This window comes from Nerophis lumbriciformis, linkage group LG13 (genome assembly GCF_033978685.3).
Source record: "Nerophis lumbriciformis linkage group LG13, RoL_Nlum_v2.1, whole genome shotgun sequence".
In the NCBI taxonomy this organism is placed as follows: Eukaryota; Metazoa; Chordata; class Actinopteri; order Syngnathiformes; family Syngnathidae; genus Nerophis; species Nerophis lumbriciformis.
The window spans coordinates 42,416,583-42,488,671 of NC_084560.2; the positions used below are offsets into that span (position 1 = coordinate 42,416,583).

The following is a 72,089-nucleotide window of genomic DNA, read 5'->3' on the forward strand; positions in this document are numbered from 1 at the left end:
ATATTACATTTTCGGCCGATAAAATCTAATTATTATTATTTTGTTGGACTGATTAATAATTTGCCCTGCGATGAGGTGGCGACTTGTCCAGGGTGCACTCCGCCTTCCGCCCGATTGTAGCTGAGATAGGCTCCAGCGCCCCCCGCGACCCCAAAGGGAATAAGCGGTAGAAAATGGATGGAATGGGATGGATGGATGATTAATAATTTAATTTTTTTTTTTAAATGAAGGGAGTATTCTTCTTGAAGCACTACTGTTAGGCTACAATATTAAAATTAATTTAAAAAAAATTCAAATTAAGGACATAATTTAGCATTTAAAAAAATGGGGGAGGGAGTTTTTTTGGGGTTGGTGCACTAATTGTAAGTGTATCTTGTGTTTTTTATGTTGATTTAATACAAAATAAAATAAATAAAAAAATAAAAAAACGATTTTGATAATAAAAAACTGATACCGATAATTTCCGATATTACATTTTAAAGCATTTATCGGCCGATAATATCAGGATATTTTGTTGGACTGATTAATAATTAAAAAAAATTTTTTTTAATGAAGGGAGTATTCTTCTTGAAGCACTACTGTTAGGCTACAATATTAAAATTAATTTAAAAAAAAAAAATCAAATTAAGGACATAATTTAACATTTAAAAAAAAGAAAATATTTTAATTGTGTAAACACTGTGGTCTGTAAAATACATCATTGCTATTGCAGTCAAATGATGTCATTATAAAAATGGTAATGAATGAATATTAAGAGTATAAAGAGAGCACACTTGTCATCCTTTTCATTCATCTAACAGCCTCCATCAGCGACATCATTGATTTGTTGGGAAAAAAATGAAGAGGAAAAAGATAGAAAAGTGAGGAAGATTGGATGCATGCACCCCCCCCCCCCCCCCCCCCCGACCATATTGCTGAAAGTTGAATTGTGCAAAAAGTGCAGCTGAGGCCTTTAATTGCAAGAGACGGCAGCGTGAGGATGAGGAGGAGGAGGAGGAGGAAGAGGAAGAGGAAGAGGAGGCTTCTTTTTTTTTTTTTCTTTTTTTTTTTTCTGGAGGTGGTGGTGTATAAATAGTCAGCTCTCCAAAACACAACAGCAGGAGTGATCTCACCTCCACTCCCTCCTCACACGCGGAGGGTCCACGCCGGGGATTTTTTTTTTCTTCCTTTTTTTCTATATTCTTTCTTTTTTTTGATATTAATACAAACTAAGTGAAAGCGGAGGAGGACATCAGGAGGTGACAAGGACAAGAAGAAGAAGAAGAAGAAGAAGAAGAAGAGGTGCACGCCGCCATGGAAGAGTTGACGGCGTTCGTGTCCAAGTCGTTCGAGGCGAAGAGCAAGGAGAGCAGCAATAAGGAGGCCATCACTTACCGGGAAGTTCTGGAGAGCGGCTTGGCGCGGGCGCGCGAGCTGCAAAGCCCCGAGCAGGGCGCGCACGACTTCGCCGAGGGCGCGCACTGCCCGCTGCACGTGTTCAAGGAGCACGTGCACGAGCTGGACAAGGACAAGCTCAAGGACTTTAGCGTCACGAGGCCCACGGAAGGTACCGTAACCCCCCCCATCAATCCATTACATTTTTTTTTAAATTTTTTTTTACATATTATACTTTTTTTATGCTAAAAAATCCGCATTCTGTCACCTAAATACTACAAAATAAGAGTCCTCTGTGCATTCAAATTAAATACGTGCAGACAACCTATTTTTATTTTATTTTGAATGACATTATTTCTGGACATAACAAATAACCTTAAATGTCATTATTTTAAATATGTTCTAATATTTTCACACCAATTATTTTTGGGGGAGCAATGAAAATATTATTGTCGGGAAATGATTATTTTAGGTGTTTACATCAATTAAATAATATTTCCGTTCCGTGGTAATTTAAACAATAACATTTTTTTTATTTCCAGACATAAAAAGTGTTTTAATGCTAATTTAAACAATAAAATAATGTTATTTCCGGACAAATTGTTTTTTTAAATGGTAATTTAAACAATGAAATAATGTTATTTCCGGACAAATTGTTTTTTAATGGTTATTTAAACAATATATTTTTTTAAATTTCCAGACAATTATTTTTAATGGTAATTTAAACAATAAAATATTGTTATTTCCAGACAAATGTTTTTTTTTAATGGTAATTTAAACTACTAAATAATGTTATTTCCAGACAAATGTTACAAATTAATCTTTTATAAGGTAATGTAATAATATTTCCACACATATGGTTATTTCTAAACAATAAAATAATGTTATTTCCAATTTTTTTTTTATGGTTTACAACAATGAAATAATATTTCCACACACATTATTATTATTATTAATCAATACAATAACGTAATTTCCAGATAAATGCTGCAAATTGATCTTTTATAAAGGTAATTTAATCATATTTCCACACGTATGGTTATTTTTAAACAATAAAATAATGTTTTTCCAGACAAATGCTACAAATTGATCTTTTATAAGGTAATGTAATAATATTTCCACACGTATGGTTATTTTTAAACAATAAAATAATGTTATTTCCAGACAAAATGCTACAAATTATTGTTTTTATAAGGTTTATAACAATGAAATAATATTTCCACACACATTATTATTTTTAGGGTAATTTAATCAATACAATAACGTTATTTCCAGACAAATGCTACAAATAAATCTTTTATAAAGGTAATGTAATCATATTTCCACATGTATGGTTATTTTTAAACAATAAAATAATGTTATTTCCAGGCAAATGCTACAAATTGATCTTTTATAAGGTAATGTAATAATATTTCCACACATATGGTTATTTTTAAACAATGAAATAATGTTATTTCCAGACAAATGCTACAAATTATTATTTTAGAAGGTTTATAACAATGAAATAATATTTCCACACACGTGATTATTTTTAGGGTAATTTAAACAATACAATAACGTTATTTCCAGGCAAATGCTACAAATTAATCTTTTATAAGGTAATGTAATAATATTTCCACACGTATGGTTATTTTTAAACAATGAAATAATGTCATTTCCGGACAAATGCTACAAATTCATCAGAACAAAGAAACATTTCCACACATATGATTATTTTTTTTATGGTCATTTAAACAATACAATAATGTTATTTCCAGATAAATGCTACAAATTATTCTTTTACAAGGTTTTAGGACAATGAAATATTTCCACACATATATTTAACTATTTTAAACAATAACATAATGTTATTTCCAGATAAATGCTACAAATTATTATTTTAAAAGGTATTAAAACAATGAAATATGTCCATACATACGATTATTTCGAAACAACAATATTATTTTCAGACGAACGCTACAAATTATTCTTTTAGAAGGTACATAAACAATAAAATAATACCTCCAGACATATATGTTACAAACGATTATTTTGACTGCATTTTTAACAATAAAATCATGTTATTTCCAGACATATAAAGAAAGACATTTTTAAGAATTAATCATTTGGAATCAGATTGTACAAAATAACTATCATTAATCATTCAGTATGAATGTTATTATACTTGCACTCATATGTTTCCAAGCACAAAAGCAACATCTTCAACTTTTAACTGTACAAATATAATACATTTCCAAACATAAACTAGTAATATTTACAATTTTCCTAATTTCTGCACAATATTGTCCTTTGAAATACAAAAACATATAATGTTACTCAGCTATAGAGAAGCAATTTATTTATTTTTTTATTTCATATAGAACAGAATATAATATAATAGAATAGAAAGTACTTTATTGCTCACAATAAACAATAAACACTTAGGTATTTTTTCTTTTACATGTGAATAATATAAATACAGTCTATTATACAGCATTATTCACATGTGAATACTATAAATACAGTCTATGATTTTAAAATGGACTTTTGGTGACATTATCTGGCATGTTATTAATGCATTTGAAAATGTTCTATCAGGCACAATGTGCAAAAAAAAAACTATACGTGCAAAAAAAATCCTTAAGATATATATATATTTTTTTCCCCATAATTTTTAATATATTAATAAAAAAATCCTTAAGATATATATATATATATATATTTTTTCCCCATAATTTTTAATATGATTAATAAAAAAATCCTTGATATATATATATTTTTTCCCCATAATTTTTAATATGATTAATAAAAAAATCCTTAAGATATATATATATATATATTTTTCTCCATAATTTTTAATATGATTAATAAAAAAATCCTTAAGATATATATATATATTTTTTTTCCCCCATAATTTTTAATATGATTAATAAAAAAATCCTTAAGATATATATATATTTTTTCCCCATAATTTTTAATATGATTAATAAAAAAAATCCTTAAGATATATATATATATTTTTTCCCCATAATTTTTAATATGATTAATAAAAAAATCCTTAAGATATATATATATATATATATTTTTCCCCCATAATTTTTAATATGATTAATAAAAAAATCCTTAAGATATATATATTTTTTCCCCATAATTTTTAATATGATTAATAACAAAAAATAGTATGCTTCCATAATGACATATATATTAAAAGAATTTGCCAATGATTTCGATGTATGTTGCACACACACACACACACACACACACACACACACACACACACACACACACACACACACACACACACACACACACACACACACACACACACACACACACACACACACACACACACACACACACACGCAGGAGGTAAAAACTGACCTTGTGCTCCGTGCAGGCATCTACGAGTGCAGCAAGGACAAGAAGGAGGAGGTGAAGTCCGAGGACGAGGACGCTCAAAGCAAGCTGAAACAGCGCCGAAGTCGCACCAACTTCACGCTGGAACAACTCAACGAGCTGGAGAGACTCTTCGACGAGACCCACTACCCTGACGCCTTCATGCGGGAGGAGCTCAGCCAGCGCCTCGGTCTCTCCGAGGCCCGCGTCCAGGTGGGCCCCGCACTAGTTTGGCCCTTTTCCTCCGGGTCTTGCTTTTCTGGCTCCCTATAGGTGGAGAAGGTGGAACAGGTGCAGATAATTGGCACGGAGCTGGACTAAAATAAGGCTCAGAGTGACAACTCTTGTCAAAACAAAGATTCGTGGATAAATAGACACACACAAAAAAAAAAAACATCAAATGAAAGAAAAATATTATCCATTATATACATATTTAATAATTTCATTTTAATTAGACAAATTATTTTCAAACAGACACAGTTTGGTATTTGGCACTTTTAAAAAGGTTATCTAATAATAATAATAATAATAATTTATTTGTAAAAAGCACTTTACATTGAGTAAACAACCTTAAAGTGCTACAGCGTATTAAAAAAAATATATTAAAAAAATGATTAAATAAAATAAAAAAGATAATAAAAATAAAAACTGTCTATTTAATTCTACAAAAAAAATACCGTGAGATATGCAATATGAAACAAAAACGAACATTAATTGTGCCCGATAATACGTGCTCTTGTTAACGAACACGAACGCATCATTATCCGCAATTAAATGCGACTGATAGGATTTAATAGGAGTGTTGCGTTCACGTGCAGCAGGGAAAAGTGTGTTTATTTTTATTCGCCGTGTGTGTGTGTGTGTGTTGTGCTGTCAATGCGTCGTGTAATTGAAAGTTATGAGCAGACTCTCTAATTCACTTATATATGTCGGTGTGTGTGTGTGTGTGTGTGTGTGTGTGTGTGTGTGTGTGTGTGTGTGTGCCGGCGCGCTGCTAAATTAAATGTCATTATTCACTGTCTCTTGTCAAAAAAAAAAAAAAAAAAAAAAGAGATTATGGCGTTTGTGAAAAACGGTAATGAAGATCTAACATACTCTATAGACACTTTTATCTTACAACTGCGCACCATCCTCATAATAATATTGATTAAAAAAAGAAATAAATCTAAGGCACTATTATGACGTTGTCCGGCTCCCTCCCAATGACGTCATCACACTACTACCGGTACTAATCATCATCAACACTAAATCCTGTGAAGTCCAAACAATCCCTAATTCCTCATCAGTGAGACGATAATCATTCAAAAGGACGCTGATATTCACATTATTCACTTCCAAAGGATGAGCATTAATGGCCTGACAACAATAACATGCACTCTTATGTACAGTGTCATATTTTCATGTAGTTGCACATAATGTAAACAACGTCTAGCACATTTACACACTGTATACTCATTTTTTGTACATATTTAATTGTCTATTTGTTTATTAGCATTGAACATGTTTATTTACATTTGTGCAACTAAATAAGGTAAAACGCCAACTTATGTATTTGGGGGGAAAAAAACACCTAAATAATAATATGCAATGTTAATAAACTAACAAACTAATATATAGTGCACATTTACACACATTATTTGCACATATTTCAGTAATTCCTCGTTTATCGCTATTAATTGGTCGTGGCAAAAGCATTTCTGAAAATAGGAATTATTAATCATGAATGTAATATTTTCATAGTTGATGTATAATATAAACGTGTGAATATGTTTTATTAATACGAGAATCCTCCAGACATATAAGTAGAGATCACGGGCCCTGCCAAACCTCGGATTAAAAGTGCTAAATGTTAAATAAAAAAAAAAAAAGGCGCTTCATGTGGAAATTCACAGCAAACTTATCCCTAGCCGCTTCCTGCTCTGTCACGGATAAATACAATAACCATCAGTGCGAGTCTTGAAAGGCTTTGAATTCTATGAATTGTGTTTATAAAAGTCAAGTCAACATTAATATTTTGCACCAAATTAACAATCACTGAACGATTTATTTCCAACAAATTGTTTTTTTTTTAGTATAAAACAAATTAAATATGAGTTTGATTAAAAAAGTATAGAAAAAAAATAAAAAAATTAGAAAAAAACATTAATGAGGGATTAATACAATTCTGCTTAGGGCCCTAATTTAGCCTGGAAATAACACCTAATAGTCATCCTTTATTTAATCCAATTTAGTAATGCTGGCTGAGGCTGAGCCAATCAGTGGCCATGATACTGAGCAGCCAACTCTGCTGTAGTATTCATGTTTTGACTTCATGTAGCCTTTTTTTAGGCTTAATTTAGGGCCCCCCAAAAACAGAATGTTTAATTACTTTGATACTCATTTTATTTTCTATGCTTTTTGGCCTTGATTGTTTTTTCCTGATTGCAGCTTTAACACCTCGCATACTGTCACAACTGCATATGCTTTAATCATTTTCCTGCATATGTTTAAGGCTAAGTTCTCCATGCACCTTTATTACTACCGTATTTTTCGGAGTATAAGTCGCACCGGCCGAAAATGCATAATAAAGAAGGGAAAAAACATATATAAGTCGCACTGGAGTATAAGTCGCATTTTTTGGGGGAATGTATTTGATAAAAGCCAACAGCAAGAATAGACATTTGAAAGGCAATTTAAAATAAATCAAGAATAGTGAACAACAGGCTGAATAAGTGTACGTTATATGAGGCATAAATAACTAGGGATGATGTTCGAAACCGGTTCTCCCGGTTGTTCGATAAGAAAAGAACCGATTCCATGGACTCTAATCCCTTTTTGAGAACCGGTTCCCGTTATCGATGCCACTATAGTAAAGAAAAAGAGTTGGTTCTTTACTCGAATCCCTGGGAACGAATCCCGGCCCACAGGAAATGCCCTGTGGGACATCACGGGAAATGACGTAGCTCAGTCTAATGCATACTTGCCAACCCTCCCGAATTTTCCGGGAGACTCCCGAAATTCAGCGCCTCTCCCGAAAACCTCCCGGGACAAATATTCTCCCGAAAATCTCTCCGATTTTCAGCCGGAGCTGGAGGCCACGCCCCCTCCAGCTTCATGCAGACTTGAGTGAGGACAGCCTTTTTTCATGACGGGAGGACAACAGGGCTGACAAGAACTAAATCATCCAGACTAGAGATAAATTGTATTATTATGTTTATCTTACCTAAAAATAAATATATTTATTAATTTAAAAAAACAAAAACAAAAAAACATTTTTACTATATTTTGCTAAAAACATCAAAATTAATTGTATTTTTTCGTGACTCCTTATTACATCCAGCCATAGAATTATACATTAAAATAAACATATTCGAAATAATTGATTTTAAATTATCATAATAATTCATATAAAATGACCATATTTAATTATTAAAATAATTGCTTGTTTATCAACAACTTTAGCATTTTATTCATTACATTTTGAAACTATCAGAAGCCAAGTTATGTTATGTTCCTTAATATTTATCTATGCAAGTTTGAAGTATCAATTATCTAAACACAGTTTGTTTGCATATTTTCAGGATGTAGATATCTATCTATATATATATATATATATATATATATATATATATGAAATACTTGACTTGGTGAATTCTAGCTGTCAATATACTCCTCCCCTCTTAACCACGCCCCCAACCCCCACCTCCCGAAATCGGAGGTCTCAAGGTTGGCAAGTATGGTCTAATGACTGAGCTACGTCATTTCCTGTGTTATACGTGATTTTTGCTGTCACACAAGCAGCAAAAATAATGGATCGGGAAAAAAACGCCTCAAGGCATGGCTATACACCTATAGTTATCACAGAGACAGGTTGTTTTTGTGTTACTGTATATATCAGTTTTTCTGAAAAATCACACTTAATATACTTTGGGTAACAACAGTCAATATTTTTTTTTTTTTTTTTTGGGGGGGGGGGGGGGAACAGTCAATATTTATTTATTTATTTTATTTTATCTTTTTCTTATAAAATAAAAGTGAGCTTTTGTTAAACCAAATATTGTGGGGGTTTTTTCCCATATACAACCACCCAGGGCCGGCCCGTGGCATAGGTCGTATAGGCAAATGCTAAGGGCGCCGTCCATCAGGGGGCGCCACGCAAGTGCCACAAATGTTGGAGAGAAAAAAAAAAAAAAGAGAGAAAAAAAAGTGGTACTATTATTTCTAAATACAAAAAATAATCTCACGTTAATTAAAATGCAAAGTAAAGCCTATTTAATAGAAATATTATTTGTTACAACATCCCCCCCCCCGCACGGTGCGCCCCCTCCCTTCCCGTATCATGACTCTTTTTGGACGTCACCACATCAAAAAATCAACACAAGATGTCAAAACGGCCAAAACTGTCAGGTGCCCAGGGAAGAAAAAAGAGAAAAGAAGAGGAGGAGAAACGAGAAAAGACAGAGGTAGCAAGTAGGTAACGTTAGCCTACATGAAATTATTTGTCTGTTACAGAATGTGATAGTAACCTGGCTTTTTAGCATTAAGCTAATGTTACATGAGTCGGCAATTGCTAATCAATAAATAGCTAGTTCTGTTTTAATGTCGGGTTAATATTGTGGAGGGGCTAAATTGTTATGGAAAATAATAATGTAACGTTAGGTAATTACAGTACTCCCACCTACATTCCTCTGGGACATTTGTATTAGATATTTTTTGTTTACATTGTTATTGCCTTCTGGTTAGCTAATGTTTGCCCTGCAGGTAATAGTCACTTTTCCACCCCTTTATATATTAGGTATAGTTGTAAGTTAAAAAAAAAGGTCAAAGACAAAGCTATTCGGTTTCTTGTGAGTATATACACTTCACTGCCGATGTGGGGGGGTGGGGGGCGCCACCTAAAATCTTGCCTAGAGCGCCAGATTGGTTAGGGCCGGGCCTGCAACCACCTATCTGGATTCGATAAGATAATCGATAAGGAATCGGTTCGATAAGAGGATTCGATAATGGGCTTGAACTCGATAATTTCTTATCAAACATCATCCCTATGAATAACCAACTGAGAAGGTGCCTGGTATGTTAAGGTAACATATTATGGTAAGAGTCATTCAAATAACTATAACATATAGAACATGCTATACGTTTACCAAACAATCTGTCACTCCTAATCGCTAAATCCCATGAAATCTTATACGTCTAGTCTCTTACGTGAATGACATCAATAATATTATAATGTGTTAATCATTTCACACATAAAATAAATACATATAAAACCAATATATATATAAAAAAAAATAAAAAAAATAAATATGATTAAAAATTATTTTAAAGGGTAAAACCAATTAAGACAGTAAATACAAATAAAAAAATGTAAAAACACAGACGACAACAGAGGACCACACAACTCACGTAGTGTTAAAAGCCAGAGAATAAAAGTAGGTCTTAAGCAAATGTTCTCAGTTGCATATTTATGCCTCATATAACGTACACTTATTCAGCCTGTTGTTCACTATTCTTGATTTATTTTAAATTGCCTTTCAAATGTCTATTCTTGCTGTTGGCTTTTATCAAATACATTTCCCCCAAAAATGCGACTTATATATGTTTTTTTTCCTTCTTTATTATGCAGTTTTTTTCATAGTGGGCGGGGTTGAGGTGGGGGAGTAGGGGGTAGCGGGCGGGGGGTGCATATTGTAGCGTTCCGGAAGAGTTAGTGCTGAAAGGGATTCTGGGTATTTGTTCTGTTGTGCGACTTATACTCCGAAAAATACAGTACTGTAAAAGTCCGAATTTTCTAGCCTTTACCAAATTTTCCCGGCCTTTTTTTTTTTCCCCCAAAGATGTTCTGTCTTTAGGGGAGGATAATGAAGTTGACCCCAACATTTTCCAGCTAAGGGGATAGTAGCACTTTGCTAACTTTCTGTTAAGCTTTAGGGGTAGTAGTCCTTGTTTAACTCCTGTAAAAGTCAGGCTCTTACAACCGTTAAGAAAAGATAATAAAGCCGAATTTTCCAGTTTTGGGGATAGTCGCCCTTTTTTACCGTCTGTAAAAGTCAGGATTTTTGTCAGGACAATACAGTTTACTGCAAAAAAATGTTCAGCTTCTGGGGGGAGTAGCAATTTTCTAACTTCCTGTGAGCAATGATTCTTCATCATTTAAGGTGGGATAATAAAGACGAGCTGGCAATTTTCCGACTTTGTGACTTACCGTATTTTTCGGACTATAAGTGGCAGTTTTTTTCATAGTTTGGCCGGGGGTGCGACTTATACTCAGGAGCGACTTATGTGTGAAATGATGAACACATTATAATATTATTGATCTCATTCACGTAAGAGACTAGACGTATAAGATTTCATGGGATTTAGCGATTAGGAGTGACGGATTGTTTGGTAAACGTATAGCATGTTCTATATGTTATAGTTATTTGAATGACTCTTACCATAATATGTTACGTTAACATACCAGTTGGTTATTTATGCCTCATATAACGTACACTTATTCAGCCTGTTGTTCACTATTCTTCATTTATTAGGGCCCGCATGGCCCATTGTATAAGGACTCCCACAGGGAGTCCTTATGCAATGGGACATAAGGACCTATTGAATTTGTAAGGTTTTATTATTCTTTATTCTTCCACCGCCACATTAAACTGTAATTTGACCCACTTAACATGCTTCAAAACTCACCATATTTGACCCACACATCAGGACCTGCGAAAATTGCCTTTTTAAAAAAAAAACCGAACCACAAAACTCAAAATTGCGCTCTAGCGCCCCCTACGAAAAAAAAAAACTAGACTGCCTGTAACTCCCACTAGGAAGGTCGGAGAGACATGAAACAAAAACTTTTATGTAGGTGTGACTTAGACCTAGATTTTATAATAGTATATTCTCGGGCAAAAATCAACAAGAAGTTGGCAATTCCCCCTTCAAGACAAAAAAATACTACAAACAGTCACTTTTGCCTCTTTGAGCTGTAATTTGACCCCCTTAACATGCTTCAAAACTCACCGAACTGAACACACACATCAGGACTGGCAAAAATTGTGATCTAATAAAAAAAACCTAACCTCAAATCTCAAAATTGTGCTCTAGCGCAATTTTTTAATGAAACGCACAAAAAACTGCTCCTCGGATGAAAAAACTGACAAAATTCTTGGGCAAAAATCAACAAGAAGTTGGCAATTCTCCCTTCAAGACAAAAAAATACTACAAACAGTCACTTTTGCCTCTTTGAGCTGTAATTTGACCCCCTTAACATGCTTCAAAACTCACCGAACTGAACACACACATCAGGACTGGCAAAAATTGTGATCTAATAAAAAAACCTAACCCCAAATCTCAAAATTGTGCTCTAGCGCAATTTTTTAATGAAACGCACAAAAAACTGCTCCTCGGATGAAAAAACGGACAAAATTCTTGGGCAAAAATCAACAAGAAGTTGGCAATTCCCCCTTCAAGACAAAAAAATACTACAAACAGTCACTTTTGCCTCTTTGAGCTGTAATTTGACCCCCTTAACATGCTTCAAAACTCACCGAACTGAACACACACATCAGGACTGGCAAAAATTGTGATCTAATAAAAAAACCTAACCCCAAATCTCAAAATTGTGCTCTAGCGCAATTTTTTAATGAAACGCACAAAAAAATGCTCCTCGGATGAAAAAACGGACAAAATTCTTGGGCAAAAATCAACAAGAAGTTGGCAATTCCCCCTTCAAGACAAAAAAATACTACAAACAGTCACTTTTGCCTCTTTGAGCTGTAATTTGACCCCCTTAACATGCTTCAAAACTCACCGAACTGAACACACACATCAGGACTGGCAAAAATTGTGATCTAATAAAAAAACCTAACCCCAAATCTCAAAATTGTGCTCTAGCGCAATTTTTTAATGAAACGCACAAAAAACTGCTCCTCGGATGAAAAAACTGAGAAAATTCTTGGGCAAAAATCAACAAGAAGTTGGCAATTCCCCCTTCAAGACAAAAAAATACTACAAACAGTCACTTTTGCCTCTTTGAGCTGTAATTTGACCCCCTTAACATGCTTCAAAACTCACCGAACTGAACACGCACATCAGGACTGGCAAAAATTGTGATCTAATAAAAAAACCTAACCCCAAATCTCAAAATTGTGCTCTAGCGCAATTTTTTAATGAAACGCACAAAAAACTGCTCCTCGGATGAAAAAACTGACAAAATTCTTGGGCAAAAATCAACAAGAAGTTGGCAATTCCCCCTTCAAGACAAAAAAATACTACAAACAGTCACTTTTGCCTCTTTGAGCTGTAATTTGACCCCCTTAACATGCTTCAAAACTCACCGAACTGAACACACACATCAGGACTGGCAAAAATTGTGATCTAATAAAAAAACCTAACCCCAAATCTCAAAATTGTGCTCTAGCGCAATTTTTTAATGAAACGCACAAAAAAACTGCTCCTCGGATGAAAAAACTGACAAAATTCTTGGGCAAAAATCAACAAGAAGTTGGCAATTCCCCCTTCAAGACAACAAAGTACTAAAAACAGTCACTTTTGCCTCTTTGAGCTGTAATTTGACCCCCTTAACATGCTTCAAAACTCACCGAACTGAACACACACATCAGGACTGGCAAAAATTGTGATCTAATAAAAAAAACCTAACCCCAAATCTCAAAATTGTGCTCTAGCGCAATTTTTTAATGAAACGCACAAAACAACTGCTCCTCGGATGAAAAAACTGACAAAATTCTTGGGCAAAAATCAACAAGAAGTTGGCAATTCCCCCTTCAAGACAAAAAAGTACTACAAACAGTCACTTTTGCCTCTTTGAGCTGCAATTTGACCCCCTTAACATGCTTCAAAACTCACCGAACTGAACACACACATCAGGACTGGCAAAAATTGTGATCTAATAAAAAAACCTAACCCCAAATCTCAAAATTGTGCTCTAGCGCAATTTTTTTAATGAAACGCACAAAAAACTGCTCCTCGGATGAAAAAACTGACAAAATTCTTGGGCAAAAGTCAACAAGAAGTTGGCAATTCCCCCTTCAAGACAAAAAAGTACTAAAAACAGTCACTTTTGCCTCTTTGAGCTGTAATTTGACCCCTTTAACATGCTTCAAAACTCACCGAACTGAACACACACATCAGGACTGGCAAAAATTGTGATCTAATAAAAAAACCTAACCCCAAATCTCAAAATTGTGCTCTAGCGCAATTTTTTAATGAAACGCACAAAAAACTGCTCCTCGGATGAAAAAACTGACAAAATTCTTGGGCAAAAATCAACAAGAAGTTGGCAATTCCCCCTTCAAGACAAAAAAGTACTAAAAACAGTCACTTTTGCCTCTTGGAGCTGTAATTTGACCCCCTTAACATGCTTCAAAACTCACCAAACTGAACACGCACATCAGGACTGGCAAAAATTGTGATCTAATAAAAAAACCTAACCCCAAATCTCAAAATTGTGCTCTAGCGCAATTTTTTAATGAAACGCACAAAAAAACTGCTCCTCGGATGAAAAAACTGACAAAATTCTTGGGCAAAAATCAACAAGAAGTTGGCAATTCCCCCTTCAAGACAAAAAAGTTCTAAAAACAGTCACTTTTGCCTCTTTGAGCTGTAATTTGACCCCCTTAACATGCTTCAAAACTCACCGAACTGAACACACACATCAGGACTGGCAAAAATTGTGATCTAATAAAAAAACCTAACCCCAAATCTCAAAATTGTGCTCTAGCGCAATTTTTTAATGAAACGCACAAAAAAACTGCTCCTCGGATGAAAAAACTGACAAAATTCTTGGGCAAAAAATCAACAAGAAGTTGGCAATTCCCCCTTCAAGACAAAAAAATACTACAAACAGTCACTTTTGCCTCTTTGAGCTGTAATTTGACCCCCTTAACATGCGTCAAAACTCACCGAACTGAACACACACATCAGGACTGGCAAAAATTGTGATCTAATAAAAAAAACCTAACCCCAAATCTCAAAATTGTGCTCTAGCGCAATTTTTTAATGAAACGCACAAAAAAATGCTCCTCGGATGAAAAAACTGACAAAACTGCCTGTAACTCTCCCTGGGAAGGTCGGAGAGACATGAAACAAAAACCTCTATGTAGGTCTTACTTAGACCTACATTTCATAAATTGACAACCCCCAGCAAAAATCAACAGGAAGTTTGCTATTCCCCCTTCAAAACAAATTTTTTGTAAAAAACCGGTCACCTTCCTTCAAAAACTATCTCCTCTGAGCGCGTTTGTCGTTTCGGCTTCAAACTAACACAGGAGAGAGATTAAACCCTTGTGTATAAAATAACAGAACAGAGTTTTAAAACCTGCTCCGGTTTGGATTTTATGACCCTTCAAAGACCCGCTGCGCTGATGCTTTTTTTTAAGATGGCTGCTTAAAAGCAGGAAGCACCAACGTGCCCACACAATGCAGACAAGGTAGGTACACTAGACAAAAGTCTTGGGACACTTCAGACTAAAACTAGACAAAAGTATTGGGACACTGCTTGCAGCTTTAATTTTAAATTGCCTTTCAAACGTCTATTCTTGCTGTTGGCTTTTATCAAATACATTTCCCCCCAAAATGCGACTCATATATGTTTTTTCCCTTCTTTATTATGCATTTTCGGCCGGAGCGACTTATACTCCGAAAAATACGGTACTCTATTACAAATGATGACTAAAGTATCTAATATGGCGCTTTTTTTTTCTTTCTTTTAATTGCAGGTTTGGTTTCAAAACAGAAGAGCAAAATGTCGGAAACAAGAAAACCAGATGCACAAAGGTAAACGTGTTGTGATTTTTTATTTTTTTTTGAATATTCTTCTTTTAAAAAGCAAAACAATTCTTCTCACACAACAACAACTGTCTGGCGGCCTGACAGACATCTTTCCCTTCTCTCCAGGGGTCATCCTGGGCAGCGGCAGCCACCTGGACGCCTGCAGGGTGGCGCCCTACGTCAACATGGGGGCCCTCCGCATGCCCTTCCAGCAGGTAGGCCCCTGACTCTCACTCATGGGGGTAAGGGGGTGGGGGGGGGTGTATGGACTCCACTGCAGGAGTTCCATGGGAGTGAAACGATGAGTCAGCAGTATCTTTTAGTGCGTCCGTGCACCTTTCACCCTCCCTCTGCTCCTCCTCGTCCTCCATTTGCAGCGGCGCTCGCTTCCTCGCTCTTAAAGCCTCCGCCTGCTATGTTGTGACATAGCCGCGGCCTAATTAGGCCAACGGGGCGGCGTGAGGCGTGTACACATGAAAGAGACGATGAAAGCCGGGGAGGAAGGAGGGAGGGGTGTTAAAAAAGAAAAAAGAAAAAAGGGATGATGGATATTCAGGTTGAGCTGGCAGGAGTGTGAGGCCTGCATGCTGAGAGGTGTTGGAGTACAACATGAGGTAGCCTCAAATACACACCACTACTACTACTACTATAGTACTACTACTATAGTACTACTCTCATCTACAATACAGACTTGTTTTGCACATACAAAAGCAATAACAAACTACAATAAAGAAAGAGGGGCCACAGTTTCAAGAGCCCAAGGGCTCAGGGGCCGGACATCAAAATAGAAAGTGCCTCCGCAGGTTATATTCCTTTGAGACGTGTTTAATTGCAAAATAAACACATGGGCTCTCACACTGCACTGTCAATAAACTCATTGTTCTGCTACTCGTTTGCAGCGTGTGCAGCCCGACAGATAGTTAACAGCATGACCAAACAGAAGCTAAGTTTTGTTGAGGATTGATGACTGACTATATAAACATTACACAAGTATAACGTCAATTGTGTATTTTACACAAATAACATCCATTGTGTATGTCACATAATGTCCATTGTGTATTTTACACAAATAACGTCCATTGTGTATTTTACATTAATAATGCCCATTGTGTATTTCACATAAATAACACACATTGTGTATTTTACACAAGTATAACGTCCATTGTGTATTTTACACAAATAACGTCAATTCTGTATTTTACATAAATAATGCCCATTGTGTATTTCACATAAATAACACACATTGTGTATGTTACACAAATAACACCCATTGTGTATTTCACATAAATAATGTCCATTGTGTATTTTCCACAAATAACATCCATTGTGTATTTTACACAAATAACGTCCATTGTGTATTTTACACAAATAACGTCCATTGTGTATTTTACACAAATAACGTCCATTGTGTATTTTACACAAATAACGTCCATTGTGTATTTTACATAAATAACATCCATTGTGTATTTTACACAAATAACGTCCATTGTGTATGTCACATAAATAATGTCCATTGTGTATTTTACATAAATAACGTCCATTGTGTATTTCACATAAATAATGTCCATTGTGTATGTTACACAAATAACATCCATTGTGTATTTTACACAAATAACATCCAGTGTGTATTTTACACAAATAACATCCAGTGTGTATTTTACACAAATAACGTCCATTGTGTATTTTACACAAATAATGTCCATTGTGTATTTTACATAAATAATGTCCATTGTGTATGTTACACAAATAACACCCATTGTGTATTTTACACAAATAACATCCATTGTGTATTTTACACAAATAACGTCCATTGTGTATTTTACACAAGTAACATCCATTGTGTATTTTACACAAATAACGTCCATTGTGTATTTTACACAAATAACATCCATTGTGTATTTTACACAAATAACGTCCATTGTGTATTTCACACAATTAACGTCCATTGTGTATTTTACACAATTAACATCCATTGTGTATTTTACATAAATAATGTCCATTGTGTATTTTACAGAAATAACACCCATTGTGTATTTCACACAAATAACGTCCATTGTGTATTTTACAGAAATAACACCCATTGTGTATTCCACATAATTAATGTCCGTTGTGTATTTCACATAAATAATGTCCATTGTGTATGTTACACAAATAACATCCATTGTGTATTTTACACAAATAACATCCAGTGTGTATTTTACACAAATAACATCCAGTGTGTATTTTACACAAATAACGTCCATTGTGTATTTTACACAAATAATGTCCATTGTGTATTTTACATAAATGTCCATTGTGTATTTTACATAAATAACGTCCATTGTGTATGTTACACAAATAACACCCATTGTGTGGTTCACATAAATAATGTCCATTGTGTATTTTACATAAATAACACCCATTGTGTATTTTACAGAAATAATGACCATTGTGTATTTCACATACATAATGTCCATTGTGTATTTTACATAAATAACACCCATTGTGTAGTTCACATAAATAATGTCCACTGTGTATTTTACACAAATAACTATTTTACGCAAATAACGTCCATTGTGCATGTTACATAAATAGAATAGTGTTAGTGTTTGAGCGCTACAAGTATTTAAAAGTTTAAACAGAGTTAAACAGCCAAAAACAACATGGCCACGAATACAAAAGACATCGCAAAGACATAAATTTCTGTACTTTGCTGTCCAGTCGCTGTTAAAAGTCAGATTTTCGCGACATATTTGGAATATTCTTAGGCTGGACAGGACAGACTGAAAAAAAAAAAGAAAACATTTTTGATTAACCCTTGTGTGGTGTTCGGGTCTGTGGGACCCGTTTTCATTTTTTATTAAAAGAAAAATGATACAATTAATTAATTTTTCAAACTGAGACTTACTGACTTTGGCTCATTTTCTGTGAAGAACATATATCAGAATACATATTTAATGACCACACACCATACACCCCCCCTACACATTTATATTACATATAAGATGTCCGGGTCCACTGGACCCGGGGCTAATAGAAGTGTGGACATTGATGTTCTGTGTACCACACACACACACACACACACACACACGCACACACTAGTCAACACTAGACAGGAGGAGGACAGAGTGTAGGTACACAGAACATCAGAGGGTGAAATGTGCGAGAAAATGAGAGCACAGCCAGTGTTGACAAACAATGTTGCAACCTTGTGGGGGAACGGCAGGTGCAGAAACACAAAAGAAGAATCCCTGTGGGATGCAGAAACTGGCAGAGAAATTTTCCGTGCAACGTTCATATTGTTGTTACTCAGCCAGCGTTTGTGGGTCTGATGGACCCGTTGCATTCTGTGGCTTTTAATGCCTCACAATCAAACACTTTTATGTTAAAATACTGAACACATGTTTATTGGGATAAGATAAACATGTGTTCAGTATTTTAACATAGCATGTTATTTTTTTTAACATGCCTCAAAACAGCAGCTTGGAATTTGGGACATGCTCTCCCTGAGAGAGCATGAGGAGGTTGAGGTGGGCGGGGTTGAGGTGGGGGAGTAGGAGGTAGCGGGGGGTGTATATTGTAGCGTCCCGGAAGAGTTAGTGCTGAAAGGGATTCTGGGTATTTGTTCTGTTGTGCGACTTATACTCCGAAAAATACGGTACTGTAAAAGTCCGAATTTTCTAGCCTTTACCAAATTTTCCCGGACTTTTTTTTTTTTCCCAAAGATGTTCTATCTTGAGGGGAGGATAATGAAGTTGACCCCCAAATTTTCCAGCTAAGAAGATAGTAGCACTTTGCTAATTTTCTGTTAGGCTTTAGGGGTAGTAGCCCTTTTTTAACTGTCTGTAAAAGTCAGGCTCTTACACCCGTTAGGAAAAGATAATAAAGCTGAATTTTCCAGTTTTGGGGATAGTCGCCCTTTTTTTACCGTCTGTAAAAGTCAGGATTTTTGTCAGGACAATACAGTTTACTGCGAAAAATGTTCAGCTTCTAGTGGGAGTAGCAATTTTCTAACTTCCTGTGAGCAATGATTTTTCATCATTTAAGGTGGGATAATAAAGACGAGCTGGCAATTTTCTGGCTTTAAAAGTCAGGTTGTTCCATCTTTTAGGGCGGAAAATAAAGTTGACTACCAAATTTTCCAGCGTTTCTAACTTCTTGTAAGTCAGGATTTTTCATCATTTAAGTAGGGATAATAAACCTGACCTGGCAATTTTCTGGCTTCAAAAGTTAGGATTTTGCAACTTTTAGGGGGCGGGTAATAAACATGACCTGGCAATTTTCTGGCTTTGAAAGTCAGGTTGTTCCATTTTTTAGGGCGGAAAATAAAGTTCACTACCAAATTTTCCAGCATTTATAAGTTCTTGTAAGTCAGGATTTTTCATCATTTAAGAAGGGATAATAAAGTTGACCTGGCAAAATTCTGGCTTTGGGGGTATTGTAGCCCTTTTCAAAAGACTTCATGCCTTTTTTGCAACTTGCTGTTCTGTACAAACAACATAATGTTGGGACTAAGTTGACCCAAAAATGTTCTGTCTTCGGGGTTAGTAGCTTTCCCTTTCACACAGCCAATAAAAGTAGTTTAGGGTGACAAAGTTGAGATGTCAATTCTCGGCCTTTCCCTTTCACAATGCTGGCAAAAAACTGGCTTTTATATTGTTATTAACTTCCTGTGAGCAATGATTTTTCACCATTTAAGGTGGGATAATAAAGACTAGCTGGCAATTTTCCGACTTTGTAACTTACTGTAAAAGTCTGAATTTTCTAGCCTTTACCAAATTTTCCCAGGCTTTTCCCCCCAAAGATGTTCTATCTTGAGGGGAGGATAATGAAGTTGACCCCCAAATTTTCCAGCTAAGGGGATAGCAGCACTTTGCTAACTTTCTGTAAGCAATGATTTTTTTATTATTTAAGGTGGGATAATAAAGTTGACCTGACAATTTTCCGGCTAAGGGTGAAGTAGTCTTTTTCTAAATTCCTGTGAAAATCAGGATTTTTCACCTTTTCTGGGCGATAAAAAATCTGACCCGTCGATTTTCCAGTTTTTAGGATGTCCCTTTTTAACTGTCTGTAAAAGTCAGGCTCTTACAACCGTTAGGAAAAGATAATAAAGCTGAATTTCCCAGTTTTGGGGATAGTCGCCCTTTTTTACCGTCTGTAAAAGTCAGGATTTTTGTCAGGACAATACAGTTTACTGCGAAAAATGTTCAGCTTCTAGTGGGAGTAGCAATTTTCTAACTTCCTGTGAGAAATGATTTTTCATCATTTAAGTAGGGATAATAAAGACGAGCTGGCAATTTTCTGGCTTTAAAAGTCAGGTTGTTCCATCTTTTAGGGCGGAAAATAAAGTTGACTACCAAATTGTCCAGCGTTTCTAACTTCTTGTAAGTCAGGATTTTTCATCATTTAAGTAGGGATAATAAACCTGACCTGGCAATTTTCTGGCTTCAAAAGTTAGGATTTTGCAACTTTTAGGGGGCAGGTAATAAACATGACCTGGCAATTTTCTGGCTTTGAAAGTCAGGTTGTTCCATTTTTTAGGGCGGAAAATAAAGTTGACTACCAAATTTTCCAGCGTTTCTAACTTCTTGTAAGTCAGGATTTTTCATCATTTAAGTAGGGATAATAAAGTTGACCTGGCAATATTCTGGCTTTGGGGGTATTGTAGCCCTTTTCAAAAGACTTTATGCCTTTTTTGCAAGTTGCTGTTCTGTACAAACAACATAATGTTGGGACTAAGTTGACCCAAAAATGTTCTGTCTTCGGGGTTAGTAGCTTTCCCTTTCACACAGCCAATAAAAGTAGTTTAGGGTGACAAAGTTGAGATGTCAATTCTCGGCCTTTCCCTTTCACAATGCTGGCAAAAACTGGCTTTTATATTGTTATTAACTTCCTGTGAGCAATGATTTTTCACCATTTAAGGTGGGATACTAAAGACGAGCTGGCAATTTTCCGACTTTGTAATTTACTGTAAAAGTCAGAATTTTCTAGCCTTTACCAAATTTTCCCAGGCTTTTCCCCCCCAAAGATGTTCTATCTTGAGGGGAGGATAATGAAGTTGACCCCCAAATTTTCCAGCTAAGGGGATAGTAGCACTTTGCTAACTTTCTGTAAGCAATGATTTTTTTTATTATTTAAGGTGGGATAATAAAGTTGACCTGACAATTTTCCGGCTAAGGGTGAAGTAGTCTTTTTCTAACTTCCTGTGAAAGTCAGGATTTTTCACCTTTTCTGGGCGATAAAAAATCTGACCCGTCGATTTTCCAGTTTTTAGGATGTCCCTTTTTAACTGTCTGTAAAAGTCAGGCTCTTACAACCGTTAGGAAAAGATAAAGCTGAATTTTCAAGTTTTTGGGATAGTCGCCCTTTTTTACCGTCTGTAAAAGTCAGGATTTTTGTCAGGACAATACAGTTTACTGCAAAAAATGTTCAGCCTCTGGGGGGAGGAGCAATTTTCTAACTTCCTGTGAGAAATGATTTTTCATCATTTAAGTAGGGATAATAAAGACGAGCTGGCAATTTTCTGGCTTTAAAAGTCAGGTTGTTCCATCTTTTGGGGCAGAAAATAAAGTTGACTACCAAATTTTCCAGCGTTTCTAACTTCTTGTAAGTCAGGATTTTTCATCATTTAAGTAGGGATAATAAACCTGACCTGGCAATTTTCTGGCTTTAAAAGTCAGGTTGTTCCATTTTTTAGGGCGGAAAATAAAGTTGACTACCAAATTTTCCAGGGTTTCTAACTTCTTGTAAGTCAGGATTTTTCATCATTTAAGTAGGGATAATAAACCTGACCTGGCAATTTTCTGGCTTTAAAAGTCAGGTTGTTCCATCTTTTAGGGCGGAAAATAAAGTTGACTACCAAATTTTCCAGCGTTTATAACTTCTTGTAAGTCAGGATTTTTCATCATTTAAGTAGGGATAATAAACCTGACCTGGCAATTTTCTGGCTTTAAAAGTCAGGTTGTTCCATTTTTTAGGGCGGAAAATAAAGTTGACTACCAAATTTTCCAGGGTTTCTAACTTCTTGTAAGTCAGGATTTTTCATCATTTAAGTAGGGATAATAAACCTGACCTGGCAATTTTCTGGCTTTAAAAGTCAGGTTGTTCCATCTTTTAGGGCGGAAAATAAAGTTGACTACCACATTTTCCAGCGTTTCTAACTTCTTGTAAGTCAGGATTTTTCATCATTTAAGAAGGGATAATAAAGTTGACCTGGCAATATTCTGGCTTTGGGGGTATTGTAGCCCTTTTCAAAAGACTTCATGCCTTTTTTGCAACTTGCTGTTCTGTACAAACAACATAATGTTGGGACTAAGTTGACCCAAAAATGTTCTGTCTTCGGGGTTAGTAGCTTTCCCTTTCACACAGCCAATAAAAGTAGTTTAGGGTGACAAAGTTGAGATGTCAATTCTCGGCCTTTCCCTTTCACAATGCTGGCAAAAACTGGCTTTTATATTGTTATTAACTTCCTGTGAGCAATGATTTTTCACCATTTAAGGTGGGATACTAAAGACGAGCTGGCAATTTTCCGACTTTGTAACTTACTGTAAAAGTCTGAATTTTCTAGCCTTTACCAAATTTTCCCAGGCTTTTCCCCCCCAAAGATGTTCTATCTTGAGGGGAGGATAATGAAGTTGACCCCCAAATTTTCCAGCTAAGGGGATAGTAGCACTTTGCTAACTTTCTGTAAGCAATTATTTTTTTAATTATTTAAGGTGGGATAATAAAGTTGACCTGACAATTTTCCGGCTAAAGGTGAAGTAGTCTTTTTCTAACTTCCTGTGAAAGTCAGGATTTTTCACCTTTTCTGGGCGATAAAAAATCTGACCTGTTGATTTTCCAGTTTTTGGGATGTCCCTTTTTAACTGTCTGTAAAAGTCAGGCTCTTACAACCGTTAGGAAAAGATAAAGCTGAATTTTCAAGTTTTTGGGATAGTCGCCCTTTTTTACCATCTGTAAAAGTCAGGATTTTTGTCAGGACAAAAAATGTTCAGCCTCTGGGGGAAGGAGCAATTTTCTAACTTCCTGTGAGAAATGATTTTTCATCATTTAAGTAGGGATAATAAAGACGAGCTGGCAATTTTCTGGCTTTAAAAGTCAGGTTGTTCCATCTTTTAGGGCGGAAAATAAAGTTGACTACCAAATTGTCCAGCGTTTCTAACTTCTTGTAAGTCAGGATTTTTCATCATTTAAGTAGGGATAATAAACCTGACCTGGCAATTTTCTGGCTTCAAAAGTTAGGATTTTGCAACTTTTAGGGGGCGGGTAATAAACATTGACCTGGCAATTTTCTGGCTTTAAAAGTCAGGTTGTTCCATTTTTTAGGGCGGAAAATAAAGTTGACTACCAAATTTTCCAGCGTTTCTAACTTCTTGTAAGTCAGGATTTTTCATCATTTAAGTAGGGATAATAAAGTTGACCTGGCAATATTCTGGCTTTGGGGGTATTGTAGCCCTTTTCAAAAGACTTCATGCCTTTTTTGCAACTTGCTGTACAAACAACATAATGTTGGGACTAAGTTGACCCCAAAATGTTCTGTCTTCGGGGTTAGTAGCTTTCCCTTTCACACAGCCAATAAAAGTAGTTTAGGGTGACAAAGTTGAGATGTCAATTCTCGGCCTTTCCCTTTCACAATGCTGGCAAAAAACTGGCTTTTATATTGTTATTAACTTCCTGTGAGCAATGATTTTTCACCATTTAAGGTGGGATACTAAAGACGAGCTGGCAATTTTCCGACTTTGTAACTTACTGTAAAAGTCTGAATTTTCTAGCCTTTACCTAATTTTCCCAGGCTTTTTTCCCCCCAAAGATGTTCTATCTTGAGGGGAGGATAATGAAGTTGACCCCCAAATTTTCCAGCTAAGGGGATAGTAGCACTTTGCTAACTTTCTGTAAGCAATGATTTTTTTATTATTTAAGGTGGGATAATAAAGTTGACCTGACAATTTTCCGGCTAAGGGTGAAGTAGTCTTTTTCTAACTTCCTGTGAAAGTCGGGATTTTTCACCTTTTCTGGGCGATAAAAAATCTGACCCGTCGATTTTCCAGTTTTTAGGATGTCCCTTTTTAACTGTCTGTAAAAGTCAGGCTCTTACAACCGTTAGGAAAAGATAATAAAGCTGAATTTTCCAGTTTTTGGGATAGTCGCCCTTTTTTACCGTCTGTAAAAGTCAGGATTTTTGTCAGGACAAAAAATGTTCAGCCTCTGGGGGGAGGAGCAATTTTCTAACTTCCTGTGAGAAATGATTTTTCATCATTTAAGTAGGGATAATAAAGACGAGCTGGCAATTTTCTGGCTTTAAAAGTCAGGTTGTTCCATCTTTTAGGGCGGAAAATAAAGTTGACTACCAAATTTTCCAGCGTTTCTAACTTCTTGTAAGTCAGGATTTTTCATCATTTAAGTAGGGATAATAAACCTGACCTGGCAATTTTCTGGCTTCAAAAGTTAGGATTTTGCAACTTTTAGGGGGCGGGTAATAAACATTGACCTGGCAATTTTCTGGCTTTAAAAGTCAGGTTGTTCCATTTTTTAGGGCGGAAAAATAAAGTTGACTACCAAATTTTCCAGCATTTATAAGTTATTGTAAGTCAGGATTTTTCATCATTTAAGAAGGGATAATAAACCTGACCTGGCAATTTTCTGGCTTTAAAAGTCAGGTTGTTCCATCTTTTAGGGCGGAAAATAAAGTTGACTACCAAATTGTCCAGCGTTTCTAACTTCTTGTAAGTCAGGATTTTTCATCATTTAAGTAGGGATAATAAACCTGACCTGGCAATTTTCTGGCTTCAAAAGTTAGGATTCTGCAACTTTTAGGGGGCGGGTAATAAACATGACCTGGCAATTTTCTGGCTTTAAAAGTCAGGTTGTTCCATCTTTTAGGGCGGAAAATAAAGTTGACTACCAAATTTTCCAGCGTTTCTAACTTCTTGTAAGTCAGGATTTTTCATCATTTAAGTAGGGATAATAAAGTTGACCTGGCAATATTCTGGCTTTGGGGGTATTGTAGCCCTTTTCAAAAGACTTCATGCCTTTTTTGCAACTTGCTGTACAAACAACATAATGTTGGGACTAAGTTGAGCCAAAAATGTTCTGTCTTCGGGGTTAGTAGCTTTCCCTTTCACACAGCCAATAAAAGTAGTTTAGGGTGACAAAGTTGAGATGTCAACTCTCGGCCTTTCTCTTTCACAATGCTGGCAAAAACTGGCTTTTATATTGTTATTAACTTCCTGTGAGCAATGATTTTTCACCATTTAAGGTGGGATACTAAAGACGAGCTGGCAATTTTCCGACTTTGTAACTTACTGTAAAAGTCTGAATTTTCTAGCCTTTACCAAATTTTCCCAGGCTTTCCCCCCCCAAAGATGTTCTATCTTGAGGGGAGGATAATGAAGTTGACCCCCAAATTTTCCAGCAAAGGGGATAGTAGCACTTTGCTAACTTTCTGTAAGCAATGATTTTTTATTATTTAAGGTGGGATAATAAAGTTGATCTGACAATTTTCCGGCTAAGGGTGAAGTAGTCATTTTCTAACTTCCTGTGAAAGTCAGGATTTTTCACCTTTTCTGGGCGATAAAAAATCTGACCTGTCGATTTTCCAGTTTTTGGGATGTCCCTTTTTAACTGTCTGTAAAAGTCAGGCTCTTACAACTGTTAGGAAAAGATAATAAAGCTGAATTTTCCAGTTTTGGGGATAGTCGCCCTTTTTTACCGTCTGTAAAAGTCAGGATTTTTGTCAGGACAATACAGTTTACTGCAAAAAATGTTCAGCCTCTGGGGGGAGTAGCAATTTTCTAACTTCCTGTGAGCAATGATTTTTCATCATTTAAGTAGGGATAATAAAGACGAGCTGGCAATTTTCTGGCTTTAAAAGTCAGGTTGTTCCATCTTTTAGGGCGGAAAATAAAGTTGACTACCAAATTTTCCAGCGTTTCTAACTTCTTGTAAGTCAGGATTTTTCATCATTTAAGTAGGGATAATAAACCTGACCTGGCAATTTTCTGGCTTTAAAAGTCAGGTTGTTCCATTTTTTAGGGCGGAATATAAAGTTGACTACCAAATTTTCCAGCGTTTCTAACTTCTTGTAAGTCAGGATTTTTCATCATTTAAGTAGGGATAATAAACCTGACCTGGCAATTTTCTGGCTTTAAAAGTCAGGTTGTTCCATTTTTTAGGGCGGAAAATAAAGTTGACTACCAAATTTTCCAGGGTTTCTAACTTCTTGTAAATCAGGATTTTTCATCATTTAAGTAGGGATAATAAACCTGACCTGGCAATTTTCTGGCTTTAAAAGTCAGGTTGTTCCATCTTTTAGGGCGGAAAATAAAGTTGACTACCAAATTTTCCAGCGTTTATAACTTCTTGTAAGTCAGGATTTTTCATCATTTAAGTAGGGATAATAAACCTGACCTGGCAATTTTCTGGCTTTAAAAGTCAGGTTGTTCCATTTTTTAGGGCGGAAAATAAAGTTGACTACCAAATTTTCCAGGGTTTCTAACTTCTTGTAAGTCAGGATTTTTCATCATTTAAGAAGGGATAATAAACCTGACCTGGCAATTTTCTGGCTTTAAAAGTCAGGTTGTTCCATTTTTTTTAGGGCGGAAAATAAAGTTGACTACCAAATTTTCCAGCATTTATAAGTTCTTGTAAGTCAGGATTTTTCATCATTTAAGAAGGGATAATAAAGTTGACCTGGCAATATTCTGGCTTTGGGGGTATTGTAGCCCTTTTCAAAAGACTTCATGCCTTTTTTGCAACTTGCTGTACAAACAACATAATGTTGGGACTAAGTTGACCCAAAAATGTTCTGTCTTCGGGGTTAGTAGCTTTCCCTTTCACACAGCCAATAAAAGTAGTTTAGGGTGACAAAGTTGAGATGTCAATTCTCGGCCTTTCTCTTTCACAATGCTGGCAAAAACTGGCTTTTATATTGTTATTAACTTCCTGTGAGCAATGATTTTTCACCATTTAAGGTGGGATACTAAAGACGAGCTGGCAATTTTCCGACTTTGTAACTTACTGTAAAAGTCTGAATTTTCTAGCCTTTACCAAATTTTCCCAGGCTTTTCCCCCCAAAGATGTTCTATCTTGAGGGGAGGATAATGAAGTTGACCCCCAAATTTTCCAGCTAAGGGGATAGTAGCACTTTGCTAACTTTCTGTAAGCAATGATTTTTTATTATTTAAGGTGGGATAATAAAGTTGACCTGACAATTTTCCGGCTAAGGGTGAAGTAGTCTTTTTCTAGCTTCCTGTGAAAGTCAGGATTTTTCACCTTTTCTGGGCGATAAAAAATCTGACCCGTCGATTTTCCAGTTTTTGGGATGTGCCTTTTTAACTGTCTGTAAAAGTCAGGCTCTTACAACTGTTAGGAAAAGATAATAAAGCTGAATTTTCCAGTTTTTTTTACCGTCTGTAAAAGTCAGGATTTTTGTCAGGACAATACAGTTTACTGCAAAAAATGTTCAGCCTCTGGGGGGAGGAGCAATTTTCTAACTTCCTGTGAGCAATGATTTTTCATCATTTAAGGTAGGGATAATAAAGACGAGCTGGCAATTTTCTGGCTTTAAAAGTCAGGTTGTTCCATCTTTTAGGGCGGAAAATAAAGTTGACTACCAAATTTTCCAGCGTTTATAACTTCTTGTAAGTCAGGATTTTTCATCATTTAAGTAGGGATAATAAACCTGACCTGGCAATTTTCTGGCTTCAAAAGTTAGGATTTTGCAACTTTTAGGGGGCGGGTAATAAACATGACCTGGCAATTTTCTGGCTTTAAAAGTCAGGTTGTTCCATTTTTTAGGGCGGAAAATAAAGTTGACTACCAAATTTTCCAGCATTGACCTGACAATTTTCCGGCTAAGGGTGAAGTAGTCTTTTTCTAACTTCCTGTGAAAGTCGGGATTTTTCACCTTTTCTGGGCGATAAAAAATCTGACCCGTCGATTTTCCAGTTTTTAGGATGTCCCTTTTTAACTGTCTGTAAAAGTCAGGCTCTTACAACTGTTAGGAAAAGATAATAAAGCTGAATTTTCCAGTTTTGGGGATAGACTTTGAATATAACCAATGTATGATCCTGTAACTACTTGGTATCGGATCGATACCCAAATGTGTGGTATCATCCAAAACTAATGTAAAGTATCAAAGAAGAGAAGAATAAGTGATTATTACATTTTAACAGAAGTGTAGATAGAACATGTTAAAAGAGAAAGTAAGCAGATATTAACAGTAAATGAACAAGTAGATTAATAATTCATTTTCTACCGCTTGTCCTTAATGATGTGTACAAAATAATAGGTGTGTAAATGACACAATATGTTACTGCATACGACTAATTAAGAGTCTTTGTTTACTTTAAAGACAAGTTGTCTAGTATGTTCACTATTTTATTTAAGGACAAACATTGCAATAATAAACATATTGTCAGGACTAGGACTATGGCTTGGTTTGTTCTCCCGAGGTGCAAATGAACATTTGGACCAGTCATGGCGTGAAGGTAAATACATGATTTATTTAACACTATAACTACAAAGAAATGATCAAACAAAAGGCGCGCACAGGGGCGGAGGTACAAAACTAGACTATAAACACAAAACTTGCACATTGGCAGAAACTATGAACAATTAAACAAAACACTAACTGTGGCATGAATCAAAACAAAACTTACTTGACATGGCATGAAGTGCGCAGAAATACATAGAGTGTGACAGGGGTAAGAATGCGGGGTTGTCGTCAGGACGAACAACAGAAAATGAATGAACTTAAATACTACGGACATGATTAGTGAAAGCAGGTGCGCGACTCAAAACGTGAAACAGGTGCGTGACGTGACAGGTGAAAACTAATGGTTGCTATGGTGACAAACAAGAGTGCACAATGAGTCCGAACGTGGAACGGGTGAAACTAATGGGTAATCATGCAAACAAGACAAGGGAGTGAAAAGCCAGAAACTAAACAAAACACGACTTAAAACAAAACATGATTACACAGACATGACACATATGTTTAATGTACCCTAAGATTTTTTTGTTAAAATAAAGCCAATAATTACATTTTTTGTGGTCCCCTTTTATTTAGAAAAATATTGGTATCGGGACAACACTAATTTGTAAATAACAGAACTAGAATTAATCCGTTCCCTCCATTGTAATCCCTCTGAGTGTACAAACAAAGGTCTTGTTTGAAACAAGATTTCATGGCAAACATGTCATTTCATAGTTTTCATATTACGGCTGTCATTACGTTTGTTTGGCCTTGTGTTGCTAGGCAACACTAACTCAGAACATCGTCCGACTTCACTTTCATTTGCATCTTTTCGCGCGCGCGCACACACACACACACGCACACACACACACACACACACACACACACACACACAGAAAAAGGCATGTAGTGAAGTTTTCTTTGCTGGTATTTGGCCTGGAAAAGCCAAGCAGCAAATACTTTCTCGCTTGTTCATGCTTTTTGAGCCACATGAGAAATGGCAAGCGGCTCTCGGCTCGTCTTCTTCCTGCTCCTCTGAAGTCAGCGCACGCTTAATTTTCACCTCCTGCTTTTTACAAAAATAATTGGCCAGAATGTGAAAATTGATACGGCTTCTTTCTCGCTTTTTTTTTCGCCGCCGCGTTTGACTCAGGAATATGTCTGGATAAATATTTATAACTCCAAATACCAGCGTATCTTTTCAGTGCAAAATTGTTTATTTATGCAATGGAAATACATCGTCAGGATAACAAGGTTCCAAAAGGGCATAAGCGCCTCCGACTGAATTGAACAAATGTGTTGCGGGCCGCACAAGTCGGGATTATACGCCTTTTAGTGGGGATCAAAAGTCGACCCGCCAATTTTCCGGCTTTAGGGGTGGTAGCCCTTTTTTAACTCCTGTAAAAGTCATTTTTTTTAACATGCCTCAACACAGCAGCTTGGAATTTGGGACATGCTCTCCCTGAGAGAGCATGAGTAGGTTGAGGTGGGGGAGTAGGGGGTAGCGGGGGGTGTATATTGTAGCGTCCCGGAAGAGTTAGTGCTGTAAGGGATTCTGGGTATTTGTTCTGTTGTGTGACTTATACTCCGGAAAATACGGTAGTAACAATCGCTTCCCTTTTCCAAGATGAAAACTAGAGATGTCCGATAATGGCTTTTTTGCCGATATCCGATATTCCGATATTGTCCAACTCTTAATTGCCGATTCCGATATCAAGCGATACCGATATATACAGTGGTGGAATGAACACATTATTATGCCTAATTTTGTTGTGATGCTCCGCTGGATGCATTAAACAATGTAACAAGGTTTTCCAAAATAAATCAACTCAAGTTATGGAAAAAAAAATGCCAACATGGCACTGCCATATTTATTATTGAAGTCACAAATTGCATTTTTTTTTTTTAACATGCCTCAAAACAGCAGCTTGGAATTTGGGACATGCTCTCCCTGAGAGAGCATGAGGAGGTTGAGGTGGGCGGGGTTGAGGTGGGGGAGTAGGAGGTAGCGGCGGGTGTATATTGTAGCGTCCCGGAAGAGTTAGTGCTGAAAGGGACTCTGGGTATTTGTTCTGTTGTGCGACTTATACTCCGGAGCGACTTATACTCCGAAAAATACGGTAGTAACATCCATCCATCCATTTTCTACCGCTTATTCCCTTTGGGGTCGCGGGGGGCGCTGGAGCCTATCTCAGCTACAATCGGGCGGAAGGCGGGGTACACCCTGGACAAGTCGCCACCTCATCGCAGGGCCAACACAGATAGACAGACAACATTCACACTCACATCCACACATAACAATCGCTTCCCTTTTGCAAGATGAAAACTAGAGATGTCCGATAATGGCTTTTTCGACAATATTCCGATATTGTCCAACTCTTAATTACCGATTCCGATATCAAGCGATACCGATATATACAGTGGTGGAATGAACACATTATTATGCCTAATTTTGTTGTGATGCCCCGCTGGATGCATTAAACAATGTAACAAGGTTTTCCAAAATAAATCAACTCAAGTTATGGAAAAAAAAATGCCAACATGGCACTGCCATATTTATTATTGAAGTCACAAAGTGCATTATTTTTTTTAACATGCCTCAAAACAGCAGCTTGGAATTTGGGACATGCTCTCCCTGAGAGAGCATGAGGAGGTTGAGGTGGGGGAGTAGGAGGTAGCGGTGGGGTGTATATTGTAGCGTCCCGGAAGAGTTAGTGCTGAAAGGGATTCTGGGTATTTGTTCTGTTGTGTGACTTATACTCCGAAAAATACGGTAGTAACAATCGCTTCCCTTTTCCAAGATGAAAACTAGAGATGTCCGATAATGGCTTTTTTGCCGATATCCGATATTCCGATATTGTCCAACTCTTAATTGCCGATTCCGATATCAAGCGATACCGATATATACAGTGGTGGAATGAACACATTATTATGCCTAATTTTGTTGTGATGCCCCGCTGGATGCATTAAACAATGTAACAAGGTTTTCCAAAATAAATCAACTCAAGTTATGGAAAACAAATGCCAACATGGCACTGCCATATTTATTATTATTATTATTATTATTATTATTATTATTTTTTTTAAATTTTTTTTATATATATATATATTTTTTTATATATATATATTTATATATTTATTATTGAAGTCACAAATTGCATTATTTTTTTTTTAACATGCCTCAAAACAGCAGCTTGGAATTTGGGACAAGCTCTCCCTGAGAGAGCATGAGGAGGTTGAGGTGGGCGGGGTTGAGGTGGGGGAGTAGGAGGTAGCGGGGGGTGTATATTGTAGCGTCCCGGAAGAGTTAGTGCTGAAAGGGATTCTGGGTATTTGTTCTGTTGTGCGACTTATACTCCGAAAAATACGGTAGTAACAATCGCTTCCCTTTTGCAAGATGAAAACTAGAGATGTCCGATAATGGCTTTTTTACCGATATCCCGATATTGTCCAACTCTTAATTACCGATACCGATATCAACCGATACCGATATATACAGTGGTGGAATTAACACATTATTATGCCTAATTTTGTTGTGATGCCCCGCTGGATGCATTAAACAATGTAACAAGGTTTTCCAAAATAAATCAACTCAAGTTATGGAAAACAAATGCCAACATGGCACTGCCATATTTATTATTGAAGTCACAAATTGCATTATTTTTTTTGAACATGCCTCAAAACAGCAGCTTGGAATTTGGGACATGCTCTCCCTGAGAGAGCATGAGGAGGTTGAGGTGGGGGAGTAGGAGGTAGCGGGGGGGTGTATATTGTAGCGTCCCGGAAGAGTTAGTGCTGAAAGGGATTCTGGGTATTTGTTCTGTTGTGCGACTTATACTCCGAAAAATACGGTACTGTAAAAGTCCGAATTTTCTAGCCTTTACCAAATTTTCCCGGCCTTTTTTTTTTTCCAAAGATGTTCTGTCTTTAGGGGAGGATAATGAAGTTGACCCCCAAATTTTACAGCTAAGGGGATAGTAGCACTTTGGTAATTTTCTGTTAGGCTTTAGGGGTAGTAGCCCTTTTTTAACTGTCTGTAAAAGTCAGGCTCTTACAACCGTTAGGAAAAGATAATAAAGCTGAATTTTCCAGTTTTGGGGATAGTCGCCCTTTTTTACCGTCTGTAAAAGTCAGGATTTTTGTCAGGACAATACAGTTTACTTCCAAAATAAATCAACTCAAGTTATGGAAAAAAATGCCAACATTATTATTGAAGTCACAAATTGCATTAATTTTTTTAACATGCCTCAAAACAGAAGCTTGGAATTTGGGACATGCTCTCCCTGAGAGAGCATGAGGAGGTTGAGGTGGGGGAGTAGGAGGTAGCGGGGGGGGTGTATATTGTAGCGTCCCGGAAGAGATAGTGCTGCAAGTGATTCTGGGTATTTGTTCTGTTGTGCGACTTATACTCCGAAAAATACGGTACTGTAAAAGTCCGAATTTTCTAGCCTTTACCAAATTTTACCGGCCTTTTTTTTTTTCCAAAGATGTTCTATCTTGAGGGGAGGATAATGAAGTTGACCCCCAAATTTTCCAGCTAAGGGGATAGTAGCACTTTGCTAACTTTCTGTTAAGCTTTAGGGGTAGTAGCCCTTTTTTAACTCCTGTAAAAGTCAGGCTCTTACAACCGTTAAGAAAAGATAATAAAGCTGAATTTTCCAGTTTTGGGGATAGTCGCCCTTTTTTACCGTCTGTAAAAGTCAGGATTTTTGTCAGGACAATACAGTTTACTTCCAAAATAAATCAACTCAAGTTATGGAGAAAAAAAAATGCCAACATGGCACTGCCATATTTATTATTGAAGTCACAAATTGCATTATTTTTTTTTAACATGCCTCAAAACAGCAGCTTGGAATTTTGGACATGCTCTCCCTGAGAGAGCATGAGGAGGTTGAGGTGGGCGGGGTTGAGGTGGGGGAGTAGGAGGTAGCGGGGAGTGTATATTGTAGCGTCCCGGAAGAGTTAGCGCTGAAAGGGATTCTGGGTATTTGTTCTGTTGTGCGACTTATACTCCGAAAAATACGGTACTGTAAAAGTCCGAATTTTCTAGCCTTTACCAAATTTTCCCGGCCTTTTTTTTTTTCCAAAGATGTTCTGTCTTTAGGGGAGGATAATGAAGTTGACCCCCAAATTTTACAGCTAAGGGGATAGTAGCACTTTGGTAATTTTCTGTTAGGCTTTAGGGGTAGTAGCCCTTTTTTAACTGTCTGTAAAAGTCAGGCTCTTACAACCGTTAGGAAAAGATAATAAAGCTGAATTTTCCAGTTTTGGGGATAGTCGCCCTTTTTTACCGTCTGTAAAAGTCAGGATTTTTGTCAGGACAATACAGTTTACTTCCAAAATAAATCAACTCAAGTTATGGAAAAAAATGCCAACATTATTATTGAAGTCACAAATTGCATTTTTTTTTTTTAACATGCCTCAAAACAGCAGCTTGGAATTTGGGACATGCTCTCCCTGAGAGAGCATGAGGAGGTTGAGGTGGGCGGGGTTGAGGTGGGGGAGTAGGAGGTAGCGGGGAGTGTATATTGTAGCGTCCCGGAAGAGTTAGTGCTGAAAGGGATTCTGGGTATTTGTTCTGTTGTGCGACTTATACTCCGAAAAATACAGTACTGTAAAAGTCCGAATTTTCTAGCCTTTACCAAATTTTCCCGGCCTTTTTTTTTCCCCCAAAGATGTTCTATCTTGAGGGGAGGATAATGAAGTTGACCCCCAAATTTTCCAGCTAAGGAGATAGTAGCACTTTGCTAATTTTCTGTTAGGCTTTAGGGGTAGTAGCCCTTTTTTAACTCCTGTAAAAGTCAGGCTCTTACAACCGTTAAGAAAAGATAATAAAGCTGAATTTTCCAGTTTTGGGGATAGTCGCCCTTTTTTACCGTCTGTAAAAGTCAGGATTTTTGTCAGGACAATACGGTTTATTTCCAAAATAAATCAACTCAAGTTATGGAAAAAAAATGCCAACATGGCACTGCCATATTTATTATTGAAGTCACAAATTGCATTCTTTTTTTTTAACATGCCTCAAAACAGCAGCTTGGAATTTGGGACATGCTCTCCCTGAGAGAGCATGAGGAGGTTGAGGTGGGCGGGGTTGAGGTGGGGGAGTAGGAGGTAGCGGGGGGTGTATATTGTAGCGTCCCAGAAGAGTTAGTGCTGCAAGTGATTCTGGGTATTTGTTCTGTTGTGCGACTTATACTCCGAAAAATACGGTACTGTAAAAGTCCGAATTTTCTAGCCTTTACCAAATTTTCCCGGCCTTTTTTTTTTTTCCAAAGATGTTCTATCTTGAGGGGAGGATAATGAAGTTGACCCCCAAATTTTCCAGCTAAGGAGATAGTAGCACTTTGCTAATTTTCTGTTAGGCTTTAAGGGTAGTAGCCCTTTTTTAACTGTCTGTAAAAGTCAGGCTCTTACAACCGTTTGGAAAAGATAATAAAACTGAATTTTCCAGTTTTGGGGATAGTCGCCCTTTTTTACAGTCTGTAAAAGTCAGGATTTTTGTCAGGACAATACAGTTTACTGCAAAAAATGTTCAGCCTCTGGGGGGAGTAGCAATTTTCTAACTTCCTGTGAGCAATGATTTTTCATCATTTAAGGTGGGATAATAAAGACGAGCTGGCAATTTTCTGGCTTTAAAAGTCAGGTTGTTTCATCTTTTAGGGCGGAAAATAAAGTTGACTACCAAATTTTCCAGCGTTTCTAACTTCCTGTAAGTCAGGATTTTTCATCATTTAAGTAGGGATAATAAACCTGACCTGTCAATTTTATGGCTTCAAAAGTTAGGATTTTGCAACTTTTAGGGGGCGGGTAATAAACCTGACCTGGCAATTTTCTGGCTTTAAAAGTCAGGTTGTTCCATCTTTTAGGGCGGAAAACAAAGTTGACTACCAAATTTTCCAGTGTTTCTAACTTCCTGTAGGTCAGGATTTTTCATCATTTAAGTAGGGATAATAAAGTTGACCTGGCAATATTCTGGCTTTGGGGGTATTGTAGCCCTTTTCAAAAGACTTTATGCCTTTTTTGCAAGTTGCTGTTCTGTACAAACAACCTAATGTTGGGACTAAGTTGAGCCAACAATGTTCTGTCTTCGGGGTTAGTAGCTTTCCCTTTCACACAGCCAATAAAAGTAGTTTAGGTGTTCCGTGTGAAAGGCACAAAAACGACTGTGTTCATAATTCTGCTGGTGTTCTGTATGAAAGGCACAAACACGATTGTGTTCATAATTCTGCTGGTGTTCTGTTTAAAAGGCACTACATGATTGTGTTGATAATTCTGCTGGTGTTCTGTGGGAAAGGCACCAAACGATTGTGTTCATAATTCTGCTGGTGTTCTGTGTAAAAGGCACCAAATGATTGTGTTCATAATTCTGCCTGTGTTCTGTATGAAAGGCACAAAAATGACTGTGTTCATAATTCTGCTGGTGTTCTGTGTAAAAGGCACCAAATGATTGTGTTCATAATTCTGCTGGTGTTCTGTATGAAAGGCACAAACACGATTGTGTTCATAATTCCGCTGGTGTTCTGTGTGAAAGGCACAAAATGATTGTGTTCATAATTCTGCTGGTGTTCTGTGTAAAAGGCACTACATGATTGTGTTCATAATTCTGCTGGTGTTCTGTGTAAAAGGCACCAAATGATTGTGTTCATAATTCTGCTGGTGTTCTGTGTGAAAGGCACCAAACGATTGTGTTCATAATTCCGCTGGTGTTCTGTGTGAAAGGCACTACATGATTGTGTTCATAATTCTGCTGGTGTTCTCTGTAAAAGGCACCAAATGATTGTGTTCATAATTCTGCTGGTGTTCTGTGTGAAAGGCACAAAACGACTGTATTCATAATTCTGCTGGTGTTCTATGTGAAAGGCACAAAAACGACTGTGTTCATAATTCTGCTGGTGTTCTGTGTAAAAGGCACCAAATGATTGTGTTCATAATTCTGCTGGTGTTCTGTGTAAAAGGCACCAAATGATTGTGTTCATAATTCTGCTGGTGTTCTGTATGAAAGGCACAAACACGATTGTGTTCATAATTCCGCTGGTGTTCTGTGTGAAAGGCACAAAATGATTGTGTTCATAATTCCGCTGGTGTTCTGTGTAAAAGGCACAAAAACGACTGTGTTCATAATTCTGCTGGTGTTCTGTGTGAAAGGCACAAAACGACTGTGGTCATAATTCTGCTGGTGTTCCGTGTAAAAGGCACCAAATGATTGTGTTCATAATTCTGCTAGTGTTCTGTGTAAAAGGCACCAAATGATTGTGTTCATAATTCTGCCTGTGTTCTCTATGAAAGGCACAAACACGATTGTGTTGATAATTCTGCTGGTGTTCTGTGTAAAAGGCACAAAATGATTGTGTTCATAATTCTGCTGGTATTCTGTGTAAAAGGCACAAAAAGCAACACTCGGCTAAAACTCGCTTTTTTGTTTGTTTTTGCCCTCCCAGGTCCAAGCGCAGCTCCAGCTGGACGGCGTCGCCCACTCCCACCCGCACCTGCACCCGCACCTGGCCGCCCACGCCCCCTACCTGATGTTCCCGCCCCCTCCCTTCGGACTACCAATCGCCTCGCTGGCCGACTCGGCCTCGGCGGCGGCGGCGGTGGCGGCGGCGGCCAAGAGCAACAGCAAGAACTCCAGCATCGCCGACCTGCGACTCAAGGCAAGGAAACACGCCGAGGCTCTGGGACTCTGACCCCCGAGCCGGGGGGCGCCCGACACCCCACCCTACCACCTCCACCACCACCACCACCCTCCTCCTCCTCGCCCGATAATGGCCTCTCACACAAGCCTGTGACCCTCGCAGCTAAAACTAAACACTGAGACGAGCACAGAGAGAAGGGGCGTATGTTTTTTGGAGGAAGACATTTAAAAAAAAAAAAAAAAAGGGAGGTTGGGGGGGTCAGGGGGGGTTAAATTGTCACAAAAAGAGCAGCTGCCAAAACAAACCACTTTTCCAGCGGAGCGCTAATGAAATACCAATGAAGTCACCTTCTACTTTTCGCCCCAACAGGCAGGACTTCTGCGGGGCCAGTGGCTCAGTCCACTCCAGGCACAGATCACACAGACCCGGGGACCGTACAAACACATGTGGATGTCCGTCTGAGGGCCCGCCACGGGGGTTAGGGGGACGGGGGTGGGGACGGGGGACACACGCCTTTGACGCCCACCCCTCATTGCCTCTCTGTCGGCTCTAACAAACTTGAAGAAGCGGCCGTGTTTGTTCACAAGCGTGCACGGGGGCCCTCCAGCTCGTCTCCTCCCTACGAACGGAAGCGACAACCTCCATGACGACCCCCAAACACCCCCCCACCCCCTTCTCAGACCTTCTTCTCCCTTTTCCGTTGGCTAAAGAAGTGAAGACAGCCTTTGCACTTCAGGGTGTTTACAAGAAGCGAGATACTACTTTATTATTACATTTTTTTTTTTCTTTTAAAAAAAAAAGGTACTAATAATAAAGCGGAGGGACATTTGATATCAGCCAAAAAAAAAAAAAAAAAAAAAAAAAGGATAAAGGGTATAACCGATTTTGTTTCAGTATTTGGGAAAAGAACCATGAAGACGTCAAGTCAAACTGAAATGCAAAGTGTGCAGTTTTAAGTGCAATACTGTAAATAGTGAGGCAAAAAAAAAAAGAAAGAAAAGTTAGTCCATTTTGTTTCGGTTTTCTTTGACGCCGTGTGTATATTTTGTTGGATTCCGGACAAACAAACAGGGTGCCATGTTTCAGGGGTGTCCAAAGTGGGAGAGACATGTTTGCTGTTGGCAGATATATTCTGATGATGCAATGAGTTCATATTCTTAGCTTGCGCTAATTCGCTACGTCACTTAGAACATACCATGTTTTAGTTTTGTTCCCGTAGCTTAGGGAGCTGCCGTCCACTGCAGTGGACATGAATAACAGGGCTATTTTTTTCCCCAAAATGTGCAACTCTGACAAAAAATAAAATAAGCCGGAAACAAATGTCCACTGCAGTGGACGTCTGAGTTTTGCATGACAAGGTTATTTTTTCCCTAAAATGTGCAACTCTGACAAAAGAAATAGGCCGGAAACAAATGTCCACTGTAGTGGACGTCTAGGTTTTGCATAATAGGGCTATTTTTTTCCCCAAAATGTGCAACTCTGACAAAAGAAATAGGCCGGAAACAAATGTCCACTGCAGTGGACGTCTGGGTTTTGCATAATAGGGTTATTTTTCCTGCCAAATGTGCAATTCAAACAAAAGAAATAGGCCGGAAACAAATGTCCACTGTAGTGGATGTCTAAGTTTTGCATAATGGGGTTATTTTTCCTGCCAAATGTGCAACTCTGACAAAAGAAATAGGCCGGAAACAAATGTCCACTGCAGTGGACGTCTGGGTTTTGCACAACGGGTTGACAAAAGAAATAGGTCGGAAACAAATGTCCACTGCAGTGGACGTCTAGGTTTTGCATGACAGGGTTATTTTTTCCCCAAAATGTGCAACTCTGACAAAAGAAATAAGCCTGAAAACAAATGTCCACTGCAGTGGACGTCTGGGTTTTGCATAACAGGGCTATTTTTCCCCCAAAATGTGCAACTCTGACAAAAGAAATAGGCCGCAAACAAATGTCCACTGCAGTGGACGTCTAGGTTTTGCATAATAGGGCTATTTTTCCCCAAAATTTGCAACTCTGACAAAAGAAATAGGCCGGAAACAAACGTCCATTGCAGTGGACGTCTAGGTTTCGCATAATAGGGCTATTTTTCCCGCCAAATTTGCAACTCTGACAAAAGAAATGAGCCGGAAACAAATGTTCACTGTAGTGGACGTCTGGGTTTTGCATAATAGGGTTATTTTTCCTGCCAAATTTGCAACTCCGACAAAAGAAATAGGCCGGAAACAAATGTCCACTGCAGTGGACGTCTAGGTTTTGCATAATAGGGCTATTTTTTCCCCCAAAATGTGCAACTCTGACAAAAGAAATAGGCCGGAAACAAATGTCCACTGTAGTGGACGTCTGGGTTTCGCATAATAGGGTTATTTTTCCTGCCAAATGTGCAACTCTGACAAAAGAAATAGGCCGGAAACAAATGTCCACTGCAGTGGACATCTGGGTTTCGCATAATAGGGTTATTTTTCCCGCCAAATTTGCAACTCTGACAAAAGAAATAAGCCGGAAACAAATGTTCACTGTAGTGGACGTCTGGGTTTCGCATAATAGGGTTATTTTTCCTGCCAAATGTGCAACTCTGACAAAAGAAATAGGCCGGAAACAAATGTCCACTGCAGTGGACATCTGGGTTTCGCATAATAGGGTTATTTTTCCCGCCAAATTTGCAACTCTGACAAAAGAAATAAGCCGGAAACAAATGTTCACTGTAGTGGACGTCTGGGTTTCGCATAATAGGGTTATTTTTTCCCCAAAATGTGCAACTCTGACAAAAGACATAGGCCGGAAACAAATGTCCACTGCAGTGGACGTCTGGGTTTTGCATAATAGGGCTATTTTTTCCCTAAAATTTGCAACTCTGACAAAAGAAATAAGCCGGAAACAAATGTCCACTGTAGTGGACGTCTGGGTTTTGCATAATAGGGTTATTTTTCCTGCCAAATTTGCAACTGTGACAAAAGAAATAGGCCGGAAACAAATGTCCAATGTAGTGGACATCTGGGTTTCGCATAATAGGGTTATTTTTCCCGCCAAATTTGCAACTCTGACAAAAGAAATAAGCCGGAAACAAATGTTCACTGTAGTGGACGTCTGGGTTTCGCATAATAGGGTTATTTTTCCTGCCAAATGTGCAACTCAAACAAAAGAAATAGGCCGGAAACAAATGTCCACTGCAGTGGACGTCTGGGTTTCGCATAATAGGGTTATTTTTCCCGCCAAATTTGCAACTCTGACAAAAGAAATAGGCCGGAAACAAATGTCCACTGCAGTGGACGTCTGGGTTTCGCACAATAGGTTTATTTTTCCCGCCAAATGTGCAACTCTGACATAAGAAATAGGCCAGAAACAAATGTCCACTGCAGTGGACATCTGGGTTTCGCATAATAGGGTTATTTTTCCCGCCAAATTTGCAACTCTGACAAAAGAAATAAGCCGGAAACAAATGTTCACTGTAGTGGACGTCTGGGTTTCGCATAATAGGGTTATTTTTTCCCCAAAATGTGCAACTCTGACAAAAGACATAGGCCGGAAACAAATGTCCACTGCAGTGGACGTCTGGGTTTTGCATAATAGGGCTATTTTTTCCCTAAAATTTGCAACTCTGACAAAAGAAATAAGCCGGAAACAAATGTCCACTGTAGTGGACGTCTGGGTTTTGCATAATAGGGTTATTTTTCCTGCCAAATTTGCAACTGTGACAAAAGAAATAGGCCGGAAACAAATGTCCAATGTAGTGGACATCTGGGTTTCGCATAATAGGGTTATTTTTCCCGCCAAATTTGCAACTCTGACAAAAGAAATAAGCCGGAAACAAATGTTCACTGTAGTGGACGTCTGGGTTTCGCATAATAGGGTTATTTTTCCTGCCAAATGTGCAACTCAAACAAAAGAAATAGGCCGGAAACAAATGTCCACTGCAGTGGACGTCTGGGTTTCGCATAATAGGGTTATTTTTCCCGCCAAATTTGCAACTCTGACAAAAGAAATAGGCCGGAAACAAATGTCCACTGCAGTGGACGTCTGGGTTTCGCACAATAGGTTTATTTTTCCCGCCAAATGTGCAACTCTGACATAAGAAATAGGCCAGAAACAAATGTCCACTGCAGTGGATGTCTGGGTTTCACATAATAGGGTTATTTTCCCCGCCAAATGTGCAACTCAAACAAAAGAAATAGGCCGGAAACAAATGTCCACTGTAATGGACGTCCGTGTTTTGCATAATAGGGTTATTTTTCCTGCCAAATTTGCAACTCAAACAAAAGGAATAGGCCGGAAACAAATGTCCACTGTAGTGGACGTCTGGGTTTCGCATAATAGGGTTATTTTTCCCGCCAAATGTGCAACTCTGACAAAAGAAATAAGCCGGAAACAAATGTCCACTGTAGTGGACGTCTGGGTTTCGCATAATAGGGTTATTCTTCCCGCCAAATTCGCAACTCTGACAAAAGAAATAGGCCAGAAACAAATGTCTACTGCAGTGGACGTCTAGGTTTTGCATAATAGGGCTATTTTTTTCCCCAAAATTTGCAAATCTGACAAAAGAAATAAGCCTGGAAACAAATGTCCACTGTAGTGGACGTCTGGGTTTCGCATAATAGGTTTATTTTTCCTGCCAAATTTGCAACTCTGACAAAAGAAATAGGCTGGAAACAAATGTCCACTGCAGTGGACGTCTAGGTTTTGCATAATAGGGCTATTTTTCCCCAAAATGTGCAACTGTGACAAAAGAAATAGGCCGGAAACAATTGTCCACTGCAGTGGACGTCTGGGTTTCGCATAATAGGGTTATTTTTCCCGCCAAATGTGCAACTCTGACAAAAGAAATAGGCCGGAAACAAATGTCCACCGCAATGGACGTCTGGGTTTTGCATAACAAGGCTATTTTTCCCGCCAAATGTGCAACTCTGACAAAAGAAATAGGCCAGGAACAAATGTCCACTGCAGTGGACGTCTAGGTTTTGCATAATAGGGCTATTTTTTCCCCAAAATGTGCAACTCTGACAAAAGAAATAGGCCGGGAACAAATGTCCACTGCAGTGGACGTCGGGGTTTTGCATATCAGGGCTATTTTTTCCCCCCCCGAAATGTGAAAGTCTGCCAAAAGAAGTAGACCAAAAACAAATGTCCACTGCAATGGACATTTATAGACATGAATAACAGGGTTAGTTTTCTCCCAAATTGTGTAACTTTGACAAAACAGACCAAAACAAATGTCCACTGTAGTGGACTTGGGTTTTGCATAACAAGGCTATTTTTATGAAATGCAAAACGCTGACAAAAAAATAAATAGACAAATGTCCACTGCAATGGACATTTATAGACATGAATAATGGGGCTATTTACCCCACAAATGTGTAACTTTGACATAATAGACCAAAAAACAAATGTCCACTGCAGTGGACGTCTAGGTTTTGCATAATAGAGCTATTTGTTTCCCCAAAATGTGCAACTCTGACAAAAGAAATATGCCGGAAACAAATGTCCACTGCAGTGGACGTCTGGGTTTCGCATAATAGGGTTATTTTTCCTGCCAAATTTGCAACTCTGACAAAAGAAATAGGCTGGAAACAAATGTCCACTGCAGTGGACGTCTAGGTTTTGCATAATAGGGCTATTTTTCCCCAAAATGTGCAACTGTGACAAAAGAAATAGGCCGGAAACAAATGTCCACTGCAGTGGACGTCTAGGTTTTGCATAATAGGGCTATTTTTTCCCCAAAATTTGCAACTCTGACAAAAGAAATAAGCCAGAAACAATTGTCCACTGCAGTGGACGTCTGGGTTTCGCATAATAGGGTTATTTTTCCCGCCAAATGTGCAATTCAAACAAAAGAAATAGGCCGGAAACAAATGTCCACTGCAGTGGACGTCTGGGTTTCGCATAATAGGGTTATTTTTCCCGCCAAATTTGCAACTCTGACAAAAGAAATAGGCCCGAAACAAATGTCCACTGCAGTGGACGTCTGGGTTTCACATAATAGGGTTATTTTTCCCGCCAAATGTGCAACTCAAACAAAAAAAATAGGCCGGAAACAAATGTCCACAGCAGTGGACGTCTAGGTTTTGCATAATAGGGCTATTTTTTCCCCAAAATGTGCAACTCTAATAAAAGAAATAGGCCGGAAACAAATGTCCACTGCAGTGGACGTCTGGGTTTCACATAACAGGGCTATTTTTCCCGCCACATGTGCAACTCTGACAAAAGAAATAGGCCAGGAACAAATGTCCACTACAGTGGACGTCTAGGTTTTGCATAATAGGGCTATTTTTTCCCCAAAATTTGCAACTCTGACAAAAGAAATAAGCCGGAAACAAATGTCCACTGCAGTGGACGTCTGGGTTTCGCATAATAGGGCTATTTTTTCCGCAAAATTTGCAACTCTGACAAAAGAAATAGGCCGGAAACAAATGTCCACCGCAATGGACGTCTGGGTTTTGCATAACAAGGCTATTTTTCCCGCCAAATGTGCAACTCTGACAAAAGAAATAGGCCAGGATCAAATGTCCACCGCAGTGGACGTCTAGGTTTTGCATAATAGGACTATTTTTTCCCCAAAATGTGCAACTCTGACAAAAGAAATAGGCCGGGAACAAATGTCTACTGCAGTGGACGTCTGGGTTTTGCATATCAGGGCTATTCCCCCCCCCCCCCGAAATGTGAAAGTCTGCCAAAAGAAGTAGACCAAAAACAAATGTCCACTGCAATGGACATTTATAGACATGAATAACAGGGTTAGTTTTCTCCCAAATTGTGTAACTTTGACAAAACAGACTAAAACAAATGTCCACTGTAGTGGACTTGGGTTTTGCATAACAAGGCTATTTTTCCACCCGAAATGTAAAACGCTGACAAAAAAATAAATACACAAATGTCTACTGCAATGGACATTTATAGACATGAATAATGGGGTTAGTTTTCTCCCAAATTGTGTACGTTTAACACAATAGACCAAAACAAATGTCCACTGCAATGGACATTTATAGACATGAATAAGAGGGCTTTTTACCCCACAAATGTGTAACTTTGACATAATAGACCAAAAAACAAATGTCCACTGCAGTGGACATTTGTGGACATGAATAATAGGGTTAGTTTTCTCCCAAATTGTGTACGTTTGACAAAACAGACCAAAACACATGTCCAGTGCAGTGGACGTTTGCATAGCAAGACCAATTTCCCCCCTGAATTCTAAAAGTCTGACAAAAGAAATAGACCCAAAACAAATGTCCACTGCAATGGACATTCATAGACATGAATAACAGGGCTATTTACCCCCCAAAATGTGTAACTTTGACAAAATAGATCAAAACAAATGTCCACTGCAGTGGACGTTTGTGTTTTGCATAGCAAGACCCCCCCCTGAATTCTAAAACACTGTTAAAAGAAATAGACCCAAAACAAATGTCCACTGCAATGGACATTTATAGACATGAATAATGGGGCTATTTACCCCCCAAAATGTGTAACTTTGACAAAATAGACCAAAAACAAATGTCCACCGCAGTGGACATTTGTGGACATGAATAATGGCGTTAGTTTTCTCCCAAAATGTGTACGTTTGACAAAACAGACCAAAACAAATGTCCACTGCAGTGGACGTTTGCATCGCAAGACCATTTCCCCCCTGAATTCTAAAACTCTGACAAAAGAAATAGACCCAAAACAAATGTCCACTGCAATGGACATTTATAGACATGAATAATGGGGTTAGTTTTCTCCCAAATTGTGTACGTTTGACACAATAGACCAAAACAAATGTCCACTGCAATGGACATTTATAGACATGAATAACAGGGCTATTTACCCCCAAAATGTGTAACTTTGACAAAATAGTCAAAACAAATGTCCACTGCAATGGACGTTTGTGTTTTGCATAGCAAGACCCCCCCCCCCCCTGAATTCTAAAACACTGTTAAAAGAAATAGACCCAAAACAAATGTCCACTGCAATGGACATTTATAGACATGAATAACAGGGCTATTTACCCCCCAAAATGTGTAACTTTGACAAAATAGACCAAAAAACAAATGTCCACTGCAGTGGACATTTGTGGACATGAATAATAGGGTTAGTTTTCTCCCAAAATGTGTACGTTTGACAAAACAGACCAAAACACATGTCCACTGCAGTGGACGTTTGCATAGCAAGACCATTTCCCCCCTGAATTCTAAAACTCTGACAAAAGAAATAGACCCAAAACAAATGTCCACTGCAATGGTCATTTATAGACACGAATAACAGGAATATTTTCCCCACAAAATGTGTAACTTCGACAAAATAGATCAAAACAAATGTCCACTGCAATGGACATTTATAGACATGAATAACAGGGTTAGTTTTCTCCCAAATTGTGTAACTTTGACAAAACAGACCAAAACAAATGTCCACTGTAGTGGACTTGGGTTTTGCATAACAAGGCTATTTTTCCACCTGAAATGTAAAACGCTGACAAAAAAATAAATACACAAATGTCCACTGCAATGGACATTTATAGACATGAATAATGGGGTTAGTTTTCTCCCAAATTGTGTACGTTTGACACAATAGACCAAAACAAATGTCCACTGCAATGGACATTTATAGACATGAATAAGAGGGCTTTTTACCCCACAAATGTGTAACTTTGACATAATAGACCAAAAAACAAATGTCCACTGCAGTGGACATTTGTGGACATGAATAATAGGGTTAGTTTTCTCCCAAATTGTGTACGTTTGACAAAACAGACCAAAACACATGTCCAGTGCAGTGGACGTTTGCATCGCAAGACCAATTTCCCCCCTGAATTCTAAAAGTCTGACAAAAGAAATAGACCCAAAACAAATGTCCACTGCAATGGACATTCATAGACATGAATAACAGGGCTATTTACCCCCCAAAATGTGTAACTTTGACAAAATAGATCAAAACAAATGTCCACTGCAGTGGACGTTTGTGTTTTGCATAGCAAGACCCCCCCCCCCTGAATTCTAAAACACTGTTAAAAGAAATAGACCCAAAACAAATGTCCACTGCAATGGACATTTATAGACATGAATAAGAGGGCTATTTACCCCCCAAAATGTGTAACTTTGACAAAATAGACCAAAAAACAAATGTCCACTGCAGTGGACATTTGTGGACATGAATAATGGCGTTAGTTTTCTCCCAAAATGTGTACGTTTGACAAAACAGACCAAAACAAATGTCCACTGCAGTGGACGTTTGCATCGCAAGACCAATTCCCCCCTGAATTCTAAAACTCTGACAAAAGAAATAGACCCAAAACAAATGTCCACTGCAATGGACATTTATAGACATGAATAAGAGGGCTATTTACCCCCCAAAATGTGTAACTTTGACAAAATAGACCAAAAAACAAATGTCCACTGCAGTGGACATTTGTGGACATGAATAATGGCGTTAGTTTTCTCCGAAAATGTGTACGTTTGACAAAACAGACCAAAACAAATGTCCACTGCAGTGGACGTTTGCATCGCAAGACCATTTCCCCCCTGAATTCTAAAACTCTGACAAAAGAAATAGACCCAAAACAAATGTCCACTGCAATGGACATTTATAGACATGAATAATGGGGTTAGTTTTCTCCCAAATTGTGTACGTTTGACACAATAGACCAAAACAAATGTCCACTGCAATGGACATTCATAGACATGAATAACAGGGCTATTTACCCCCCAAAATGTGTAACTTTGACAAAATAGATCAAAACAAATGTCCACTGCAATGGACGTTTGTGTTTTGCATAGCAAGACCACCCCCCACCCACCCCCTGAATTCTAAAACACTGTTAAAAGAAATAGACCCAAAACAAATGTCCACTGCAATGGACATTTATAGACATGAATAAGAGGGCTATTTACCCCACAAATGTGTAACTTTCACATAATAGACCAAAAAACAAATGTCCACTGCAGTGGACATTTGTGGACATGAATAATGGGGTTAGTTTTCTTCCAAAATGTGTACGTTTGACAAAACAGACCAAATCAAATGTCCACTGCAGTGGACGTTTGCATCGCAAGACCATTTCCCCCCTGAATTCTAAAACTCTGACAAAAGAAATAGACCCAAAACAAATGTCCACTGCAATGGACATTTATAGACATGAATAATGGGGTTAGTTTTCTCCCAAATTGTGTACGTTTGACACAATAGACCAAAACAAATGTCCACTGCAATGGACATTTATAGACATGAATAACAGGGCTATTTACCCCCAAAATGTGTAACTTTGACAAAATAGTCAAAACAAATGTCCACTGCAATGGACGTTTGTGTTTTGCATAGCAAGACCCCCCCCCCCCCTGAATTCTAAAACACTGTTAAAAGAAATAGACCCAAAACAAATGTCCACTGCAATGGACATTTATAGACATGAATAACAGGGCTATTTACCCCCCAAAATGTGTAACTTTGACAAAATAGACCAAAAAACAAATGTCCACTGCAGTGGACATTTGTGGACATGAATAATAGGGTTAGTTTTCTCCCAAAATGTGTACGTTTGACAAAACAGACCAAAACACATGTCCACTGCAGTGGACGTTTGCATAGCAAGACCATTTCCCCCCTGAATTCTAAAACTCTGACAAAAGAAATAGACCCAAAACAAATGTCCACTGCAATGGTCATTTATAGACACGAATAACAGGAATATTTTCCCCACAAAATGTGTAACTTCGACAAAATAGATCAAAACAAATGTCCACTGCAATGGACATTTATAGACATGAATAACAGGGTTAGTTTTCTCCCAAATTGTGTAACTTTGACAAAACAGACCAAAACAAATGTCCACTGTAGTGGACTTGGGTTTTGCATAACAAGGCTATTTTTCCACCTGAAATGTAAAACGCTGACAAAAAAATAAATACACAAATGTCCACTGCAATGGACATTTATAGACATGAATAATGGGGTTAGTTTTCTCCCAAATTGTGTACGTTTGACACAATAGACCAAAACAAATGTCCACTGCAATGGACATTTATAGACATGAATAAGAGGGCTTTTTACCCCACAAATGTGTAACTTTGACATAATAGACCAAAAAACAAATGTCCACTGCAGTGGACATTTGTGGACATGAATAATAGGGTTAGTTTTCTCCCAAATTGTGTACGTTTGACAAAACAGACCAAAACACATGTCCAGTGCAGTGGACGTTTGCATCGCAAGACCAATTTCCCCCCTGAATTCTAAAAGTCTGACAAAAGAAATAGACCCAAAACAAATGTCCACTGCAATGGACATTCATAGACATGAATAACAGGGCTATTTACCCCCCAAAATGTGTAACTTTGACAAAATAGATCAAAACAAATGTCCACTGCAGTGGACGTTTGTGTTTTGCATAGCAAGACCCCCCCCCCCTGAATTCTAAAACACTGTTAAAAGAAATAGACCCAAAACAAATGTCCACTGCAATGGACATTTATAGACATGAATAAGAGGGCTATTTACCCCCCAAAATGTGTAACTTTGACAAAATAGACCAAAAAACAAATGTCCACTGCAGTGGACATTTGTGGACATGAATAATGGCGTTAGTTTTCTCCCAAAATGTGTACGTTTGACAAAACAGACCAAAACAAATGTCCACTGCAGTGGACGTTTGCATCGCAAGACCAATTCCCCCCTGAATTCTAAAACTCTGACAAAAGAAATAGACCCAAAACAAATGTCCACTGCAATGGACATTTATAGACATGAATAAGAGGGCTATTTACCCCCCAAAATGTGTAACTTTGACAAAATAGACCAAAAAACAAATGTCCACTGCAGTGGACATTTGTGGACATGAATAATGGCGTTAGTTTTCTCCCAAAATGTGTACGTTTGACAAAACAGACCAAAACAAATGTCCACTGCAGTGGACGTTTGCATCGCAAGACCATTTCCCCCCTGAATTCTAAAACTCTGACAAAAGAAATAGACCCAAAACAAATGTCCACTGCAATGGACATTTATAGACATGAATAATGGGGTTAGTTTTCTCCCAAATTGTGTACGTTTGACACAATAGACCAAAACAAATGTCCACTGCAATGGACATTCATAGACATGAATAACAGGGCTATTTACCCCCCAAAATGTGTAACTTTGACAAAATAGATCAAAACAAATGTCCACTGCAATGGACGTTTGTGTTTTGCATAGCAAGACCACCCCCCACCCACCCCCTGAATTCTAAAACACTTTTAAAAGAAATAGACCCAAAACAAATGTCCACTGCAATGGACATTTATAGACATGAATAAGAGGGCTATTTACCCCACAAATGTGTAACTTTCACATAATAGACCAAAAAACAAATGTCCACTGCAGTGGACATTTGTGGACATGAATAATAGGGTTAGTTTTCTTCCAAAATGTGTACGTTTGACAAAACAGACCAAATCAAATGTCCACTGCAGTGGACGTTTGCATCGCAAGACCATTTCCCCCCTGAATTCTAAAACTCTGACAAAAGAAATAGACCCAAAACAAATGTCCACTGCAATAGACATGAATAAGAGGGCTTTTTACCCCACAAATGTGTAACTTTGACATAATAGACCAAAAAACAAATGTCCACTGCAGTGGACGTCTGGGTTTTGCATAACAAGGCTATTTTTCCCGCCAAATGTGCAACTCTGACAAAAGAAATAGGCCAGGAACAAATGTCCACTGCAGTGGACGTCTGGGTTTCGCATAATAGGGCTATTTTTTCCCCAAAATGTGCAACTCTGACAAAAGAAATAGGCCGGGAACAAATGTCTACTGCAGTGGACGTCTAGGTTTTGCATAATAGGGCTATTTTTTCCCCAAAATGTGCAACTCTGACAAAAGAAATAGGCCGGGAACAAATGTCTACTGCAGTGGACGTCTGGGTTTTGCATATCAGGGCTATTTTTTCCCCCCCGAAATGTGAAAGTCTGCCAAAAGTAGTAGACCAAAAACAAATGTCCACTGCAATGGACATTTATAGACATGAATAACAGGGTTAGTTTTCTCCCAAATTGTGTAACTTTGACAAAACAGACCAAAACAAATGTCCACTGTAGTGGACTTGGGTTTTGCATAACAAGGCTATTTTTATGAAATGCAAAACGCTGACAAAAAAATAAATAGACAAATGTCCACTGCAATGGACATTTATAGACATGAATAATGGGGCTATTTACCCCACAAATGTGTAACTTTGACATAATAGACCAAAAAACAAATGTCCACTGCAGTGGACGTCTAGGTTTTGCATAATAGAGCTATTTTTTCCCCCAAAATGTGCAACTCTGACAAAAGAAATATGCCGGAAACAAATGTCCACTGCAGTGGACGTCTAGGTTTTGCATAATAGGGCTATTTTTTCCCCAAAATGTGCAACTCTGACAAAAGAAATAGGCCGGAAACAAATGTCCACCGCAATGGACGTCTAGGTTTTGCATAATAGGGCTATTTTTTCCCCAAAATGTGCAACTCTGACAAAAGAAATAGGCCGGAAACAAATGTCCACTGCAGTGGACGTCTAGGTTTTGCATAATAGGGTTATTTTTTCTCCAAAATGTGCAACTCTGACAAAAGAAATAGGCCGGGAACAAATGTCCACTGCAGTGGACGTCTAGGTTTTGCATAATGGGGCTATTTTTTCCCCAAAATGTGCAACTCTGACAAAAGAAATAGGCCGGAAACAAATGTCCACTGCAGTGGACGTCTAGGTTTTGCATAATAGGGTTATTTTTTCTCCAAAATGTGCAACTCTGACAAAAGAAATAGGTCGGAAACAAATGTCCACTGCAATGGACATTTATAGACATGAATATTAGGGATAGTTTTCTCCCAAAATGTGTAACTTTGACAAAACAGACCAAAACAAATGTCCACTGTAGTGGACTTGGGTTTTGCATAACAAGGCTATTTTTCCACCCGAAATGTAAAACGCTGACAAAAAAATAAATAGACAAATGTCCACTGCAATGGACATTTATAGACATGAATAATGGGGCTATTTACCCCACAAATGTGTAACTTTGACATAATAGACCAAAAAAACAAATGTCCACTGCAGTGGACGCTAGCTCACATGTCATATTTCAGTAAGCGAGTCCCTGGGCGGGCGAGCTTTGGACACCCCTGTTGTACAGGAAGTATTGCAGCTTTCTAAAGAGAATATTAAAAGAATTGTTCATCCCAACTAAGCCAACGATTAGCTTTATCTGCATGTTGCGTGTGACCTTCATCTCTCTTTTCTAATCATCGACACCTTTTGTTTGCCCCCCCCCCCCCCAAACTGCTGTGTTGTTTTCCTTGTCCCTTTGGGGAGGTCCACAAGCTCCGCCCACTTTCTGTTACTCACCCCTCATTTTTTTTTACCGTGTCTCCATTTTTAAATTAAACATATGCGTGTTTTATTTATTACTATTTTGTCTGAAAGTTTATGAAGTATGAACGTTTTTTTTTTTTGTTTTTTTTACCTTGTTTTGTATGTTTTTGAAGTTTTGTTTTGTTTCCTAAAGTGGAAAAGGAAGGAAGGAAAATAAAAAAAACAAAGAAGAGAAATGTAGCGTGTCCAAGTTTACAAATGTTTCAGGGATGGTTTGAATTTTTACCGAGGTTCCGTGGAATTTGTTGTAGCCACGCTTATCATTTCAAGCATGCTTAAACATCAACCATCGTAACGCTTTCTTTGTTTTGCCCCCCCTGCCCCCCCTTTTTGGAGTCACAAAACATGAATGTACATCTTGTACAAGTAAACTATCAATAAAGTTATAAATATTTGTACACCAGTGTGCTTCTTTCTGTGGTGCGAGCTATGAACTCCAGATGTTGCCACCTCTGGAACACCCCCCCCCCCCCCAAATTGCTGCTCCCGCCCTCCCAAGCGTGCTTGGACTGATAACTGACAACTTTATGCAAACTCAGCTTTGGCCGTGGTCAAACATATGCTGGCGACTTGTTGCTGCCAATTTCTTGACTTTGTAGATTATTTCCAGTCGTTCTATTTGTGTCGAGCACGCAGAAGCGGTGATTATCATTAACAACTGGCGGTAGGAGCCTCTTTCATTTGTATTCCGACTCATGCAAGACGAGATTTATCAATACCCGGCGGGGAGGAGCGACCGCCTGAATAAAGTGACTGGTCTACATTTCACGTGTGCATGCGTAGATTATTTTGAGTCTATTTGTTACTATGTAGCAAGGCGGTGGTTATGATAATCGTCTAGATTTTGCATGACAGGGTTATTTTTTACCCCAAAATGTGCAACTCTGACAAAAGAAATAGGCCGGAAACAAATGTCCACTGCAGTGGACGTCTGGGTTTTGCATAATAGGGCTATTTTACCCGCCAAATGTGCAACTTTGTATTAAGCAAGGTGGTGATCATCATCAATAACTGGCGGGAAGAAGAATTGACTAACTACATACATTTTAAGCGTGTGCATTTGACTTTGTGGATTACTTTGAGTCTTTCCATTTACCTTTATAGGACGCAAAGTGGTGATCATCATCAATAACTGGCGGGAAGAAGAATTGACTAACTACATCCATTTTAAGCATGTGCATTTCACTTTGTGGATTACTTTGAGTCTTTCCATTTACCTTTGTATTAAACAAGGTGGTGATCATCATCAACGACTGGCGGGAAGAAGAATTGACTAACTACATCCATTTTAAGCATGTGCATTTGACTTTGTGGATTACTTTGAGTCTTTCCATTTACCTTTATAGTAAGCAAAGTGGTGATGATCATCAATGACTGGCGGGAAGAAGAAGTGACTAACTACATCCATTTTAAGCGTGCGTTTGACTTTGTGGATTACTTTGAGTCTTTCCGTTTCCCTTTATATGAAGCAAAGTGGTGATCATCATCAATAACTGGCGGGAAGAAGAATTGACTAACTACATCCATTTTAAGCGTGTGCATTTCACTTTGTGGATTACTTTGAGTCTTTCCATTTACCTTTATAGGACGCAAAGTGGTGATCATGATCAATGACTGGCGGGAAGAATAATTGACTAACTACATAAATTTTAGGCGTGTGCATTTGACTTTGTGGATTACGTTGAGTCTTTCCATTTACCTTTATATTAAGCAAAGTGGCGATTATCATCAATGACTGGCGGGAAGATGAATTGACAAACTACATCCATTTTAAGCATGTTCGTTTGAATTTGTGGATTAATTTGAGTCGACAGTACTTATTTCTCTAATGGACAGTTGTTGTTTTCATAAATAACCGGCGAGGGGAACAATGGCCTTGGAGCACTAACTGAAGTGTGTGCCATGCCCGAGCGCTCCCACTGGTCAAAGGAAGCGGACTTCAGGTGTAGCATGTGCTGACTTCAGGTGTAGCGTGTGTTCCCTTCTTTCACCCAAAAAACAGTTGGCCTCTTTTTTTTTTCCTTCTCCTTTTCTTTTCTTCCTTTTTTAGACGCTGAGCTTCCCCTGGGAGCTTCCCTCCAGATGTGTGTACACAAAGTAATTACAGCATGTGCTATAGTGGCCTATTGTCCCAACCCCGGGCGCAAGGAATGAGTCCAAATGGCGTCCTGTTGAGTGCAGTGCAGTAAACCCCCCCCCCCCACCCTTCCCAAGAAGGTCGGCGTGCATTTAATTTGCAGCGCGGCGCTCATACATCAAGATGGAGCGATATAGTCGCAGACTGATGGCCGGGCAGCTGGGCCAAGTCTGGAAAAAACAGCGTCCCTTTAAGTGTACTAATAATTAGCCCGCCGCCATCCATCACGATGTCGCCATGTTGGACGCACAATAACGGCAACGATAATAACACAACCGTCATGATCGTATTGTCACGCAGTGTGGAAAAAAACACGGCTCACATGTCGGCGGTGAATTTGTATTTGTTTACGCGCCGCGACAGAAAGTGTGACGATAACCACAGAAGTCAAAGGCGATGGGAGGAACAGCACAAGCAGAGTAATGGTAGAAATGATATGGTTCTGTCAGAGGTGGGCGCCTTTTTCCCTCGCCAAGTGCTCGCTCGTGTGGGGATCAGTTCTCTTTAGTGGCTCCACATAACTTCTGCTGGGATTTGGTGCTATAGAAATATATTCAATATTGTGTCAATAAACATATTTGGTGCTATAAAAATACAATATTGTGTCAATAACAAACATATTTGGCGCAATAAAAATACAATATTGTGTCAATAACAAACATATTTGGCGCAATAAAAATACAATATTGTGTCAATAACAAACATATTTGGCGCAATAAAAATACAATATTGTGTCAATAACAAACATATTTGGTGCTATAGAAATACAATTGAATTACATTCAAAATTATGTAAATAACATATTTGGTGCTATAAAAATACAATATTGTGTCAATAACAAACATATTTGGTGCTATAGAAATACAATATTGTGTCAATAACAAACATATTTGGTGCAATAGAAATACATTCAATATTATGTCAATACAAACATATTTGGTGCAATAACAATACAATATTGTGTCAATAACAAACATATTTGGTGCAATAACAATACAATATTGTGTCAATAACAAACATATTTGGTGCAATAACAATACAATATTGTGTCAATAACAAACATATTTGGTGCTATAAAAATACAATATTGTGTCAATAACAAACATATTTGGTGCTATAGAAATACAATTGAATTACATTCAATATTATGTAAATAACATATTTGGTGCTATAAAAATACAATATTGTGTCAATAACAAACATATTTGGCGCAATAAAAATACATTTAATATTATGTCAAAAACAAACATATTTGGTGCTATAGAAATACAATTGAATTACATTCAATATTATGTAAATAACATATTTGGTGCTATAAAAATACAATATTGTGTCAATAACAAACATATTTGGCGCAATAAAAATACATTTAATATTATGTCAATAACAAACATATTTGGTGCTATAAAAATACAATATTGTGTCAATAACAAACATATTTGGTGCTATAAAAATACAATATTGTGTCAATAACAAACATATTTGGTGCTATAAAAATACATTCAATATTGTGTCAATAACAAACATATTTGGTGCTATAAAAATACAATTGAATTACATTCAATATTATGTAAATAACATATTTGGCGCTATAAAAATAAAATATTGTGTCAATAACAAACATATTTGGTGCTATAAAAATACATTCAATATTGTGTCAATAACAAACATATTTGGCGCTATAAAAATACAATATTGTGTTAATAACAAACATATTTGGTGCTATAGAAATACAATTGAATTACATTCAATATTATGTAAATAACATATTTGGCGCAATAAAAATAAAATATTGTGTCAATAACAAACATTTTTGGTGCTATGGAAATACATTCAATATTGTGTCAATAACAAACATATTTGGTGCTATAAAAATACAATATTGTGTCAATAACAAACATACTTGGTGCTATAAAAATACAATATTGTGTCAATAACAAACATTTGGTGCTATAGAAATACATTCAATATTATGTAAATAACATATTTGGCGCTATAAAAATACAATATTGTGTCAATAACAAACATATTTGGTGCTAAAGAAATACATTCAATATTATGTCAATAACAAGCATATTTGGTGCTTTAGAAATACAATTGAATTACATTCAATATTATGTAAATAACATATTTTGCGCTATAAAAATACAATATTGTGTCAATAACAAACATATTTGGTGCTATAAAAATACAATATTGTGTCAATAACAAACATATTTGGCGCTATAAAAATACAATATTGTGTTAATAACAAACATATTTGGTGCTATATTTTTCGGAGTATAAGTTGCTCCGGAGTATAAGTCGCACCGGCCGAAAATGCATAATAATGAAGGAAAAAAACCATATAAGTCGCACTGGAGTATAAGTCGCATTTTTTGGCGAAATGTATTTGATAAAAGCCAACAGCAAGAATAGACATTTGAAAGGCAATTTAAAATAAATCAAGAATAGTGAACAACAGGCTGAATAAGTGTACGTTATATGAGGCATAAATAACCAACTGGTATGTTAACGTAACATATTATGGTAAGAGTCATTCAAATAACTATAACATATAGAACATGCTATACGTTTACCAAACAATCTGTCACTCCTAATCGCTAAATCCCATGAAATCTTATACGTCTAGTCTCTTACGTGAATGAGATCAATAATATTATAATGTGTTCATCATTTCACACATAAGTCGCTCCTGAGTATAAGTCGCACCCCCGGCCAAACTATGAAAAAAACTGAGACTTATAGTGCGAAAAATACGGTATGTCAATAACAAACATATTTGGTGCTATAGAAATAAAATGTAATATTCTATATTTGGTGCTATAAAAATACAATATTGTGTCAATAACAAACATTTTTGGCGCTATAAAAATACAATAGTGTCAATAACAAAATACCGAAAAGTAGAAATATTATTATTCATAGGGTTGAGTAGTTTTACTTTTGCTATAGTTTTATTTCAGAGTGTTAAACTCTATTTATCTGTTTCTATATATATTTATTGTGAGAAATCATTAGGATGATCAGTGTTTCCACAAAGATAAATATCATTAACTATTAATAATAACAGAGTTAAAGGTAAATTGAGCAAATTGGCTATTTCTGGCAATTTATTTAAGTGTGTATCAAACTGGTAGCCCCTGCGATGAGGTGGCGACTTTTTATTCATAGGGTTGAGTAGTTTTACTTTTGCTGTGGTTTTATTTTACAGTGGTAAACTGTGCTAATATTTCACGTGTAAATAAGTGTTTTAAAATAAGAATCAATAGAACAGATTAAATCATGTATTATTTGCAATGGGAAAACACTAGAAAAACATATATATAATTTTTTCATAGGGTTGAGTAGTTTTACTTTTGCTGTAGTTTTATTTTACAGTGGTAAACTGTGCTAATATTTCACATGTAAATAAGTGTTTTAAAATAAGAATCAATAGAACAGATTAAATCATATATTATTTGCAATGGGAAAACACTAGAAAAACAAATATAATTTTTTCATAGGGTTGAGTAGTTTTACTTTTGCTGTAGTTTTATTTTACAGTGATAAACTGTGCTAATATTTCACGTGTAAATAAGTGTTTTAAAATTAAAATCTATGAAACAGATTAAATCATATGCAATGGGAAAACACTAGAAAAACATAAATATATTTTTTTCATTGGGTTGAGTAGTTTTACTTTTGCTGTGGTTTTATTTTACAGTGGTAAACTCTGCTAATATTTCACGTGTAAATAAGTGTTTAAAAATTAAAATCAATGGAACAGATTAAACCATATATTATTTGCAATGAGAAAACACAAGAAAAACATAAATTTAATTTTTTCATAGGGTTGAGTAGTTTTACTCTTGCTGTAGTTTTATTTTACAGTGGTAAACTCTGCTATTATTTCACGTGTAAATAAGTGTTTTGAAATTAGAATCAATAGAACAGATTAAGTCATATTATTCGCAATAGGAAAACACTAGAAAAACATACATTATAGTTTTTTCACAGGGTTAGGGTTATTTTACAGTGGTGAACTCTGCTATTACTTCACGTGTAAATAAGTGTTTTAAAATTAGAATCAATGGAATATATTAAATCCTCTATTATTTGCAATGGGAAAACACTAGAAAAACATAAATATCTTTTTTTCATTGGGTTGGGTAGTTTTACTTTTGCTGTAGTTTTATTTTACAGTGGTAAACTCTGCTAATATTTCACGTGTAAATAAGTGTTTAAAAATTAAAATCAATGGAACAGATTAAACCATATATTAAATAAAACCAGAAAAATAGAAAATCTTTTTTTCATAGGGTTGAGTAGTTTTACTTGATTGTAGTTTTATTTTAGAGTGGTGAACTCTGCTATTATTTCATGTGTAAATAAGTGTTTTAAAATTAAAATCAATTGAAAGATTAAATCCTCTAGTATTTGCTATGGGGAAAAAATAAAACTAGAGAAGTAGAAATATTTTTATTCATAGGGTTGAGTGGTTTTACTTTTGCTGTATTTTTATTTTAGAGTGGTAAACTCTGCTATTATTTCATGTGTAAATAAATGTTTTAAAATGACAATAATTGGAACAGCTTAAATCCTCTATTATTTGCTATGGGAAAAAATAAAACCCGAAAAATAGAAAATCTTTTTTTCATAGGGTTGAGTAGTTTTACTTGATTGTAGTTTTATTTTAGAGTGGTGAACTCTGCTATTGTTTCATGTGTAAATAAGTGTTTTAAAATTAAAATCAATTGAAAGATTAAATCCTCTAGTATTTGCTATGGGGAAAAAAATAATACTAGAGAAGTAGAAATATTTTTATCCATAGGGTTGAGTAGTTTTACTTTTGCTGTATTTTTATTTTAGAGTGGTAAACTCTGCTATTATTTCATGTGTAAATAAATGTTTTAAAATGACAATAATTGGAACAGCTTAAATCCTCTATTATTTGCTATGGGAAAAAATAAAACCCGAAAAATAGAAAATCTTTTTTTCATAGGGTTGAGTAGTTTTACTTGATTGTAGTTTTATTTTAGAGTGGTGAACTCTGCTATTGTTTCATGTGTAAATAAGTGTTTTAAAATTAAAATCAATTGAAAGATTAAATCCTCTAGTATTTGCTATGGGGAAAAAAATAATACTAGAGAAGTAGAAATATTTTTATCCATAGGGTTGAGTAGTTTTACTTTTGCTGTATTTTTATTTTAGAGTGGTAAACTCTGCTATTATTTCATGTGTAAATAAATGTTTTAAAATGACAATAATTGGAACAGCTTAAATCCTCTATTATTTGCTATGGGAAAAAATAAAACCAGAAAAATAGAAAATATTTTTTTCATAGGGTTGAGTAGTTTTACTTGATTGTAGTTTTATTTTAGAGTGGTGAACTCTGCTATTATTTCATGTGTAAATAAGTGTTTTAAAATTAAAATCAATTGAAAGATTAAATCCTCTAGTATTTGCTATGGGGAAAAAAATGTAACTAGAGAAGTAGAAATATTTTTATTCATAGGGTTGAGTAGTTTTACTTTTGCTGTATTTTTATTTTAGAGTGGTAAACTCTGCTATTATTTCATGTGTAAATAAGTGTTTAAAAATTAAAATCAATGGAACAGATTAAACCATATATTAAATAAAACCAGAAAAATAGAAAATATTTTTTTCATAGGGTTGAGTAGTTTTACTTGATTGTAGTTTTATTTTAGAGTGGTGAACTCTGCTATTATTTCAAGTGTTTTAAAATTAAAATCAATGGAACAGATTATGGGACAAATTAAGCCAAAGAAAGTCAAAATATTATTTTTCATGAAGAGTTGAGTAGTTTTACTTTATTGTAGTTTTTTTTTTACACCGTTGTTAGTGTGACTTCTCTGTAGAGGACAGTCAGGATGACTTCAGACTGTTGAGTTCAAGGTTTGAGGACTATTTCCAAAAGTCCAGTGAATCCTGTTTGAGGCTGACAAGAAGAAGACTTTGACCCCCCCCGTCCTTTCCTCGACATGGACCGCCGGAGGTCCTCGGTGGCTAAACCTCGTCTGAGCCTCGGTGCTACGCCGCCATGGCCTTTTCGCCGCTTGGGAGCGGGTCAAGTGCTGTGAGGCGGGGAAGGGGGGGACGGGGGGTCACGTGAAAACACTTTTGAGTCACATCTCGTTGTGGCTAATCCTCCTTGACACACAACTATGGTCAGACGGAATGCCAGGCTGGACCGTGGACTCGTGGATACACGGGGCCTTTTTAGGGCCTGCGACCACGACTTGAGACGTCCGATTGAGACCCCCCCAGGCCCCCCCTTTCCAGAGCTGACTCAAATGACATGTAAATCCTATTCCTGCTGAAGTGAAGCCACCCAGAGAAAGCTCAGCTGAAAACAATCGCGCTCAAGTGCTGAAGTCGCTCAGTTCAAAGGCCGCCTTTCATCCCCCGACGCCTTCCGTTTGTTTGGCCGAGACTTTCGCTTTGCTTTGCTTTACTTTGCTGACCCGCGTATCTGAAGTCGTCAATAACCAGAGGTGGGTAGAGTAGCCAGAAATTGTACTCAAGTAAGAGTACTGTTACTTTAGAGATTTATTACTCAAGTAAAAGTAAGGAGTAGTCACCCAAATATTTACTTGAGTAACATACACACACATATCATATATATATATATATATATATATATATATATATATATATATATATATATATATATATATATATATATATATATATATATATACCGTATTTTCCGCACTATTAGCCGCACCTAAAAACCACAAATTTACTCAAAAGCTGACAGTGCGGCTTATAACCCGGTGCGCTTTATATATGGATTAATATTAAGATTCATTTTCATAAAGTTTCGGTCTCGCAACTACGGTAAACAGCCGCCATCTTTTTTCCCCGTAGAAGAGGAAGTGCTTCTTCTTCTACGCAAGCAACCGCCAAGGTAAGCACCCGCCCCCATAGAACAGGAAGCGCTTCTTCTTCTACTGTAAGCAACCACCCGCCCGCGTAGAAGAAGAAGAAGAAGCGCGCGGATATTACGTTTCATTTCCTTTGTGTGTTTACATCTGTAAAGACCACAAAATGGCTCCTACTAAGCGACAGGTTTCCGGTTCATGAAAAGACGCAATCTCTCCATCCGCACACGGACTACTATTTCACAGCAACTGCCTAAAGACTTTCAAGAAAAGCTGGCTACTTTCCGTGCATATTGTAAAAACAAGATAGCTGAAAAAAAGATCCGGCCAGAGAACATTATCAACATGGACAAGGTTCCACTGACTTTTGATATTCCTGTGAACCGCACTGTGGATACAACGGGAGCACGTACGGTGAATATTCGCACCACAGGGAATGAGAAGTCATCCTTCACTGTGGTTCTAGCTTGCCATGCTAATGGCCAGAAACTTCCACCCATGGTGATATTCAAAAGGAAGACCTTGCCAAAAGAGACCTTTCCAGCCGGCGTCATCATAAAAGCTAACTCGAAGGGATGGATGGATGAAGAAAAGATGAGCGAGTGGTTAAGGTAAGTTTACGCGAAGAGGCCGGGTGGCTTTTTTCACGCAGCTCCGTCCATGTTGATATACGACTCCATGCGCGCCCACATCACGCTGGTTTTTAATATATTATTAAAGTTTGACTGACCTATCTGACTGTTTTTTTGACATTCCTTTAGCGCAGTTAGATGCGGCTTATAACACGGGGCGGCTTATAGGTGGACAAAGTTTTGAAATATGCCGTTCATTGAAGGCGCGGCTTATAACCCAGGGCGGCTTATGGTGCGGAAAATACGGTATATATATATATATATATATATATATATATATATATACACATAAATTGATATATACAGTATATCATTTATATTTATTTAGTTTGCTGTTTTTGTTTACATGTTAAAGGTGTTTTAATGAATATACATGCATGTTTAACACATATAGATTCCTTTCTTTCATGAAGACAAGAATATAAGTTGGTGTATTACCTGATTCTGATGACTTGCATTGATTGTAATCAGACAGTAGTGATGATAACGTCCACGTTTTCAAATGGAGGAGAAGAAAAGTTCCTCCTTTCTGTCTAATACCACATGAAAGTGGTTGGTTTTTGGCATTTTATTTGTCCAGCTTCCATATTCGTTTTCACACACTTTACAAGAAATACATTGGCGGCAAATTCCGTAGCTTGCTAGCTTGTTTGCGCTGGCTTTCGGAGACTCTTATTTTGTAAGTGCAGGCGCGATGGAGCGGCACTTTTATTGTGAAGACAGGAACTGTGCAGTCAAGTCTTTAGGCTTTTGACGGGATGTACGGTTGAAATAAAAAAAAGTGTCTTTTTTCCTTCACACTTTTGATTGATTGATTGAAACTTGTATTAGTAGATTGCACAGTACAGTACTTATTCCGTACAATTGACCACTAAATGGTAACACCCCAATAAGTTTTTCAACTTGTTTAAGTCAGGTCATGTGACTGCCTGGCTCTGTTTGATTGGTCCAACGTCACCAGTGACTGCATTTGATTGGTGGAACGGAGTGAAACGTCACCAGTGACTGTATTTGTTGAAACGCAGGCACTATGAAGGTCTGTCTGACAGACCAAAACAAACAAAGCGTGCATTAACAGATCGATAAAAATTAGTAGCGAATAGCGAGCTGAATGTAGATAAAAGTAGCGGAGTAAAAGTAGCGTTCCTTCTCTATAAATATACTCAAGTAAAAGTAAGTTGCATTAAAACTACTCTTAGAAGTACAATTTATCCCAAAAGTTACTCAAGTAGATGTAACGGAGTAAATGTAGCGCGTTACTACCCACCTCTGTCAATAACCCACCGCCGTATTAAAGGCAACATTTTAAGTCTGGGTCAACACCTCGTCTCCCAGCCGAGGTTCAAGGTGTCAAGAATTGAGAACATAGAAGAAGTGGGTTGGTCGGAGAAGAGAAGAGAAGAGAAGAGAAGAGAAGAGAAGAGAAGAGAAGAGAAGAGAAGAGAGGGGGCAGGGAGGAACTAAATAGTCGGGCATTAAGTTCACATTCCACGCGGCCATTTCTGTCACTCTTGGTGGGTTAGCTTAGTTCAGGGGTCGGCAACCCAAAATGTTGAAAGAGCCATATAGGCGAGGGCGGACCTACGTCACTTCCGCCTGCCAATCCCCTAGCAATCGGTCGCCATATTGAATTCGTTGAAAACAAACCAGCTCACAGCGAACACAGCATTGACAGAAAAGGCATTTACCGAGGTTTCACGGCATTTTAAACTGTTCTAAATGGCGTATGATTATGTAAATAGTCTTTCCAGTGAGGCTAGGTTAAGATACGAGTTAAAATGTTCTGTAGTTGGATTAAACGACCGCCCTTACCGCCTTCCAGCAGATGGTATAGCCAAGTTGTGGTTAAGAAGGTGGATTTTTGTTCCTTATATTTACCAGGAACGAAGTGATCCGAACACACGACCCGGGATTTTGGGGGACTCCAGTGAGAACCGTCCTCGTTTTCCCGGTGTAAAGCTGCGAGCCATTTGTCTCGTCTCTGTGGGGCTTTTAGCACGCTTTGGCAGAACAAAATATTGAGAGATTTGAGGGCTACAACTAATATTTCACGTGTAAATAAGTGTTTTAAAATTAAAATCTATGAAACAGATTAAATCATATGCAATGGGAAAACACTAGAAAAACATAAATATATTTTTTTCATTGGGTTGAGTAGTTTTACTTTTGCTGTGGTTTTATTTTACAGTGGTAAACTGTGCTAATATTTCACGTTTAAATAGGTGTTTAAAAATAAGAATCAATAGAACAGATTAAATCATTTATTATTTGCAATGGGAAAACACTAGAAAAACAAATATAATTTTTTCATAGGGTTGAGTAGTTTTACATTTGTTGTAGTTTTATTTTACAGTGACAAACTGTACTAATATTTTACGTGTAAATAAGTGTTTTAAAATTAAAATCTATGAAACAGATTAAATCATATGCAATGGGAAAACACTAGAAAAACATAAATATATATTTTTCATTGGGTTGAGTAGTTTTACTTTTGCTGTGGTTTTATTTTACAGTGGTAAACTGTGCTAATATTTCACGTTTAAATAGGTGTTTAAAAATAAGAATCAATAGAACAGATTAAATCATATATTATTTGCAATGGGAAAACACTAGAAAAACAAATATAATTTTTTCATAGGGTTGAGTAGTTTTACATTTGTTGTAGTTTTATTTTACAGTGACAAACTGTACTAATATTTTACGTGTAAATAAGTGTTTTAAAATTAAAATCTATGAAACAGATTAAATCATATGCAATGGGAAAACACTAGAAAAACATAAATATATTTTTTTCATTGGGTTGAGTAGTTTTACTTTTGCTGTGGTTTTATTTTACAGTGGTAAACTGTGCTAATATTTCACGTTTAAATAGGTGTTTAAAAATAAGAATCAATAGAACAGATTAAATCATATATTATTTGCAATGGGAAAACACTAGAAAAACAAATATAATTTTTTCATAGGGTTGAGTAGTTTTACATTTGTTGTAGTTTTATTTTACAGTGACAAACTGTACTAATATTTTACGTGTAAATAAGTGTTTTAAAATTAAAATCTATGAAACAGATTAAATCATATGCAATGGGAAAACACTAGAAAAACATAAATATATTTTTTTCATTGGGTTGAGTAGTTTTACTTTTGCTGTGGTTTTATTTTACAGTGGTAAACTGTGCTAATATTTCACGTTTAAATAGGTGTTTAAAAATAAGAATCAATAGAACAGATTAAATCATATATTATTTGCAATGGGAAAACACTAGAAAAACAAATATAATTTTTTCATAGGGTTGAGTAGTTTTACATTTGTTGTAGTTTTATTTTACAGTGACAAACTGTACTAATATTTTACGTGTAAATAAGTGTTTTAAAATTAAAATCTATGAAACAGATTAAATCATATGCAATGGGAAAACACTAGAAAAACATAAATATCTTTTTTTCATTGGGTTGAGTAGTTTTACATTTGCTGTGGTTTTATTTTACAGTGGTAAACTGCTAATATTTCACCTGTAAATAAGTGTTTAAAAATAAGAATCAATAGAACAGATTAAATCATATATTATTTGCAATGGGAAAACACTAGAAAAACAAATATAATTTTTTCATAGGGTTGAGTAGTTTTACATTTGTTGTAGTTTTATTTTACAGTGACAAACTGTACTAATATTTTACGTGTAAATAAGTGTTTTAAAATTAAAATCTATGAAACAGATTAAATCATATGCAATGGGAAAACACTAGAAAAACATAAATATATTTTTTTCATTGGGTTGAGTAGTTTTACTTTTGCTGTGGTTTTATTTTACAGTGGTAAACTGTGCTAATATTTCACGTTTAAATAGGTGTTTAAAAATAAGAATCAATAGAACAGATTAAATCATATATTATTTGCAATGGGAAAACACTAGAAAAACAAATATAATTTTTTCATAGGGTTGAGTAGTTTTACATTTGTTGTAGTTTTATTTTACAGTGACAAACTGTACTAATATTTTACGTGTAAATAAGTGTTTTAAAATTAAAATCTATGAAACAGATTAAATCATATGCAATGGGAAAACACTAGAAAAACATAAATATATTTTTTTCATTGGGTTGAGTAGTTTTACTTTTGCTGTGGTCTTATTTTACAGTGGTAAACTGTGCTAATATTTCACGTTTAAATAGGTGTTTAAAAATAAGAATCAATAGAACAGATTAAATCATATATTATTTGCATTGGGAAAACACTAGAAAAACAAATATAATTTTTTCATAGGGTTGAGTAGTTTTACATTTGTTGTAGTTTTATTTTACAGTGACAAACTGTACTAATATTTTACGTGTAAATAAGTGTTTTAAAATTAAAATCTATGAAACAGATTAAATCATATGCAATGGGAAAACACTAGAAAAACATAAATATATTTTTTTCATTGGGTTGAGTAGTTTTACTTTTGCTGTGGTTTTATTTTACAGTGGTAAACTGTGCTAATATTTCACGTTTAAATAGGTGTTTAGAAATAAGAATCAATAGAACAGATTAAATCATATATTATTTGCAATGGGAAAACACTAGAAAAACAAATATAATTTTTTCATAGGGTTGAGTAGTTTTACATTTGTTGTAGTTTTATTTTACAGTGACAAACTGTACTAATATTTTACGTGTAAATAAGTGTTTTAAAATTAAAATCTATGAAACAGATTAAATCATATGCAATGGGAAAACACTAGAAAAACATAAATATCTTTTTTTCATTGGGTTGAGTAGTTTTACTTTTGCTGTGGTTTTATTTTACAGTGGTAAACTGTGCTGATATTTCACGTTTAAATAGGTGTTTAAAAATAAGAATCAATAGAACAGGTTAAATCATATATTATTTGCAATGGGAAAACACTAGAAAAACAAATATAATTTTTTCATAGGGTTGAGTAGTTTTACATTTGTTGTAGTTTTATTTTACAGTGACAAACTGTACTAATATTTTACGTGTAAATAAGTGTTTTAAAATTAAAATCTATGAAACAGATTAAATCATATGCAATGGGAAAACACTAGAAAAACATAAATATATTTTTTTCATTGGGTTGAGTAGTTTTACTTTTGCTGTGGTTTTATTTTACAGTGGTAAACTGTGCTAATATTTCACGTTTAAATAGGTGTTTAAAAATAAGAATCAATAGAACAGATTAAATCATATATTATTTGCAATGCGAAAACACTAGAAAAACAAATATAATTTTTTCATAGGGTTGAGTAGTTTTACATTTGTTGTAGTTTTATTTTACAGTGACAAACTGTACTAATATTTTACGTGTAAATAAGTGTTTTAAAATTAAAATCTATGAAACAGATTAAATCATATGCAATGGGAAAACACTAGAAAAACATAAATATATTTTTTTCATTGGGTTGAGTAGTTTTACTTTTGCTGTGGTTTTATTTTACAGTGGTAAACTGTGCTAATATTTCACGTTTAAATAGGTGTTTAAAAATAAGAATCAATAGAACAGATTAAATCATATATTATTTGCAATGGGAAAACACTAGAAAAACAAATATAATTTTTTCATAGGGTTGAGTAGTTTTACTTTTGCTGTAGTTTTATTTATAACAAAGGAGACTTGCAGACAGCATTTTACGACTGTCTTGAAAAGTTGATTAAATGGCAACATGAAAATGATAGGGTTTATTGGTTTTTAAAAACCCAACCGTTAAGTGCAAATTTAAATGAAACCGGTTTTCGAAAATAGCCTTTATACCGTATGTTATTGTTGTGCAACAACAACAACTTCAGCTGTCGAACGTTATTCAGTAAAAATTCAACGGGTTCAACATTAGCATGGACGGTATAGCCAAGTTGCGGTTAAGAAGGTGGATTTTTGTTCCTTATATTTACCAGAAACGAAGTGATCCGAACACACGACCCGGGATTTTGGGGGACTCCAGTGAGAACCGTCCTCATTTTCCCGGTGTAAAGCTGCGAGCCATTTGTCTCGTCTCTGTGGGCTTTTAGCACGCTTTGGCAGAAAAAATACGACCTTTGTTTTCCCTGTTTCCAGTTGTGGTTTGCACAACCAAAAACAACACCGTTTTTTGGCATTTTGGAGGCAGAATGACGGGTTTAATCAGCGCAGGTCGACAGGTTAAAGAGTAATGGCGACGGTTTGTTTTCAACGCCAGTCAGGTTGCTATGGCTCGAAGAACCCGTATGTAGCTCAGTTGCCCGGATGTCGTCCCTGCCCTATTGGACCAAAAATACTGGAGCCGCAAAAAAATAAAAGCCACATTACATACAGATAGTGTGTCATGAGATATAAATTGAATTAAGAGGACTTAAAGGAAACTAAATTAGCTCAAATATAGCTACAAATGAGGCATAATGAAGCAATAGGGCAGGGACGACATCCGGGCAACTGAGCTACATACGGGTTCTTCGAGCCATAGCAACCTGACTGGCGTTGAAAACAAACCGTCGCCATTACTCTTTAACCTGTCGACCTGCGCTGATTAAACCCGTCATTCTGCCTCCAAAATGCCAAAAAAACTGTGTTGTTTTTGGTTGTGCAAACCACAACTGGAAACAGGGAAAACAAAGGTCGTATTTTGTTCTGCCAAAGCGTGCTAAAAGCCCACAGAGACGAGACAAATGGCTCGCAGCTTTACACCGGGAAAACGAGGACGGTTCTCACTGGAGTCCCCCAAAATCCCGGGTCGTGTGTTCGGATCACTTCGTTTCTGGTAAATATAAGGAACAAAAATCCACCTTCTTAACCACAACTTGGCTATACCGTCCATGCTAATGTTGAACCCGTTGAATTTTTACTGAATAACGTTCGACAGCTGAAGTTGTTGTTGTTGCACAACAATAACATACGGTATAAAGGCTATTTCCAGTAATTCAGCAAATAATAAATCATAATTCTGAACTGAATTTGAATGAGCTCTCTACAGATATAATAAATATACAGATACTGGTAGCCACCGTGTCATCCTTATTATCATTTATCAACATACCTTGGGTGATTTAACAATTTTTATGTGATTTATTGGCAGAGGTGGGTAGTAACGCGCTACATTTACTCCGTTACATCTACTTGAGTAACTTTTGGGATAAATTGTACTTCTAAGAGTAGTTTTAATGCAACATACTTTTACTTTTACTTGAGTATATTTATAGAGAAGAAACGCTACTTTTACTCCGCTACTTTTATCTACATTCAGCTCGCTACTCGCTACTAATTTTTATCGATCTGTTAATGCACGCTTTGTTTGTTTTGGTTTGTCAGACAGACCTTCATAGTGCCTGCGTTTCAACAAATACAGTCACTGGTGACGTTCACTCCGTTCCACCAATCAGATGCAGTCACTGGTGACGTTGGACCAATCAAACAGAGCCAGGCGGTCACATGACCTGACTTAAACAAGTTGAAAAACTTATTGGGGTGTTACCATTTAGTGGTCAATTGTACGGAATATGTACTGTACTGTGCAATCTACTAATAAACGTTTCAATCAATCAATCAAAAGTGTGAAGGAAAAAAGACCCTTTTTTTATTTCAACCGTACATCCCGTCAAAAGCCTAAAGACTGACTGCACAGTTCCTGTCTTCACAATAAAAGTGCCGCTTCATCGCGCCTGCGCTTTCAAAACAAGAGTCTCCGAAAGCCAGCGCAAACAAGCTAGCAAGCTACGGAATTTGCCGCCAATGTATTTCTTGTAAAGTGTGTGAAAACGAATATGGAAGCTGGACAAATAAGATGCCAAAAACCAACAACTTTCATGTGGTATTAGACAGAAAGGAGGAACTTTTTTTCTCCTCCATTTGAAAACGTGGACGCTATCAGCACTAATTTCTGATTACAATCAATGCAAGTCATCACAATCAGGTAATAAACCAACTTATATTCTTGTCTTCATGAAAGAAAGGAATCTATATGTGTTAAACATGCATGTATATTCATTAAAACACCTTTAACATGTAAACAAAAACGGCAAAATAAATAAATATAAATTATATACTGTATATATATATGTGTATATATATATAAATGTGTGTGTGTATATATATATGTGTGTATATATATATATATGTGTGTGTATGTATATATATATATATATATACATATATATATATATATATACACATACACATACACACATATATATATATACATACACACATATATATATATATATATATATATATATATATATATATATATATATATATATATATATATATATATATATATATATGTATATATGTGTATGTTACTCATCAGTTACTCAGTACTTGAGTAGTTTTTTCACAACATACTTTTTACTTTTACTCAAGTAAATATTTGGGTGACTACTCCTTACTTTTACTTGAGTAATAAATCTCTAAAGTAACAGTACTCTTACTTGAGTACAATTTCTGGCTACTCTACCCACCTCTGTTTATTCGTTATATAACAACCGAAGCTAACAACCGACCTGGTGCGCTTGTGAGGTAGACATAAAGATTTCCAAATTCCATGTCCGGCCATTGTGTAGGATTATCAGTCCACGCATCTGCTGGAAGGCGGTAAGGGCAGTCGTTTAATCCAACTACAGAACATTTTAACTCGTATCTTAACCTAGCCTCACTGGAAAGACTATTTACATAATCATACGCCATTTAGAACAGTTTAAAATGCCGTGAAAGCTCGTTAAATGCCTTTTCTGTCAATGCTGTGTTCGCTGTGAGCTGGTTTGTTTTCAACGAATTCAATATGGCGACCGGTTGCTAGGGGATTGGCAGGCGGAAGTGACGTAGGTCCGCCCTCGCCTATTGGACCAAAAATACTGGAACCGCAAAAAAATAAAAGCCATATTACATACAGATAGTGTGTCATGAGATATAAATTGAATTAAGATGACTTAAAGGAAACTAAATGAGCTCAAATATAGCTACAAATGAGGCATAATGATGCAATATGTACAAATAGCTAGCCTAAATAGCATGTTAGCATCGATTAGCTTGCAGTCATGCAGTGACCAAATATGTCTGATTAGCACTCCACACAAGTCAATAACATCAACAAAACTCACCTTTGTGCATTGTCGGAGGCAGATATTTACATATATCCGAATTTAAGTTGTACTTCTTTCATTTATTAGTCATATTTGAAAACAGCTCGTGTTTTCCATTTATTCTCTTGATGCTCTGTCAGCAAGTATACTATGTGTGTTAACCTTGAGTTCTTTGGAATGTGTTTAGACTAGCATTTTGTTTTGGCTACAGAGATGGGATGAGAGAGAGGGTGGTGAGATCGGGAAGACAGACCATTTTGGGGAGGCGCAATAGAATGTTCTATGGTTAGACTGGTCTCAAAATGTATATTGGAAAAGCTTTGAAAATATACAACAAAATACCTATTCTGTCTCTGGTGGGTTTTTCAACTCAGCTTTAAGTGTCGTAAAGAGCTTGGGAGCGAATTGTGACTTGAATTCCCTGGGAGGAACAACTGGTCCAAAACGCAACAATTTGGGGGCTCGTCCGGGCGACACGCTGAGAATTGGACACCTCTTACACTCTTCTGGACAGACTCACTAGTGGCCAAACAAAAACAAGGTAAGCAGAGCCTTTTTCTAAAATCTGCTTTAGGAGTCTGTCTTGAAGTCATGCACAACGTTAAAAGTGCGGTGGACAAAATGAGACAGAAAAAGAAGTGGCATAAAACACGTCCTAGAATGTCGGAGAAAGTTATACATGTAAACAAACTACGGTGAGTTCAAGGACCGCCAAAATTAGTAGGACAAAACGGTGTTCGCCAAATACTGGAATCAGTGAAGCATGTTTAATATAAACAGTGTGCTTTATAACAATTAGGGAGGTTTGTGTCATGTTTGTCCTCCTACAGAAACCATATTAAAAAAACACAAAAAATATTTTCCCCTCAACTTTTTACATTTTTCATACATTTTTGAAAAAGCTCCAGAGAGCCACTAGGATGGCGCTAAAGAGCCGCACGCGGCTCTAGAGCCGCGGGTTGCCGACCCCTGGCTTAGTTGTTAGTTGTGGTGAGTTCACCTGCATTCATCTGGCCACAGATAACTAGTCGTAAGAAACAGATAACTAGTCGTAAGAAACAGATAACTAGTCCTAAGAAGTCATGAAACATAACTTTCTCTCATGCAAACAATCATATTTAGTTGACTCTCCTTTTATGCATTTTTATTATTTGTGAAAATGTTACTTTGCACCACAAACCTCCTTTATTTCCATTTGAGGATGCTAGAAGATTTAATCTGTTCCATTGATTCTAATATTTTAAAACAATTATTTACACGTGAAATTATAGCAGAGTTTACCACTGTAAAATAAAACTACAGCAAAAGTAAAACTACTCAACCCAATGAAAAAAATATATTAATTTTTTTCTAGTGTTTTCCCATTGCAAATAATATATGGTTTAATCTGTTCCATTGATTTTTATTTTAAAACACTTATTTACAAGTGAAGTAATAGCAGAG

At 36.8% G+C, this 72,089-nt stretch overlaps 1 protein-coding gene and 1 long non-coding RNA gene across 3 annotated transcripts; both read left to right on the plus strand.

Moving 5' to 3' along the window:
- The first annotated feature begins 1,112 nt into the window (after positions 1-1,112).
- On the plus strand, positions 1,113-38,889 carry shox (shox homeobox). Of its 2 annotated transcripts, none has more exons than XM_061970745.1 (6): positions 1,113-1,546; positions 4,751-4,962; positions 15,453-15,510; positions 15,610-15,719; positions 37,396-37,608; positions 37,960-38,889. In XM_061970745.1, the coding sequence occupies exons 1-6, from the start codon at positions 1,294-1,296 to the stop codon at positions 38,050-38,052; spliced, it is 939 nt and encodes a 312-aa protein (XP_061826729.1). In that variant the 5' UTR covers positions 1,113-1,293; the 3' UTR covers positions 38,053-38,889. The 2 variants fall into 2 exon arrangements, with proteins under 2 accessions (XP_061826729.1, XP_061826730.1); XM_061970746.1 differs by having other exon boundaries at positions 15,631-15,719.
- Positions 38,890-44,160: 5,271 nt separating this feature from the next.
- On the plus strand, positions 44,161-50,182 carry LOC140679310 (uncharacterized). The gene is made up of 3 exons (XR_012050757.1): positions 44,161-45,413; positions 47,286-47,826; positions 49,699-50,182. It is a non-coding gene; the product is annotated as an uncharacterized lncRNA (long non-coding RNA).
- Positions 50,183-72,089: the final 21,907 nt, after the last annotated feature.

Excerpts from the sequence above, each read along its gene's own strand:
- shox (XM_061970745.1), top strand. The coding sequence starts at position 1,294 with ATGGAAGAGTTGACGGCGTTCGTGTCCAAGTCGTTCGAGGCGAAGAGC. Across the intron at positions 4,963-15,452 it reads TCTCCGAGGCCCGCGTCCAG|GTTTGGTTTCAAAACAGAAG; the intron begins GTGGGCCCCGCA and ends TTTTAATTGCAG. Across the intron at positions 15,511-15,609 it reads AGAAAACCAGATGCACAAAG|ACATCTTTCCCTTCTCTCCA; the intron begins GTAAACGTGTTG and ends GCGGCCTGACAG.